The 72,089-nt window shown below is 34.8% G+C and overlaps 1 protein-coding gene across 2 annotated transcripts; it reads right to left on the bottom strand.

Moving 5' to 3' along the window:
• Positions 1–20,268: 20,268 nt before the first annotated feature.
• On the bottom strand, positions 20,269–49,140 carry LOC120182415 (dof zinc finger protein DOF1.6-like). 2 transcript variants are annotated; one of them, XM_039187399.1, is made up of 3 exons: positions 49,133–49,140; positions 47,153–47,155; positions 20,269–21,336 (listed from the first exon to the last, which is right to left on the bottom strand). In XM_039187399.1, the coding sequence occupies exon 3, from the start codon at positions 21,331–21,333 to the stop codon at positions 20,599–20,601; it is 735 nt and encodes a 244-aa protein (XP_039043330.1). In that variant the 5' UTR covers positions 21,334–21,336; positions 47,153–47,155; positions 49,133–49,140; the 3' UTR covers positions 20,269–20,598. The 2 variants fall into 2 exon arrangements, with proteins under 2 accessions (XP_039043330.1, XP_039043331.1); XM_039187400.1 differs by lacking the exons at positions 47,153–47,155; positions 49,133–49,140 and having other exon boundaries at positions 20,269–20,481; positions 20,520–21,529.
• Positions 49,141–72,089: the final 22,949 nt, after the last annotated feature.

Consider the following 72,089-nt stretch of genomic DNA (forward strand, 5'->3'; position numbering starts at 1 on the left):
TATTAATATTATTTATTTATTATTATTTATATTAATATGAGTCCAATTTAGAGGAAAATGGGCCTGAACTAGCCCAATTGGGATTAGGGTTTTGTAAACCCTAAAGCAAAGTAACAGCAAGCAGTGCCGCCGACCACAACGACAACCGACCGAAACGTCTGGTCGAAGAACTCATGACTGCACCATCCCGGAGTTTTCCCAAGATCATCGGAAATGCCCACCGGTGGAGGGGGTACAAATACCCCCACCAAACCATGGCAAAAATATAAATATCGAGATACAATGAAAACCACCATAGAACCACAAGCACAACACAAAAATAGAAAACAATCAAACAACTACAAACCCAAAAATATCCGAGGCAACCATACATGAATCGGAAGGAAAAAAAGGAAGGGTTGTGTTTCGTCAAGCGACACCGGGAGTGCGTTAGGGGATCTCGTAGTGAAAGAAAAGCTGCCGAACAAAGGTAAAAAGCCGAATGGTTTTCTTTAGATCTATATCGTTTGAGGTTCGAGTTGGGAAACTGGAGCTCGAGGTTAGGTTTAAGACGTTGAGGAGAACATTTGGGGTGAGTTTTGATTTTTTTCAGCCGCTGCTAGCTGTGGCGGTGCGGCGAAGTGTGGTCGAGGAAGGTGATCGGCCTTCGGCCGGTCGATTTTGGTTGAGAGCTTTTGGGGGAGAGAAAAGAGATTTTCTTTGGGTTTTGGGTAAAAATGATTTTTTTTCCGGTTTGTGGCTATTTATAGCCGAGGGACATATGTGTAATTAGTAAATAGTTAAATTATTTCCACAGTCCCTCATATTTTGATATGTAATTCATTTTGGTCACCTGTTACAATTTTGTCTCTGAATTTTTAATTTATTCAATTTAATCTCTTTTTACATTTCTTATATTTTGCAAATTGACCCCCTAAATTTTTATTTTTATTTTCTTGCAGCTCATTTTAGCATAAATTTGATCCATGAATTTCAATTTATTCAAATTTACACCTTAAAGTTTTTATGTCATTCTTTTTCTACTATTTTTGTTATTTAATTTAACATTTCTTTTTTTCTTCATTTTAAAAATTAACATTTTTCTCACTCTTTTTATTATTTTTTATTTATTTCCTTTAATTTTTTAATTTATTTTTCTGTTAATATGATTTTATTTATTTATTACTTTTAACCTTTTTTTCCTTTTTATTTATTTATTTATTTATTTTCATTTTTCAATTTAGCATTCTTTTTTTGTCTTTTTCAGTAGTAATTTCAAAAATCAAAGGTAATAAATTCGAATTGAATTTTTAAATTTTAATTTTAATTTTTTTCAATTAAGACAACCGACAAATTAAATGGTACTGAAATGACAGTTCAAGGGTGTTAATCCTTCCTTGACTGTAACCGACTCCCGAACCTGACATATTTCTGGTAAAACACAGATCAAGTAAGATGGTGTCTGATCAACCTAAATATTGTTTTTAAATGATTAGTGGCGGCTCTAATATTTTTTCAAGTCGAAGCTCAATTACGGGCCTTCCCGAAAGATGGCTGCGACGGCTTGGCGACAAGTAAGTGAGTCAGGCAAGAATTAATTTATGGTTGTCTTTTAAGCAAAAAAACAAGTTTAAATTTTAATTTATTTATTCAACTCATATTGTTTATCTTTGATTATTTTTTTCAAATAAATAGTTATACTAACGTTTTTTTCAATGATTTCAGATTTTTAAAATTTTCATCTCTGACTCTATTCTCAAGCTCTAAACCCTTTTTAAGTAGGGGTGAAAGTGACGTCTTTGTGAGAAATTATTCTCCGCATAGGCCTAGCAAGTAACCTTCGGGATTCATATATCTTATGTCTTCGTGTGAATTTATTCTCTGCATAGACATAAGGGAATGTATATCTCGAGTTTAACTTAGTCCATATAAGCTTGTAATGGGCTTATGACTAAGGGTCTGGCAAGCCCAAGGGGGCACCGACAAGGATTACTCGGGTACCTTCTTTAGAACCTAAATCGCGAGACTACAGGGAATTAGAGCCCACCCCGAAACTCCATTTCAAAACCTAGGATGCTTGAATTATCTCTTATTTTTACTTTCTGTTCAAAGCATGCAAACTAGACAAATATACGGTTAGGATTTGCTTAAAATTAGCATGCGGGGTAGAAAGCATGTATAGGTAAGAATTAAAGCATGTGAGGTAGATATCATGTGGGGTAGGACTTTTTATTTTCATTATTTTGTTTATATTATCCTTATCTCACGAACTTTTTTCCTTTTATTTTTGTTTTTTTTTATTTTTTTTATGATTTACATCATCCAAAAGAGGTGTTGATCTACAAAAATGTGTTTGTTAAACATAAATAGTTTTCACTAATGGACAAAGGGATTGTAATATAAGAGGTAAAAAATGTAGTGGTCCAGCTATGGTCAGAAAAGGCTCAGAAGGAAAAAGAGGACAATCTGCAAGGCAGTTATGTATCACATTTAGCCAAGAAGACATGGGCCCCACAATCGAAGATTATACCACTCAGCTGCATTGTGAAGGAGTCAAAATGGATCGGGTTTACACCAAGCATATTAAAAGTCAACTCTTCCAAAATGGGTTGGAAAAGGTTACAGGGGCAGATGAGAAAAAGGTTACTGACCTGGAGAGTCCTTTCAAAGACAACAAGAACAAGATGGAAAAACGATAGCTGAAATTGGAGGCTTAACAAAGGATGAAAGCTGGAAATGCAGTCATTCGGGCAGCTCACACGTGCACGGTTTAATCAGAGAAGCTAGAGCAGTTCGACAGGGTATTCAACTGGTGACAAGCGAAGGAAGAAGATTAGTTAACCTGGTAGAAGTTGTTTGGGGTCTAGAAGACTTAGTCAGAATGTACCTTTAGGTGGTCTTGTCTCTTAAAAATAAAACACTTTTGTCCCAATAAATATTATTTATAATAACAGACATGTTTTTGGATCAATGCCTCGAATATTTAATGCATCATGTATTTAGACATATTTTTCATTTTGTTATTTTCATTTCTTTCTCACATTAACTAATAGAAGAATGTCTCATAAAAAAAGAGAACAAACACTGGACATACCGCCCCGAGCATTGGAAACACATCATCCACATAACACTCATTCAAAGAAGAAGAATATGGAAGCAAAAATCGCTCAACTCGAAGAGAACATATTGAGGTTACAAATGGAGTTAGAGGAAAAGATAAGCCAGAATAATCAAAGTGCTCTGGATACAATCACTAAAAGTCAAGAGTCATTGGTCGATCAGATTGTTGCCAAGCTAGCTGGCTTACATCAGGCAAGTGTGCCTGGGGGCAAGTTCATCATAAGGGGTAACTATGCCACCTACCCCGCAGGTGGTTGTCTCACCTGAAATCTTACCGGAACTTTAAGGGGACTCATCCGCTGCAAAAGTAAAGGCCTCATTTGCTGTAAATGTACAGACTTCTGTATCTAACCTTGAGAATAATCCGGATGATTATCATATACCAGATTTGGACGAAGAGGACAAGGCAAAGAAGATGGAATAAAAAAATCAAGCAATTAGAATGAAGGTGGTTAAAGGAGACCGTGATTACTATGGAGTCGATGTCGCAGAACTGAGTTTAGTCCTAGATTTAGTTCTCCCTCCGAAATTTAATTCCCCAAAGTTTGAGAAGTTTGATGGGAACAGTTGCCCATCAGCCCACATTACCATGATCTGTCGAAAGATGATTGGATATGTTAGAAATGACCAACTCCTGATCCATTGCTTCTAGGATAGTCTTTCAGACTCAAACATCCGGTGGTACAATCACCTAAACCGATCCCATATCAAGACTTAGAAAGATTTAGCCAAGTCATTTCTGGAACAATACAAACACGTCAATGATATGAGACCAGATAGAGTTATGCTACAAAGCATAGAGAAGAAGCATAACGAAAGTTTAAGGTAATATGCACAGAACTAGAGGGATTTAGCTGTGCTAGTTCATCCACCCTTGGATGAGAAAGAAACCAAGAAGCTTTTTATGCGAACACTGAAGGCTCCTTACTTCGAGCACCTGGTTGCAATCACATCTGTAAATTTTTTGGACTTAGTAATGGACGAGGAAATTGTAGAAATGGCCATAAAGCAAGGCAAGATCGAGGAAGGGGAGGCCAGTAAGAAACCTCTTATGAAGAAGAGGGATGGAGAGATTAACAACATCAACACCTATAACGCGAGTAAAGGTGTTACAATCTCCAACCCAAAATCAACTGCAACTGTATCGTCAGGTACTTCTACACAAGATTCAGGGAACCTAGGAAGGAAAGAGAAATAGAACATTTCGACCCTATTCCCATGGCCTTCAAAGAACTTTATCAACAACTTATTGACACCCACGTAGTGTCACCCTACCTGGTGGAACCCATGAAGCTCCCATACCCCAGGTGGTATGATAAGAACGCTCATTACGAATATCATGACGGTATCCTAGGGCATACTATTGAGAACTATTTCGCATTCAAGAGAATCGTGCAGAATATGCGTAACAAGAATTGGATCGACTTCAACAACTCGGTGGCATCCAAATAAGGAAGAAGATCGTTTTATTCAATCATGGAGCTTTATTTACATTATTTTGTTTAAATTTCTTTTTTATCTTTTATTAGTTTTTGTAAAGATATTTAAATGAATTTATGCTACTTTAAAGATGGCAAGCAATTAATCAAATTTGTAGACTTGAAATTCTTTGAATATTAATTGAATTAAAAACTCTGTAAATGGTTAGAGTTATAGATCTTTTACAAAGTAGCATGATTAAAAATTGATAAAACAAGGACTTTTGACCTTACCCCAAAAGATACGCTCGAACACCATACCCTTCTCTTGCAAGAATCGATATAGCCTTCTCCTCTCATAAGGGAATAAACAAGAGGCTTGATATTCAGGTATGTATAGGAGCTGACAACATGAGGCATCTTTTGCGTATGACAGTACAAAACTGACTAGACCATACTTTTGTTGACGACATTCAATGACGATGATGATCTCCACAGATAAAATAGTCGAGTAGGTGAATCTAGTTTAGGTCAATTGCTTGGAAATTAAACTCTAAAGATATGATTTTTGAACTTTCAACAACACCTAGACTATAACAGGTTCTTCTTGACAATCTAATTTTTTTTTTAAATCCGCTACGCTGAGCTATTCCACTAAAGCAATTGGTTATAGAGGAAATTCGAAAACCCTGGCTTTATGAATATATTATATTCAAACCATGACATTGCTCGGACACTTGGGAATTCGGTGTTGGCTCTAGTTCAATTGTCAGGTCGAAGACTTTATGATGAGATGAATCCTTCAGTTAACTTGATAAAGGTGATTATAATATTGAGTTGTCCCTATAGAGCAATTGGTTAAAAGTCCCGGCTTTATGGATAAGATTCAGCTAGCCAGACAATGGCAAATTAAATCAAATTTATCTAAATAAGGAGTTTCGGTAAAGATGGACTAAGGGAGTTCAGGAACACATGTAATAGTCAATTTCACACGAGCACTCAGGAATTTCATTTTTAGACCGATATTAGTGCACTATCTTTATTAGAGGAGCCTACGAAGCTTGAACAAATGAAATATTTTAGATAACTGAAATAGAAGTGTTCTGGAAAGTCTAATAATTGATTATGCTAGTTGCGTCATTTTGTCCGCGTCCGACTAAAATACGAAGCCAAGAAAGAGGGGCATGTTGCAATATTCAGCATAATCGAGAAAAGATGACATTTTGATGGCCGAAACCATAGAAAATAGGAGGCCAACCTAAAGCCAACTCATTGATTTGGACATTTGTCAAAGAGCTATAACTCTGAAAGTATTAAAGAGTTATTGATTCTTTTGATTTTCTGTGAACTCATGTTTATGATTTGATTCAATTGTGAGCCCGAATTAAGGGGAAATGTTTTACAAAATTCTTATATTCTTTTTTCCTAAAATAAAAGAAAGGAGAATTTTTTTTTCAAATATGATAGTCTCAAATGTGAAAGGTCCTTGAAGCTGCAACCCAAGAAGAAAATGGGGCATGGTCGATTCCAAGGACCAGCGTTAGAATCAAGTTTCAACTTCAAGACGAATGATACTCAATTCAAAAGCACCGTCGAAAATTGATGGTGGTTGCTTAACTCAGCGGCGGGGAGCTACACCTCAACCAACTTGACCTATTGAAAAATCGACAGATCTTAGAATCAACTTTAGACAGGTTTGAGAGTCAATTCAGAAATGGATCCAATTCATCTTAACTCAACAACGAGTGACTAGTTTCCAGTTAACGTTGTGAAGCCAGATTTCAACACCATGACAAATGATATCTAGTTGACAGAATATAAAATTTGGCTTTCCCGTGAAGGGGAGTCATCTAAGAATTATGATTGGCTTAGACCCACAAAGGGAGGCCATCCTTCATTTAGAGGAAATTTACAGCATAACTTGAGTCGAGAAAAACTGTCTGTCAACAAATAACTTTTCAGTTCAGGTTTCGAGCTATATTTCAACTTCACAGAAAAAGATATTGAACTCGAAATGATACAACTTATACAAGATTGGATTTCAAGTTCACAAAGAAAGATATCCAACCCAAAGCCAATTTGATGAAACACTGTAACTCGAGATTGGATTTCAACTTTACAGCGAATGAGCCATCCACGATTTCAACTTCACGAAGAAGGATATTGTGCCCAAATGGATTGACTTAGTTTCATAGCAAATGAATCATCTGCAGTAATAAGAGGTTATCTCCCAGCCTATTCGAGTATAGCTCAAGGCGAGAAGGGCTATCTGTCAACAAAAAAACAATCGAGTTCGATTCCATTCAGCTCGATGACATATCAACCACATGGTAGCAGCGAGGAACTACTTTCCAATTGAAGTTTAAACCAAGGTCTTTAAGTCAAGAAGAATATATGGGGCAATCTCTCAATCTAGTACAACATAACTCAAGGCGGGGAGGGTTATCTATCAATAAAAACCTTTTAGTTCGATTCCATTTAGCTCAAGGGCATATCAAATTTACAGCATATCTCAAGGCAATAAGGGTTATCTGTCAATGAAGATTTTCGAGTTCGATTGCTTTCAGCTCGAGGGTGTATCAACCATATTGTAGCAGCGAATAACTACTTTATGGTTGAAGTTTAAACCGAGGTCTTTAAGTTAAGAAGGAGACCTGGGTTAGTAGTGTTTTAGTGACAAGAAATCATCTTCCAACAACATAACTTAAATCGATAAAAGCTATCTGTCAACGAAAACTTTCGAGTTCGATTCCATTCAGCTTAAAAGCCTATCAACCACATGGTAGTATCGAGGAACTACTTTCTAGTCAAATTTTCAAACTGAGGTCTTTAAACTGAGGTTTTTAGTCCGAGGAAAAGACCAAGGTTGAATAAGATTTGGCAATAAGAAGCCACCTTCCGATTCGAATTCTGAACTACGATTTCAATTTCATGAAGAATGATTCAACTTCGCGACGAATGAGTCATCCGCAACACAACTTAACAGGGACTTATTCCTAATTGCGATATCAGAGTCAATTATCAACTCCACAAGGGAGGATATTAGACTCGGGGACCTCTTCATACCGAAAGAAAATTTGTTTCCTTTTATCTTTTTCCTATTTTTCGTTACACGAAAAATGACAAAGAAGGACAGCTGTAGACACCCATTTTCGTCCGGGACTTATATAATATATAGTTTTTAGAGAACAATTTTTATACATTAAAATCAATTTTTGAAAATATATATTATATAGTTTTGAAAATGGTTTTCGAAAATATATATATTATATAGTTTTGAATGTTTTTTGAAAACATATATAATATATAGTTTTTGAAAACATTTTTGAAAATATATATAATATATAGTTTTTAAAACAATTTTGAATATATATATATATATATATATATATATAATATAGTTTCTGAAAATATTTTTGAAAATGTATATAATATATAGTTTTGAAAATATATATTATAAAGTTTTAAAACAATTTTTGAAAATATATATTATATAGTTTTAAAACAATTTTTGAAAAAATATATATTATATGGTTTTGAAAACAATTTTTAAAAGCATATATAATATATTGTTTTAAAAATGTTTTTTTATATATTATATTAATATTATTTTTATTTATTTATTTATTTATTTTATTATTATTCATTTTTTATTATTTTCATTTTAGGTCCAATATGAGTCCAATGCAGTCTAATTTGGAGGAGAATGGGCCTGAACTAGCCCAATTGGGATTAGGGTTTTATGAACCCTGAAGCATTGTAACAACAAGCAGCGTCGCCGGCCACAACAAAAACCGACTGAAACGTCTGGCCGAAGAACCCGAGACTGCACCATCCCGGGGTTTTCGATCAACTCACAACAACATAACTGAGAATGATCTCGAGATCATTGGAAACAGCCACCGGTGGAGGGGTATAAATACCCCCACCAAACCACGACAAAAATATCAACATCGAGATACAACGAAAACCACTAGAGAACCACAAGCACAACACAAAAATAGAAAACAATTAAACAACCACAAACGCAAAAATTCGAGGCAGTCATTCATAAATCGAAAGGAAAAAACAAGGAAGGGTTGTGTTTCGTCGAGCGACCCCGGGAGTGCGTTGGGTGATCTCGTCGTGAAAGGAAAGCCGTCGAGCCAAGGTAAAAACCCGAACGGTTTTCTTTAGATCTACGCCGTTTGAGGTATGAGTTAGGAAATCGGGGCTCAGGGTTTGCTTTAGGACGTTGAGGAGAACATTTGGGGTGAGTTTTGATTTTTTCGGCCGCCGCTTGCGGTTACGTTACTGCAGAGAGTCCCTCATATTTTGATATGTTATTCGTTTTGGCATTTCTTATATTTCGCAAATTGACCCCATAACTTTTTATTTTTCTCTTGCAGCTCATTTTAGCATCAATTTGATCCATGAATTTCAATTTATTCAAATTTGGACCTTAAAGTTTTTTATTTCATTCTTTTTCTACTATTTTTGTTATTTAATTTAACTTTTTTCTTCATTTTAAAAATTAAAATTTTTCCCACTCTTTTTATTATTTGTTTATTTATTTCCTTTAATTTTTTTAATTCATTCTTTATGTTAATATGATTTTATTTATTTATTATTTTTAATCCTTTTTTTTCTCTTTTTTATTTAATATTTATTTATTTATTTTCATTTTTCAATTTAACATTATTTTTTTGACTTTTTCAGTAGTAGTTTCAATCGATCAAAGGTAAGCAATTCGAATTGAATTTTTAAATTTTAATTCTAATTTTCGCAATTAAGGCAACCGACAAATTAAATGGTACCGAAAGGGCAGTTTAAGAGTGCTAATCCTTCCTTGACTGTAACCGACTCTCGAACCCGACATATTTCTGGTAAAACGCAGATCATGTAAGATGGTGTCTGATCAACCTAAATATTATTTTTAAATAATCGGTGACGACTCTAACATTTTTTTCAAGTCGAAGCCCAATTCTGTCCCCACCCGGAAGACGAATGCGACATAATAATAAATTGAAGATCAATAATTGTGTTGATATAATATGATAAGATTACGGATATAATTGAAAAATAAATTAATATTGAGGGTTTCTTATTATTATGCCTTTCAATACTTTTAATTTATAATTTTATTTTAAATGTGTGAGTTTATTTTATAGTTTTATTTGTTTTATATAAAATTATATTAAGTGATTGTAAAATATGAAAAAATATAATTATAATAGGATTTTAGATTAGAAAAAACCCTTGTAAATGCTCCCAAAAATATAATTAAGGGTGGGACTTCTGTTAAGGGTAAATATAAGTAGAAAATGTTTATACTGGCAGCAAAAGTTGTTGATTTCCGTGGAATGAAATTTACCTATAAGATTATATATAAGGAAATTATAAATTATATTTTAATATCTTTATTGCTTTTATATTGATAATAATTTTTTATTCTTAAAAAGTATTATTATTATTATATTATTAAATGTATAATTTATTAACATGTAATGTGTTATGTATGAGTTTAAAATTGAAAAATACTAAATATTTGCGGGTATGATGTGATTAAATAATTGTAAAAAATATATTTACAAAAATATTCAATGAATGATTATAAGTGATTTTATTTATTTTATTTAAATATGAGATGATATTATAAATCGAAAGTGAAAATTACATAATATATATATATAACTCTCAACGTTTGCTTATTATTTCAATTGCATCCTTAAGCTATTATGTAATGCCAGTAAAAATATCAACATTTATCAAAAATCATATCAACATTATTGTAAAATTAAAAATAAAGTTAGTGATTAAAATAAAAGCACCCTAAAATCATATCAACTTTTAAATATTTCATTTTTATCCCTAAACTATGACTATCATTTTAAAGTAGTCCTCAAACTTGTTAATATTTCATTTTCTCCCCAAACTATGACTTTCATTCTAAATTGATATCTAAACTTTTTGAACATTCCAATTTCACCCCACATTATTTGTATGTACTATTCACATCCTTTGTTGATAAAATCATCATGTCCTATACATGTCTTTAATTTTTAAAAAGATATACTACACATTTAGTATATGGACTATCACTTTTATTTTTTGTCATCTAATTATTATTTTTTAAATCATATTTAACATTACGTTTTGGTTTCATTTTGGTAACACACCGTTAAAAAAAATAACAGAACTGCTGACATGACACTTTTAATTTTTTTTTAATGATGATGTGTCATTATCTTATGTGACACATCAACATCAACGTTAATTTTTTAATAGTGGGTGACCAAAATGAAACCAAAACGTAAAATTAGGTATGATTTTGAAACAAAAATTTGGATGACCAAAACGGGAAAAATTGATAATTATGATACTAAACGTGTTGTTTACCTTTTTATAAATGATCATGTTTTTGTATTATTTGTCTATATATGTGCTTCTTTTGGGGCCTCGAGTCCTCTCCTTCCTGTCTTCAAACAATGAAATTGTTCCTTAATACAAAATCAGTCGTATCAATGTACAACTAAGGCTGCTTAAACGCCCTTAGTTGCGTCATGGCTTACAGCAGTACAAACGCATAAGTGATGGCATTTCATTCTCCAGTCCACCTCAAAACGTCTTCTCCATGGAACTATATCCATGCAAGTCCAAATGACAATGAAAGAGGATTCATGATTGTGGGGTTAGTATTGTCAGCAGGCGCCCTAACGTGGATTGCTCAAAGATTTCCTTTTTTCAAGCTTGTTGATGGAAATGAAATGACTGTAATTATCATATTGACATCATCATCATGAATGAAACCAAAATAGACTGCAATCAAAGCACTGTTCTTTTATCATAATGTAAGGAACCCCATCCATCAATTACGGGACAAACATGTTAGGAACTCGAGTGCACACATACTAAGTAAGATTTCAATGTATCTGCGGGGAAGCTTTACCTAACATAAAGAAACAAGTTAGAAAGAAAAATAAATCACTATGTTAATTGGTTCTTGATGACTTAAACATGATTAATAAATATATATAATAATGACATCACTTACTTTATTCGGGTAAAATTTTTGAGATAATGATGTGAAATTTATTTTTTCTTGAGATAATACTGTTAAAGAATTAATTGTTGAGATAAGGCGTTTGCTACAGTTATATCCTTAGTCGTCAGGTGATCCGAGCGACCAAGAAAAATCCAAGCCACCGAAGGTCGCCAAGCAATCTATGCGACCAAGTAAGGTCACCATGTGATCGCTGTGACGAAGCTGCTCCCTCCCTTTGTTTTAGTTTGTGGCTATGTAAATGTGTGTAAATGTGTGGCTTTGATTGTGTTAAGCCACATGAAGGAAATCATCAAAATCACCGCCGTGTCAATTATTATTATTTTTTGTCTGCACGTAATCAATTAGAAACTATGATTTAATTATAAATTGAATCCCTCTATTTTAGGAAAATTAAAAGATTAGCCTCTTTATTTTATTTGAATTGGATCTTTTTACTATAAAAATATAAATTAATCAAATTATTAGTATATACGTAAAGTTAAACAGCTAATTTATTACATATATATATTGATGAAGTATTATTTTTTGCTAATTTCATGCATGATGCATATAAAATGTTTTTTTACCCTTCCGGTTCCAAGGTTTTACCCTGACTAATCTGGACTGACCCGAGTCGTATACCTGGCTTTGATGGGTGAGTCTCTTAGCGGAAATTTTCTGCATACACAATAAATCAATCCAGATACCTTGCTTAAGCGATATGAAACTGCTTACCACTTGAACCAATGCTCGTTGATGATGCATAAAAAATTCACCATAGTGACGTATGGATATTAAATGTCTACAGTTATGCGTTCAGGCAGATCCCAAATGAATCATATTGGCCCAAAAAGGATCATGATGAATGGCTGGCAAATCCAATGCTTCGTAGAAGTCCAAATGGTCGACCTGAGTCCAGTCGTATTCATACCAATATGGATTTTCATTCTAGAGAAGAGGTCAACCAAAGAAATTCGTATTATGTATGGGTGAAGGTCATTTAAAAAACAAATGTCCTAATTTACCAAGATATAGGTCTCCTCATTAGTAATCATATATATATTTATATGTATTTCTATATTTGATTTTGTAATAATGAACCTATTTTTGCAAGGAAATTTATGTAATTTTTGTATCTTAAATTATTAAATCTTCAAATTTAAGTTGAATTTATGTTTTATAACTAATAATTATTAAATCAAATTTATATTTTTTAATAATATTTAAGTTCATTTTTAATTGAATTATTTATATTTATTTTTATTTTATTTTATCTATTATTATTTATAAATAGTCAAATTTAAAATTTACATAGAATTTATTATTAATATTTAATGATTTTATATTTAATGATTTAGTAATGATATGATTTAGTAATGATTATTAATAATGATTACTTATTAATATTTAATGATTTGATATTTAATGATTTAATAATAATGATTAATAATGATTTATTATTAATATTTAATGATTTGATACTAATGATTTAGTAATGATTAGTAATAATAAAATTATAATAATTACTAATAATGATTTAATAATGATTACTAATAATTATTTAATAATATTAAATATTTAAATAGAATTTATTCAATTTAAATCGAATTTATTCAATATAACTAGTCGAATTTATATTTATAAATAGTCGAATTTATTATTTTTACATTTCACGTAAAGACATACATATTCAACTAGTGTTGTAAATATAGTCTAACCAACTATGCTCTGTCATTCCACCAAGTTGCTCTTCCATCCCACTTGAAAACGATGACTGACAAATACTGGTATTTGACATCATAGATGTCATTTGGTCAAAGTCATACGTCGACTCAAACATGAGAGAGTAGATGGGTGCCTGAGACTGCACAAACTCTGGTACGTATGCCGGGATTGGATACAACTTGGATTGTTGTATATATATAATAATCTGTTCATATGGATCTTTAAGTGTCATTCCTCGCTGACGAATACCTCGTTCTTCTTTCTACAATATCAATTTCGATCAATTAATAAAATTTTCAAATCAACAAAATTAATAATTTAAACTATAAGAAATATAAGAAAAAAATCTTACGAAGCGAGTTCAACAGAGGAAATATGAACAACATCAAAGCTTAGAATTTCATCTTTGATAGACATTTTAACAAGAATTCTTCAACAACAAAAATTTTCTCAAGAGTATTATTTTCTTCTTAATATACACAATAAAACTCTAACCCCAAATCTCTATTTATAACCCTAAACACAATATCATTACTAAATCATTAAATATCAAATCATTAAATATTACTAATAAATTTGATTTAAATTTAATAAATTCGACTATTTATAAATAATAATACGATAAAATAAAAATAAAATATAAATAATTCAATTAAAAATGAACTTAAATATTATTAAAAAAATAAATTTGATTTAATAATTATTAGTTATAAAACATAAATTCAACTTAAATTCGAAGATTTAATAATTTAAGATAAAAAATTACATAAATTTCCTTGCAAAAATAGGTTTATTATTACAAAATCAAATATATAAATACATAGAAATACATATACAAATACTAATGAGGAGGCCTATATCTTGGTAAATTAGGACATTTGTTTTTTTAAATGACCTTCACCCCTACATAATCCGCATCTCTTTGGTTGACCTCTCTCTCTAGCATGAAAATCCATATTGGTATGAATATGACTGGACTCAGGTCGACCCTTTGGACTTCTACGAATCATTGGATTTGGCAGCCATTCGTCATGATCCTCTTTGGGCCAATATGATTCTTTTGGGATCTGCCTGACCGCATAGATGTAGACATTTAATATCCATACGTCACCATGGTGAATTTTTTTTATGCATCACCAACGAGCATTGGTTTAAGTGATAAGCAATTTCATATCGTTTAAGCAAGGTCTCGGGATTGATTCATTGTGTATGCAGAAAATTCCCGCTAAGAGACCCACCTATCAAATCCAGGTATACGACCCATGTCAGTTTAGATTAGTCAGGGTAAAACCTTGGAACCGAAAGGATAAAAAAACATTTTATATGCATCATGCATGAAATTAGACAAAAATAATACTTCATCAATATATATATGTAATAAATTAGCTGTTTAACTTTACGTATATATTAATAATTTGATTAATTTATATTTTTTATAGTAAAAAGACCCAATTCAAATAAAATAAAGAGGCTAATCTTTTAATTTTCCTAAAATATAGGGATAAAATTTATAATTAAACCATAGTTTCTAATTGATTATGTGCGTACAAAAAATAATAATAATTGACACTGCGTTGATTTTGATGATTTCCTTCATGTGGCTTAACACAATCAAAGCCACACATTTACACACATTTACATAGCCACAAACTAAAACAAAGGGAGGGAGCAGCTTGGTCGCACCGATCACATGGCGACCTTGCTTGGTCGCATGGATTGCTTGGCGACCTTCTGACAGCGCATGACTTGGATCTTTCTTGGTCGCTCGGACCACTTGGCGACCAAGGATACAACTGTAGCAAACGTCCCATCTCAACAATTAATTCTTTAACAACATTATCTCAAGAAAAAATAAATTTCACAGCATTATCTCAAAAATTTTGCCCTTTATTCATTATCAACTTATAACAATAATCTTTAAAAGAAATGAATCTAAAACTATTTGATTTAAAAAGAGTTGGAATTGTCCATAATACAAATGGTAATGTCATTAACGAGTGGATTTAGATTTAATAATGATAACTAGAGGTTCTAGGTTCGATTAGTTGAACAGTCGAGTTGTGTCTGCATGTGTACGTTGTCAATATATTAGGAAAGTTATGTATAAATACTACAATATAACCTCTATAAATTAATGCTCAATAAATTAATAACTTCTCTAAAGTAATATTTTTTTCTTGATCTTACCTGCGTCCAAGGTCTAAATTAATAATTTTGATAAATTAATAAGATTAATAAATTTCCGAAAGACCCTTAACATAAATTTATGGCTCATTAATATTATAAATTAACAATTCTATAAAATTACAAATGTAACTAGGACAACTTAATAAAATATGATTATATCGTTGTTTGCTTCTTTTTAAAATTTAAATCTAATTGTATTTCATCTCTAACTTTTCTTAATGCATTTAAAAGTATACATATATTTAATAGCCTCTAACTTTCATCTCTAACTTCTTCGAAAAAGATATCTTTAAATGAATAAATTATTAATTTATTAATTAAATATTATCTCTTTAAATTAATAAAATTATGTTGTCCAACATTATTAATTTATAGAGGTTTTACTATACTTTTGAATCACCTCAAACTATTAAAAAGTTAAAAAAAAATCTAATTATGACTCTAATATACCTTGATTAACTTCTATCATTTTATTCATTTTTAACCTCAAAATTCATGCATAACATGTAACTTCTCATGATGATGCACAAATTATAAAAGAGAGAGGACTAGGCATGGGTCGGGTTGATTTGAGTTTTTCGTTAATTTCATCTGACCTAAAAAATATACATCTTCAACTCGAAACTCAATTCGATTCATATTTATACCCAACTTAAAATTTAACACGCCTTTTGAGATTGTGGATATTAATTTTCGCCCGATTTTATATTTCTCCAGATTTTTTATTTTATTTATATTTTTGTTATTTTATTTTTATAATAAGAATACATACATTCATGTTACATTTTTTTGTCTTCATTTTACAGGCCCAAGACTGCAACCCGTGGCCCAGCAGAACGCCCTAGACCAAACAGTGGTCCAACATGATGACAGCCTATGACCCAAACCGATTCTGGAGCCCGACTCGGTTTGAAACCCTAGAACAAATTAGGGTTTTTTTTTCAAAATGTTCAGTCGTCTCTCCTCTGCGCCGCATCTCCCTCACACACTTCGGTCGTTTCTCTCGGTTCAACAAACACAACAAACACAACAAACTTGTGTTAGAGGGGCACCCAAAGCAAGTCAAAACAACAACAAACCGAGTATTTTACTCGGAATCAAACTCCCTAAAATAGACATTTTTAGACTATAAATACGCATGTAATCAACCCGATTTTTACATTGGAAATACATACGAAAATACTAGCAAAATATTAGAATGGAAACAGTGAGATCGAAGGAATTTTTTTTTACGAATTCGAAGAGAAATTAAACGTAAAATTGCTACCTTTTTTGGGCCTTTTGCTTGCATGTTGTTTCCTATTTGAAAAAAATACCAAATCGCCGATGAACGAGGGGACGTTTTCGACATCTTCTCTCTTGGATCTAGCCCTCCCGAGGCATCTTTTTTAAAAATCAAAGTTTTTTTAAAGAAAGGGGTTGAAAAGTTTCGAAAAATCAAAAACAAAGAAAAAAACTTTGGCCGCAAGGTGGTGATCGGTCGGAGTCTGGCTTCCTATGAACCCAGGCGGCGACAGTTCATCCCTTAGATGAACATTTGAGAGAAAACGATGGGGGTTTGATTTGGTTTTGAAAATGAAAGAATGGGTTGGGGTGTTTTAATTTTGGCTTTTATACCCCAACCCGACCGACCCGTGACCCGACTCTACAGGCCATTAAGATCCGCGTGTTTTTGTTAAGGAGAAAATTGCAGTTTTGGTCCCTCCGTTTGTAAAGCCCTCATTTATCCCCTGAATTCCCATTTCTTCTTCAATTTGCTTTGAAATTAACCCTCAAATTTGGTTTTTATTTCAATTCAGTCCTTTTATTATTAATATATATATATATATATATATATTATTTTTATTATTTTTTACTATTTTTTCTTTCCTTTTTGGTTTATTATTATTATTATTATTATCATTACCATATTTTTTCTATTTTTTATTATTTTTTATTTTACTTATTTTCTCTTTCTTCCTATTTTTCTTTTTGGGTTTTTTATTATTTGTTTTCCTTACATTTTATTTACATGTATATATATATATATATATATATATATATATATATATATATATATATATATATATATATATATATTTATTTATGATTATTGTTTTATTTTTATTTTTATTTATTTAAAGACTACGTATTATTATATGTATATATATATTCCTTTATTTATTTAATTTATTTTAACATATATCTATATACACTTTATTTTTGTTTTTGTTTGATTCCTGTTTTTTTTCCTAACATCTTTATATATATATATATATTAATTTTAGTCTTATTTTTTTTTCCTTTTATCTTTTTTTTTCTATTTAATTCCATTACTTTTTTTCTTTGTTTTTTTTATTTTTATTTTTTGTTATTTTTTCTCATTTTGTTTGTTGTTTTTAATTTATTTTATCAAGTTATTTATTTTGTTTATTTTTATCATTTTTCCTTTGTTATTTTTTGTGTTGTTTATTATTTTCGTATTTATGCATTTTCTATCTTAATTCGATTTTGTACTTCATTACAAATCTAACATCGCTGTCTTTTTAAGGGTCTTCGTTCAAATCTATCAAGGTAAGTAATTTGGATCATATTGTACCTTTTAATTTAAACTTTCAATTTTCTTAATTAAAGACAATTGAAAATTAACTAGTACCGAAAGGGCAGTTCAATGGTGCTAACCCTTCCTTGACTGTAACCGACTCCTGAATCCGACATATCTTTGGTAAGATGCAGATCAGGTAAGAAATTAAGGTATCCGATCAACCTATTTGTTTCAAAATAAATGATCGGTGGCTACTCTAACCCATTATTTCAAGTCGAAGCTCAATTCCGAGCCCACCCGAAAGACGGTTCCAACAGAGATAAAATATGAATTTGACCCGACCAATACGAATATATTTATAAAAAAATTATTAATTTTATTCAATAAGATAGGGATCCAATTGAAAAAAATAATATAGATAGGAGTATTGTTGTAATTATCCCTAAACGTATAAGATATAATTATATTATTTTTCGCGTCTAATCTGGTCGGATCATATTTTTTTATCATAAACCCGAATCCGACATGACAGGAACTTGTTCTCTAAAATATTCGACCCAACTTAATCCAAACCTACTTTAAAAAAAAAAAAACTTATCTAATAAGGTCATATCAGAACCTGACTGGTTCAGGTCTTGTGTCCATTCTTAAAATAGATAAATTAACCTCATAAAACTCCCACTTTCTTGTGGCTCATTTTCTCTTCTCCTACATTTTCGACCACCGCAACGCCAGAACCAACAACTCTTGATCTAAGGGGTTGTTTGTTTAATTCACAATGATTAAGCGCTGAATGATTCAAATGTTGAATGATTCAAATGTTGAATGATTCAGAGGCTATGTATAAATTAACTCAGAATGTGACATGATGTTTGATAATGGCTCTGAATCATTCAAAATGTACTTCTGTGTTGAATCAATCAACATTGAATCATTTAGAGGTGCGAAACAAACACGCAACGCTGAATATTTTCATTAAGAGGCAAACAAACAACCTAAATATATTAAAATTAACTGTTGTGAACCATCAAGTCCTACACATGTACACTCAATATTGTTAAACCCTATTGCGTGCATAATAGTGAAAATGAGATAAATGTCTGATATGTATGGTGGGGGCTAACAATAATCCTATGAATATAAATGATGGATCCACCTTGACAAAGTCGCATCATTTTTCCCATTTCAAGAACGCACGTATTAAATGCATTTCAGTCTGGCTTAAATGATTTTGAGCAATTGACCTCTCCCTTGTGCATCGTTATTATCATTTGTATGTGTAGGTTGAAAAAAGTGGGTATGAATTAGGCTACACCAAATGCAACGTAAGATCATCCAAAATAGAAAGATAAGTACTAATTCGTAACATGTATTCCAAATTATTAACCACCCAGCCACCGTCCTAATGATCTGTCTTTCTCTTCCTCAGATAAAAACGCCTGGAAACATGGCCCCACGGCTTCATTTTTCTTGGCGTTATTCCGAACATGGATGGATTGAAGGGGCAGGATGAAAAAATCGGTTTTTATGAAAATTTCATATTCTTACATATATTGGATAAATTTTATAAGTTCCTCTCTTACCATGAATTTTTGTATTCGTCATGGATTTTGAACATAAAAGCAACAAAATAATTGTGTTACTAGAGAAACCACGCCATTTCTCTATGGGATAAACATTACAAGTCTATTCAGATTTGGTGTTGGAAATTTACATATGTAAGAAAAGGCATAGTTTGTCTGAATGGAATTTTGCCTACTGATCAGAGCTGTCGAAAGGGAAGAAAGGTTGAAACTTTAAAACGTGGAATAATAACCCTTTGTAGGGACATGAAAGCAAATAGCGTTTTCCATTTGAGAACAAAGACGAAAAAAAAGATGGTTCTAAAGCGGTCCATTTGTTGTTGGAATGTCACTCAAGAGCGATTTTTTTTCTTTTTCCTCGAGGTATCATTCTAAATCCAAAGGCAATCCAGGTCCACCGGCTCACATTTTACACCCTGTTTGATTATTCTTCCCGTAGGGTCAAAACCCAGATGCTGAAATTCCACAGTTTTTTTAATTTGGTTGAAATAATAATATCTACTGTAGATACCATGAAATTTGATAGCATTCAAGACAATGAAATGTTGCAGCCAAGCCGATGAGTAGTAGTTGAGTAGTTAGTAACTGAAACCTGCAGACATTGTGGGTGTTCTGCTGCAGAGTACTCAATGGAGACCAAAACAAAAGAAAATGGTATTCTTTGGATAAATGCATCAAAACCAAAGAAAATTCTTTGCCATAACAAGCTGAAAATGAACTGTCATTTATCATTCATTTCATTCCCAGGTATTGATGAGGATACCAGAGATTTACAGAGTCATCCAAAATAAGAAAACGAAATTCTTAAAGAAACATTGAAACCACTGCCCAAGAGGTGATATTTGGATCAACAGTCACCTTCTATTGTACTGTTAATCATCTCTCTCTCTCTCTCTCTCTACCCACCAAAGACAACTAAAACTTCACAATAAAAATGATGAACACCACTAACCAGTAACCGGCAAACTGGAAAACGCTTAACCAATATGGAAAAAAAAACATGAACACATTTTTCCTCGGAAATGGAGAATTCCGTTTTCACTTCAAACCTTTCCCTGGTGCAGAAATTGCATGTCCTGGCCAAGCAAAGCAATCCCCATCAACTAACGATCCGCCGCCTTCCACATTGCTTGTTGCTTGCCATGAATTACACCCAGTAGTTCCACCTACAGCATCACCAGGCTCGTCACCATCGCCGCCACTATAACCGCCGAGATAACCGTTTCCGGGATATCCCCAAACCCCATCAAATGCTGAGCTAGCCCCAAGCCCGTATCCACCGAGTGTTAGGTACTCTTCTCCCTGGGAGTTCAAAAACGAAGTGAAGCTCCCGTTGACAGTAAGATCCACAGTTTCATTCAAATTCACTTCGGCCAACTTCACTTCAGGTTTAGCTACGGTTCCGGGCATAGCCGCCGAAACAGGTTTATTATCAGTTATATGGACATACTCTGCTTCATGGCTCACGCTCGGGGAAGACGAAATCATGACAGAGGGAGATGGCCCGAAAGAGCTCCGGGAGCGCTTGGAAGCTTTGCGGGTCCCACCACCAATGGGGACGTTACGGAGGGTGCCACCCTGAGTCCAGTAACGGCGGCACGACTTGCAGAAGTAGCGAGGCTGGGAGAGGTTGTAGTTGTTGTAGTAGCAGAACTTGGTGCTTGTCGAATCACACCTGGGGCACGGCAGTGGGTCGGTGAGTTTGACCGGTGGGTGCGACCCCATCTTCCCGGGAACTCGAACAGGACGCCTGTCGCCGGAATCAGCAGGCATTTTCTGTCGGTTTAAGGACTTGGGAAGGGGAAAATGATGGTTAAAGGTGAATTTTTTACGGCAGGGAAAGTGACAAAAGAGATGAAGAGAAGATTTCGAGGAAAGGAGATGTTTTGGAAGTTGAAAAAGAGACAATATACGAGGATTTTTGTTAGTGTTGGAATGCTGAGAGAGACGATAAGCCAAGGCAGGGCAACCGAGGAGGCTCAATAAATAAATAAAGGATTATTATTTTATATATAGTTAATAAAATTTTTATTTTATGCTATATTTAATTATTAAATTTAAAAAAATTAATCTTATAAAATTTTCATAACTTTTTTATATTCCAAACAAATTATAAGGTGGAGTACGATGTTTATAACTTCTTCAAATAGGGGCTCCGCATTGGATTAGTGTTTAAAGTAGCTGATTAAAGGATCTTTGTAATAAAATTTTGTAGTTATTTGATTAGTTTATTTATTTAATAATTTAATTTAATTTAATTTAATTAATAAATTAAATCACAATGAAAATTATAAATTTACATTATACAAATTCTCATCATTTGATGCTCAAAATGAGCCAATAAAGCACGTAAAGATCATCTACAAGGTGATGACCGAAAACACAAGAAGAGGGATCATAATCATCTTAATCGAAGTAGTCCGTTCAAATTGATTACACATGTTGAGAAACTTTAGATTCGAATATCGTTGCTCTATCAAATATAAAAATATAGAATCACAGAACCAAACTCAATGGATCCCTTAATTACACATGCACCCTAAATCAAATCAAGGTTAGAGTTTCATCCACTCTTACTGCTTTTATAAAATTAACCACACCATTTAATAGAAAATTCTTCAATCTTTCAAATGGTGAATACATATTTGGGTTTTAAAATCTCGAACTACTTGAATTTCTAAATTTAAGTTTAAAATTTACAATTAATATATTTGAAATTTAAATTTAAAATTATCAATAAAAAGTTTATAACTCAAAGGGTTTCAAATATTTATCCAATTTCCAATTTAGGTAAGAAGAATGCTTTCAATTCCTATAGAACAAAAAATATAGGCTAATGGAGTTTTAGGGTTTCAAGCAATTTGGGAGGTCGAAAACGATGGGAAATTGATTCCCTAGCTTCCTTAATGCATAACATAATCGGTGGCGAAGACCCATGGCAAAGGGTTTGCTAATTTAGAGTGAAATTAAAGAAAAATCAAGTTTTAATCTAATTGAACCAAAATGAATGAAATAAAAAGCTATCATCTTATTCATAAACTTTAAACATGTAAAATTATCCTTTAGCCATGCACTTTATCATGGTTCAATTAATACTTAACCGTTTACCTTTTCTATTGTTTTTACTTTGGCACCTAACTTTCACCTTTTTACTAAAATTTCCAAATTATTAATTTATTCCATTTCAGTCACTAAATCTTTATGCAAAATCAGTTATTCTTTAATCCAATATTAAAATAAAATTTAATAAATTCTCAGGATGGGAGACAAGCGATAAAGAACTTGGTTCTCGGTCTCCTTATAATTTCAACATTAAATTCTCACAAAAGAAGAATCCATCTAACAAGTCGTGACTTTGCATCCTTCTTCGTAAGCAAATATTTAAGCACAAAGTGATCTGCGAAGGGAATTATCTTTGTGCCCATCATATAAGCTCTAAATTTTCCAAAAGGAAACATTATTGCAAGAAAATCTTTCTTGGTGGTTGTGTAATTAAAATGAGTTTTGTTAAGAGTCTTATTTGCTTAGTACATAACATGAGACGTCATTCTCCTTTGTTGCCCCAACACTATGTCGACAATGTAGTTACTAGCATCACGCATCAATTTAAAAGGTTGCGTCCAGTATGGTGCTATGAAAATAGGTACAGCAATCAGATGTTTCTTAATGTTTGAAAGAGGCGTGATAAGCACAAAGATTAATCAAAAGAAGAATGATGTTTCATGTTATGTGCAATATTAATAAAAAATTAAGTGATGCCCACATTCTGCTACCTAAGTGATGCGCCCGAAACATAATTCACGAGCAGTTATTCACAAGATTAGTAAAAAATCTCAAACTATTGTTGGTTAAATCTAAGTGATGCGCCCATTTCTGCTACCTATATTGTTGTCGTGGTACTGCATTTTCATCCATATTTCCTTGATAATTTCAAAAAATTTTAGGTTGTTATCCCCACCATGAGTTATAAGATTGTTGAAATTGATTTACACTATTCTGATTAATACTTCCCATCAAACAAGCTAATTTCATATTTGAAGGACAAGCTTCAAATATATGATTTCCTTCACAAAATACACATAAAATACCAAAAATATGTTATTGGATTAACTGAACTAGGTTTCTGCATCTCATTGATCATATTTGTCAATGTTGAAACTTGGGTTGATAATGAATCAATCGTGTCTGTTAAACTATCAAGAAGAAATAAGTTTAGCAGGAAACTTTCTCACCTTATTAACTTGAGCAAAGATACATTTATGGAAGTTTACAATAACAACAGCCTCTAACAAACTCTCAACAATACAACCACCTTTCCCGCCTTTATGAGCTGAACACCTCATGCACATCATGTGAACTAATAGAAGTAGAGTATCCTCAACATTCTCTCTACTTTCCTCCACCTTCAACGACCTGTATCTTATACGAAATTCATACAAGATGATTTTGAAGAGGCTTGGTTAAACCATAAGCAATTTGATAAGTACCCGAAACATAATTCATGAGCAGTTCCTTGTTGGCCACCTTCTCACGAACAAAACATATATCGAGCTCCACATGTTTCGGGATTAGCAGCGCTGGTATTATCACTCCATACAATCGGGGGTTCAATTTGTTCTTCACTCATATCACAAAGCAATGTACACAACCATATTACTTCAGACACCACATCTGCAACGCTTCGATACTCGTTTCAGTGGTTGACTGAGCAACAATCTTCTGCTTTCGAGAAAACCATGAAACCAAATTTCAACTAAGAAACACACAATTACCTAAGACAAAATGATGACTATCAAAATCACTGGCCCACTCAGCATCCACAAACGCTACCAGTTTTATAGCCGAGTTCTTTGCATGAAACACTAGCCCATATGCATCGTTCCACTCAAATAACATAGTATTCTCTTAACTGCTCCCCAATGTCCTTCACATGGATTGTGCATGAATTGTGATACTCGATGTACATTAAAAGTAATATCTGGTTGAGTATGGCAAAGGTACAATAAGGCTCCCACAGTACTCCTGAAAAGCTGCGCATTTTCAAGAGGCTTACCAACATCTCTCGTTAATTTAGGAGACATCACCATTGAAGTTGGTGTAGGTTTTTCTTCAAGGATATTTGTCTTCCTAAACATTTCTCGGATGAATTTACAATGTCTCAACGTCATCTTGTCTTTATCCCTTAGAACTTCTATGCCAAGAAAATAACTCAAATGACCAAGATCCTTGAAAGAAAACTAAGTACCCAGTTGGTGAAGCATAACTTTGACGACAACAATATATCACCAGTGATGACATTGTCATAACATATACGAGCATAAACACAAGCATCCCATCCTATCGTTGTATGAATAAAGAGACATCAACAACTGACTCCTCAAACCCAATGTAAAGTAAAAACTACTTCAGCCTTGCATACCACATCCTTGGAGCCTGCTTGAGCCCGTACAGAGCCTTTTGCAAACAACACACCAAAAGTTTTCCATTGACATCACACTGCTAAAAACCCGGGGGATGAACCGTGTAAACCTCTTCACCAAGATCTCTGTTTAAAAAAACATTATTTACATATATGATCTACTTGTCGAAGCGGCCACCCTTTTGATACAACCACTAAAAGTACAACATTTACAGTTGTTGAACAAACCACGGGGCTGAACGTATCTCCAAAATCATGACCTGAAGCTTGGGAAAAACATTTGGCAATGAGCCGTACCTTATACCTTGCAACTGAACCATCTGTATTAAGTTTGGTTTTAAACAGCCACTACAGCCCACTACAACTGACCAACAGGTAAAGATTCAAGCCGCCAAGTACCATTCTTCATTAGGGCATCATACTCTTCATGAACTGACTGTTTCCACCGAGGAACCTCTAAAGCTTCCTCAACAGTAGCTGGTTTAACATCATCACTAAAAGATCCATCATTAGCCACAAATTTTAGTTTAAAATCCCAACCTTACTCCTAGTCACCATAGAATGTTTATTCACAACTGAACTAGAATCACTCATAACCCCTGAAGGACCAACAGTAATCAACACACTTTTATGCACGTTAGAATTAGGTTGATCAAGGCTGTGAGCATCTGTACTTACACCAATAATTGACATCTCATATGCTTCACCAACTCTGGCAACAATAAACTAGGGTAAAAACTAGATCCATAGGGACTTAAATTACCCAAAGGTACAACCTCAAACCCCTGAGAATTTGGCTGATGAAAGGAGCATGCCCCAACATCATCAACAGTTTGCACACGCAAAGGTTGGCCCTTGCCAATCTTATCAGCACCAGGAACTGTCACAACGTGCTATACACCCGTTGTGCGCCCTTCTGATCATCACGAGAACCCTTACTTACACATGCATATGAGAAAACCCTCTTATCGTATATAACATGATGCGATATATATATCATTCCATCAACTTCCTGTTGAGTGATGAAGTTGTTGCTGACGTGTATTGGTAGTTATACAGTTAGGAAGTGTTAGTATAGCTTTTATGAGTAGTTGATATAAGCCTTAGGTTGCTGTATAGTTCTTGTATAAAAACAATGATATATATCAATAAAGAATACGCCTCTTGTTATACATTCTAGTAATGTGATTACTATTCTAACATGGTACCAATTGCCATAGATTCTGGAGCTTCTGTTTCTTTAGCTGCGTAACTCTAGGTTGTTGCCTTTGTTCATCACATTCTTACTGTGTAGAAGATGTTTTTCTGTGATTTGGGTAGTTCTAGTGATCTGGTATGATACTTCTGCTTGTGAAGTTTTCTTCTTACGATTTCTTGATCGTTGTATGTTGAGTGTTTTTACTTCAATGTTCACTAACAAAAAGATCAATGCAGCATTAGATGAAACAAATATCTTGTTGTGAAAACAAAAGTTTTACTTACTGTTCACAGCCATCGTCTTAAGCGTCTTCTTACCTGTGGTATGCAATCTCCACCTAAAATGGTTGTTGATGAAGATTGCAGTCTTGTTCCTAATAAAGTGCATGATGATTTTGTAGCCTAGGACAGTGCATTGACATCGTGGTTACTTTCTACTATTAGTCCACACCTTTTATCTCAATTTATTGATGATGAGACATTAGTGTCTATCTGGGCTACGGTGTTGCAGTATTTTACCACTCGACTTTAACTTCGGTGATGAACTTGCATTGTAAACTTCAGTCTCTCAAGAATGGAGAAGATAGTATGCGTGTGTACATTACCAAGGTTAAAGAAGTTTGTGATACCTTGGCTTCATGTGGAAGTCTGATTCCTCTGGTAGGTCATATTGCTAGTATTTTGAAGGATTTACCATGTGAGTATCAACCTTTTATGGTTGTTATTACATCAAGTGGTGATATGTTACCTTTGGATAAGGTATGCACCATGCTTATATATGCAGAGACGTATATTGTTGGGTTTGCTGCTCAAGAATAAACTGTGGTGGCAGTAGCTCATCTTACTCATGGATCTGGTTCAGTGACTTCTCTAAACGTTCATATTGAACTATGATAAAGATCGTATGTCAACTGCTCGGTCAGGTGGAAAATCTGGTGGTTGAGCAGTCGAGGACGTGGCCAACCACGTATTCAGTGTCAATTGTGTAGTAAGCATAGGCATTTAGTTGATCGATGTTGGCATCGCTATGATAAAGATTTTTAGATTGTCAGTAGGACTCAGTTGCGATATGTCGAAGGTTCTGCTCAAGTCAACAATGTTGCATATGATAAGTGCAGTTGTATGTGTTCTTCGAAGGGTTCTCGACTTCATGCTTGACTGGTACAAATTCTTCAATTTCTGAGCAAGATTAGTGGGCTATTGACTCTGGTGCTACACATCACGTCACTCGGATGCTAATGTTATAACTCACCGTACTGGTTGTAGTGGTCAAGGTAAGCTGGTTGTGGGTGATGGTGTTTCATTAGCTGTTGATTTGGTTGGTAATACTACTATGAAGTCATCTTCTAGAATGTTGTTAGTTAGTTATCTGCTTTATGTGCCTGATATAACTCAGAATTTACTCTCTGTATCAAAGTTTGCTAGGGACAACAACGTGATTTTTGATTTCCATTCTCCAGGTTACTGTGTTCGTGATGCTGTTACTGGAGATGCTTCTTTAAGGACGTATGCAAGAAGGACTTTATATGTTTCCTAATAATACTACTTCAAGTTTTTGTAAAAAAACATGTGTAAATTCTGTTGCGGCTGATGATGTTTACAATCTTTGGCATATAATGTTAGGGCATGCAGCGTATAATATAGTTGCTAGTGTATGCCAAACTCTTGATGTATGTGTTCCTAAAGATGAGAATAAGATTTGTGAGGCTTGTTGCATTGGCAAGAGTCATAAACTTCATTTCTTTCTCTAATTCTGTCTATAATGAACCCTTTCAACGTATTTATACTAATATATAGGGGCTATCTCATGTAGCTTCTAATGGATATTACTATTATTTATCATTTGTTTATGCATATTCGAGGCATACTTGGGTTTATTTTTTGAAAGCTAGATCGCAGGCAGTGAATACGTTCAAGTTGTTTCATCAAATAGTTTCTACTCAGTTTGGATTGTCTGTGAAGGCTGTGCAAAGTGACTAGGGTAGGGAGTATCGCACCTCTCATCTATTTTGTTAAAACATGAGATCATTTATCGTGTTTCTTACCCTCACACATCCGAGCAGAATGTTGTGGCAAAAAGAAAGCATATACACATCATTGAACTTGCTTTGGTGCTGCTAGCTCAGGCTGCTATGCCTTTACATTATTGGATTATGCGACTGTTATTGTAATGTTTCTCATTAATAGACTTTCTACTAGGGTCTTGAATGGGTTATCACCTCACGAGAAGTTGTGGGGGAAGAAACCAGAGTATGAGTTCATGAAGGTCTTGGGTGCAAGTATTTTCTCACTTGAGAATATTTCAGCAACATAAATTTGATTTTCAATCTCAACCATGTACTTTTTTAGGTTATAGCCCTAAACACAAAGGATATATGTGTCTAGCAGCGAGTGGCAAGATATATGTTTCTAGACATGTAATTTTTGATGAGTTTGCTTTTTCATTTGTAGGGGTTAGTAGTTCAAGTAATACTTATGTGCCTTGTAAACAAAGTCTACAACACTTTAACTTATGACCAATATGCGGCAGTTTCAAACCAGTGGGATGTGTGTAGTACAAGAGACTCGTTGTTCTGGTGAAATGGACCAGGCTGCTTTAGATGAGGGTGTTACTCCTATGAGAGCAGTAGTTCAACAAGAGGTATCTGATGCAAATGCAGATAGTGTTGATGGAGGTTCTGGTGACATGGGTAAGGCTACTATAGATATGTGTGATGATTCTCTAGGAGCTATAGTTCAATAAGAAGTAGGTGGTGCAACTTCAGTCAGTACAGCTGAGGATGATGAGATAGTGGGTCGAGTGGAGCCTGTGGCAGTGTTTGATTCTTTTGACAACGTTGCTCCTCCATTACAAACAATTGCTACAAGGGGTGGTAGTTGTGAAGGTTCTTTGAATCGACATTTGATGCTGACAAGAAGTAAATGTGGTATATTTAAGCCAAAGGTGTATTTGGCTTGCTATGATGATATGGAACCTGTGAATGTATATGAAGCACTTCAGTCTTCTCATTGGAGAGTTGCAGTGCATGCAAAATTTGAAGCTTTGTGAAAAAATAGTACATGGACTCTTGTGAAGATTCCTAAAGGACGATCAGTGGTTGGATGTAAATGACTTTTCAAGTTAAAAAAGAACCCTGATGGTTCGATTAGCATATATAAAGCTAGGTTAGTAGCTAAAGTATTCTTGCAGGTGCGAGGATATGATTTTGTGAATGTTGTCCTTTCATTGGCTATAACGAATGGCTGGCAACTGCGACAGGTGGATATGAACAATGCATTTCTGCATGGTGATATGCATGAGGAGGTTTTCATGCAACAACCACCTGGGTTTGAGCAAGTGGCTGCTGTTGGTAGTCTTTGGTGTGTAAGTTACAGAAGGCATTGTATGGTTTACGTCAAGCCCCTCGAAACTGGCATGAAAAACTTAAAAGTTGTCTAGTTAGAATTGGTTTTAAAGAATCTTCAGCAGACACATCGTTGTTTGTTCATTGGGCATACAATCATTGTGTTTATATACTTGTATATGTTGATGACATAGTATTGACTGGGGATTCCAGTGTGCAGATTGAAGAAGTAGTGAGGTTGCTTGGAAGTGAGTTTACCTTAAAAGATCTTGGTGATCTACATTATTTTTTTGGGCATGAAAGTTAAGAGTTGTGGAGGTTCGTTGATTTTTATCCATCGAAAGTTTATTTTAGAGTTATTAATGAAGACTAAGATGAGTACTGTCAATTCTTCCTCTACACCCATGCTTGTATCTGCTAAGTTGAATCAAGATGCATGTTTGTTACTTCAGAATGTCTATGAGTATCGAAGTGTGCATTGCTATATGCATGTCACTTATCCAGACATTGCATTTAGCGTTAACAAGGTTGCACAATATATGTATGTTCATGATAAGAGCATCTTGTTGCTGTTAAAAGGATCTTGAGGTACTTGGTAGGGACACTTAATCATGGTTTAGTGATAGTACGTATAGTGGCAGGGTTCAATGCTATAACATTTGATGATGTTGATTGGGCTAAAACACTGATGATTGCAAGTCAGGTTCTGGTTATTGTGTGTTTGTAGGTGATAATCTAGTTTTATGGAATTATAGGAAGCAAAAGTCAGTCTCCAGATCCACTATGGAGGCGGAGTACAGGAGTGTTGCAGATGTTACTGCTGAAACAACGTAGGCGAGTTCTTTTCTGACTGATTTGGGTGTTGCAAGGCAGAAAGTACCAATTGTTTAGTGTGATAACAGTAGTAGTGTTACCATGACAGCTAATCCGTTCTATCATGCAAAAAGTAAGCATGTAGAGCTTGATGTTCACTTTGTTCGTGAGAATGTTGCATTGAAACAAGTGGTGGTGAATTATGTGCCAAGTAGTCATCAAGTTGCTGATGGTTTCACAAATCCTCTGGCTATAGCTCAGTTTAAAGTGTTTAAAGACAGAGTGAATATTTAGTGTTTTCTTGGGGAGGAACAAGAAGTAGAGAGAATGTTGAGTGATGAAGCTGTTGCTGACGTGTGTAGGTAGTTATGCAGTTAGGAAGTGATTAGTATAGCTATTATGAGTAGTTGATAGAAGCCTCAGGTTGTTGTGTAGTTCTTGTATAAAAACAATACTATAGATCAATAAAGAATACAACTTTTGGTATACAATCTAGTAATGTGATTACTATTCTAACACTACTAAACACTAGTACCCATGATGACACATGCTATAACCAAGAAACACATAAGGATGTGACCGGAAGACAAGCTTGTGATTAAAATAATCTGTTATGAGAAAAAACCTTCAACCAAACACTCAAGTTGCTATAAGTAGGTTGTTTCCCAAACAAATACTGGAAAGGAGAAACACCTCCTAGAACTTTGGTTGGCAGTCGGTTATTAGATGCACAGCTGTGACTGTTGCGTAGGACCAAAACTTAAACGGTAAAGCAACACTGGCCAAAAGCATAATTGTCATTTCAATAATATGATTTGCTTCCTCTCCACTACCCCATTTTGCTAGGATGTATGGGTGCATGTTAAACGATGAAGAATGCATTCTTTCATGAGAAGAGCGGACAAAGGAAGAAACTCTCCCCCAAGTCGCTCTGAACATCAATAATTTGAGCTCCAAACTGCGTATGAACCATTTTTTAGAAACACTGAAACATGGTGAAAGCTTCATTTTTTCCTTAAGCAAGTATAGCCAAGTATGAGGCATAAAATTGCCCACAAATGATATGTAATACTTGAAACCATTTGATACAATATACGAAGGACCCCATAGGTCTGTAAAAATAAATTGAAATGGCTTATAATACACTGTTTCAGATTTATAAAATGGTAAGGTATGTCTTTTACCCATTTGACATGTAACACATAAGAAAGAGTGCATTTTATTTAATCCTTTCAAACAAACATCATTACAAGAAGAATTCAACTGCAGTAAAACTTCACGCAAGGGATGCCTCAAGCAATCATGCCATATATCATGATCTACATCAACTGCTTTAGTAATAAACACTCTAGGATTCACAACTTTATTATTCAAAGTAGAAGAATTAACTCATAAAGTCCATCAACTTCACGCCCATGCAACAACTAATCGTTAGTATATTCATCACAAACTAAACAACAATGGGCATGAAATTCCAAGAAGACTCAGTTGTCTCTAGTAAGCTTGGACACCGAGACAAGATTCTTAGTTATATGTGGTACCAATCTTGACAATAAGTATAGCCTCACCATCCCCAACAACTAACTTACTAGCCCTATTATATTCGATCAGTAGTTACAACATCATCATCCACCGTGACATGATGTGTGGCACCAGAGTCAACGAACCAAGCAGCAGAACTAGAATTATTACCATGCATAGAAGAAGCACTTTTGTTACTTTCAGTAGACCCATTGGAGTGCTAAACCACATGATCTGAACACCTACAACCATGAGCATATCCAGAATCTTTATAATGACACAAATTTGCTGAAGGAGCATGATCATTCGACGAGCCTCGATCATGCACCCGTTCTTTATTTCTAGAAGCAGTAACATCAGGGAAGGTCTCATCAAAATAATACCAACACCGATCTACAAGGTGGTCAGTTTTCCACACAATTGATGTTAAAACTTATTTCGACCTCTACCAAAGCCTCCGTGAGAAGCCTCAGATTTAGAACCAAGATGATATGCTGCCACATATCTTCGATTATTGTGGATGAGCTACCAGAAACTGTTAAATAAACTTAAATGTGGTTTTTAGTGGTTTTATTTAAATTTAGAAGTTAATGGGAAAATAAATGTTTAAGAGTTTTAGTAGTTGAAAGGCCAAGGGGTGATATAGGAGTTAATGGTCTTTTATGATTCTTAATAGAATTTATTTTTTGTTTTTGGTGGAGTAGTACCTAGTGCCTATAAAGACCTTGTTGATTTCATTTGAAAACAACTTAAAGGATACAAAATCACTTGGAAATAGTATAATAGTTGTAGGTTAATTTGATTTCTATTTTACAAATTGGCTTCAGAGTCAATGACAAATGTGACAGGTCAAATGTTGCTACCACTACTAATGAAGGAGAACTATGAGGACTGAAACATTCAGATGAAAGCTATTATTGGATCTCAAGATGCATGAGAGGTGGTTGAAGAAGGTTTCGAAGAACCAACAAATACCACGGGATATACGATGACTCAAACCAAGGCATTGAAAGAGGCGTGATCGAATGATAAGGCAACACTATACATGTTGTTTAGAGTCGTTAACAAGATGGGCTTTGAGAAGATTGCTGGTGCAACTACTTCAAAAAAAACGTGGTATATTTTAGGAAAAGTGCTCAAAGGAGTCGACCGAGTAAAGCAAGTGCGTCTCCAAAATCTTCATGGCGAGTTGGAAAGCATAAAGATGAAGGAGTTGGAAAGTGTATCCGACTACATCATGTATGTACAAACTGTGGTAAACCAACTCATTCGTAATGGTGAAGTAATAGCCGATGCATGAGTTGCGAGAAAATTTTGATATCATTAACCGATAATTTTTAAAATGTTGTGTGCGCGATAAAAGAGTCAAATGACCTTGCGACGCTCACAGTCAATGAGCTCACCGATTCTCTCGAGGTACACGAACAACATAAGAAGAAAAAGAAGGAGGAGACACTCGAGCAAGCACTTCAAACCAAGGCGTCAATCAAAGACGAAAAGGTACTCAATTCTCAAAATTTTTGAGGTAAAGGGTGTAGCCATAGAGGTCGTGGATATGGTTATAGTGGTCAAGGCAACAGTTATGAAGGCTACAATAAGAAGTAGGGACAATGAAGCCAACCAAATTAGCGTGGAAGAGGACGTGGTCAAGGAAGAGGCGGCCAATCAAACTATTCCAACATCGAGTGCTACAAGTGTTACAAGTATGGTCACTACGCGAAGGATTGTAACTCTGAAAATGTTATAACTGTGTTAAAGTGGGGCATTTTGCAAAAGATTGTTAAACCGATAAAAAGGTGGAAGAAACTACCAACCTAGCCTTAGAAGATGAAGCAAATGAAGGCTTTCTCTTGATGGCTCAAAATGAAGTCAACATCAACAATGACACTCTATAGTACCTCGACTCAGTCAAAGAGATGAAAAGATTGAAGATGGTCATGTGTCTTTTGGAGATGCATCAAAAGTGGAGGTCAAAAGCAAGGGTACGGTTTGTTACTTACAAAAGGATGGATTGATAGGGTCAATCCAAGATGTTTATTATGTACTAGATCTCAAGACAAACATTTTGAGTATGGGGCAACTCACAGAGAAAGGTTACTTGACACTTTTGAAATACCGTGTACTACACTTAAAGGAAAAACAAGGGCGTTTGGTTACTCGAGTCGAGATGGACAGAAATCGGATGTACAAAATGAATTTGAGGAGCGTGCAAGAAAAATGTTTACGAATTGATGTAGAAGACAAGGCATCGCTGTGGCATGTCCGCTTTGGTCATTTACATCATGGTGGTCTAAAAGAGTTAGCAAAGAAGAACATGGTGCACGGGCTACCGGACATGGATTATGAGGGAAAACTTTGTGAAGAATGTGTGCTTGACAAGCAATCGAGAATCTCATTTAAAAAAACAGGATATCGAGCTAAATTCCCTCTCGATTTGATTCATACCGATATATGTAGACCAATCACCCCCTAATCTTTCAGTAATAAAAGGTATTTCATTTCCTTTATCGATGATTTCTCACGAAAAGCTTGGGTTCATTTTTTGAAATAAAAATCTGAGGCATTTGATGTGTTTAAAAAGTTCAAAGTGATGGTAGAGAAGACAACTAGGGACACATCAAAGTCGTACGATCCGATAGAGGTGGCGAGTATACTTAAATGACTTACATGGAGTATTGTGACGAGCAAGGAATAAGAATATTTCTAACCGCACCATACTCTCCTCAATAAAACGGTGTGGCCGAAAGGAAGAACTAGACCATTCTTGATGTGGTTCAATCAATTCTTAAGAGAAAGAAGATGCCGAAGAAATTCTGGGCAGAAGCCATGCAATGTGCCATATATGTACAAAATCGATGTCCACATATGAAGTTAGTTGATCAAACACACAAGAGGCATGGAGCAAACAAAAGCCAATAATTTCGCATATCAAAGTGTTCGGTAGTGTTGCTTATGCACACGTACCAGGTGAACGGAAAACCAAGATCAAAAACAAAAGTAAAAAGTATATTTTTATTAGGTATGATGAGAAGATAAAAGGGTACAAGCTATTCGATCCAATAAGCAAGAAGGTGATGGTGAGTCGTGATGTGCGAGTAAAAGAAGAAAGCGAGTGGGATTAGACCAATTTGACAGAGGCTATCATCGAAGTTGGAGAATCATCAGTCGTTGCACCAACAAGCATATTAACAAACTCTGAAACTACGACGATGAAGATGAACCACGACAACCCAAAATGTGAAGTTTGTAATATTTGTATGATTCGACAAATGAAGTATACTTGTATGTCTTTTGGTAGATGCTGAAAATATCAACTTTAAAGAGGCGTTGCGAGACAAGAAGTGACAAACTGCCATGAATGAGGAGATTAAAGCAATTGATCGCAACAATACATGGGTGCTAGCAGAATTGTCGAAAGAAAGTCAGCCTATTGGTGTGAAGTGGGTGTTCAAAAAAAATATGAATGCTAAAGGTGAGATAGAACGGCACAAAGCACGACTTGTTGCGAAGGGATACAAGCAAAAGGCAGGAATCAACTATAACGAGGTGTTTGCTCCTGTTACAAGAATAGAGACAATTAGATTACTCATTTCACAAGCTGCTCAATTCAAATGGTCGATATTTCAAATGGATTTTAAGTCGACATTCTTGAATGGTGTGCTCAAAGAAGATGTCTACATCGAACAACCAACTGGGTACATAAAAGTCGGAGAAGAGAAGAAGGTGTTAAAATTAAAGAAGTCGCTTTACGGGTTGAAGCAAGCACTACATGTATGGAATACACGTATTGATATATATTTCAAGGAGAACGAATTCAAGCAGTGTCCCTATGAGCATGCCCTTTACGCAAAGAAGAATGGAGGTAATGTGTTATTTGTTGCTCTTTATGTTGACGATCTCATTTTTTGGGTAACAATGATGAGATGATACAAGAGTTTAAGGGCACAATGAAATGGGAATTTGAGATGACAGATTTAGGCTTAATGAAGTTTTTTCTTGGTTTGGATGTTAGACAAGTAGAGATGAGTATTTTTGAATCACATGAGACATATGCAAAAGAGATTTTAAAGAAATAGAATATGGAAAATTCCAACAGGGTATCAACACTAATGGAACAAGGTGTAAAATTCTCGAAGTTCGATGAGGGGAAAATGTCGATGTGAGTAGATACCGGAGTTTGGTAGAAAGCCTTCGCTAACTCACATGCACAAGGCCGGATCTTTCACTAAGTGTCGGTATTGTAAGTCAGTTCTTGGAGGAGCCGATTTATTCACATTGGATGGTGTTGAAGCAAATCCTACAGTACATCCAAGGAACGATGTCACTCGGGTTGTTCTACTCGAAAGAAAAAGATTACAAATTGGTTGGGGTACTCCGACAATGATTGGTTAGGAGACAGAGACGATCAGAAAAGCATATCGGGATATGTGTTTTTATGGGAGATATTGTGTTTATTTGGCTTTCAAAGAAGCAACCTATCGTGACTCTCTCAACGTGTGAAGCTGAATATGTGGCAGCATCTTGGTGTATGTCATGTGATATAACTTAGAAATTTGTTGAGCAAGATGAAGCTAAAGCAACTAGGTGCAACCATGATTCATGTTGACAACAAATTAACAATTGAGTTGACAAAGAACCCGGTGAACCATGAAAGAAGAAAACACATCGATGTTCATTTTCACTTTATCCGAGATCATGTGAAGGAAGGAAGTGTGGAATTGGTGCATGTAGCAAGTCAGGATCAAATTGCAGATATCTTCACAAAACTGCTACCGAAAGTACTTATCGACAAAAGCAAGAAGATGATTGGTATGACGAATGGTAGAAAAATTTAAGTTTACGGGGGAGTTTTGTTGAAAAAACTTATATGTTGTTTTTATTGGTTTTCTTTAAATTTAGAAGTTAATGGGAAAATAAAAGGTCAAGAGTTTTAGTAGGTGAAAGGCCAAGGGGTGATATAGGAGTTAATTGTATTTTATGATTTTTAATAGAATTTTTTTTGAGTAGTACCTAGTGCCTATATAAAGACCTTGTTGATGTCATTTGAAAACAACTCAAAGGAATACAAAATCACTTGGAAATAGTATGTAGTTGTGGGTTAATTTGATTTCTTTTTACAGAAACATGAGCAACATGAGCACTAATATTCAAATTATCAAAATGCTCAAAAGTCTTATACTGTGTTTCTGCATCGACAAGAACAAATATAACTCTATCTAGAGTAAAAGGCTCTCAACTAGCTTGATTACAGTAATAAACAACTTATACTCTGGAGGTTGCCCATTAAGAATGGTGCAGATCTGTTCAAACTCTGACACCGGACTTCTAGATAGTCTTGAGTTTATAATGAAGATTCATAAGTGTAGTCATGAATTTACTAGCAAAAAACCTGTTAACCATTGACCAAATATCACAGTAGTTTCAGCACCTACGAACTGAGGAAGAAGAGAGAGAGTTATGGTAGAAAGGAGCCAGGAAGCAAGAGCACTATTCTGGTCCATAAAGACTTCAAACTCCTCATTCTCAACCATCGTACTATCATCACTAATAACCGGTGCAGGTGTAGGTTGAACAATATGAAGCAGGAGCTTCTCAAGACGATGACTAGGAACTGATAACAGAATTGACTGTTTCCACAGCAAGAAATTATACTCATCTAAAACAATACTCATCTTTTTATTTGTAAAAACTTTAGTGTTGCTCACAACCTAATCAGATCCAAAGGAATATGGAGAGGCTAACCCTCGTCCTACCATTGCACACTGATAGAAAAGAAATAGAAAGGAGTAAAAAAAATCTAAACACCTACAATACCTAGATCTAAAGTGCAGATACCATGTTAAACTATCAAGAAGAAACAAGTTTAAAAGATGCTTTCTCACCTTATTAACTTGAGCAACTATACATATATAGGAAGTTTACAATAACAACAACCTCCAACAAACTCTCAATAATACAACAACCTTTCCAGCCTTTATGAGCTGAATACCTCATGCATATCACGTGCACTAATAGAAGTAGAGTATCCTCAACGGTGTCTAACTTCATCACCCTTGCTACTCTTCGTCTAGCATATGTTTTTCCATTGAGATATTGAAAATCTTTCAGCATAATTCGTTCCAAAATGTTTTATTCCTCGTTATACGTTTTATCCAATAGTGTACCATTAGTTGAAAAATCAACGACTATTCTTGTATTTAAATCCAAATCATTATTAAAAATTTTGACTTGTGCCCCATGTGAAAAATCATACCTTGGACATTTCGTCAACACCTCTTAAATCTATATCAAGCTTCATGAAGAGTATTCTCTCTCCACTACTTGAATGAAATAATCTTGCTATCATAGTTTGTGACTGATATCTTAACAAAAACGTTTGAGCTAAATCATTCCAATATTTTGTTCAATATCTTAGAGAATAAGGAAACAATTTCAAATTAATAAATCCTTTAAGAATTTAACCTTGTGCAGATGTTTGACATACAGCTAAAATACTTCAAATGCCTCCACGAATCTTCTATCACATTAACATTAAATTGTCCCACATATTGTAGCATCTGAAACATAACATGCCTCAGTTCAATAACGAACTTAAACATCAGAATGCATTATACCCATATTGAAATTGTCTAACAATGGAACCACATGATATATAATAAGTTGGTTCATATCGTCGACCACAATATTGATTTATGGAGCATTATTTCTCGCGATGTTGGCTCAGTTGGTTCCCATATTGAATTCCATATTGTCGACACCGTTTTTCGCTCGGGCAGGGGAGACCAATATCGAATTAGGGTTTTTTTTCTTCGAAAAAGTTTTGAAACGTGAGGAGTCGCCACCAATATTTTAAGGTGTGATTGGGACACCATAAAAATCAAGTGATTTTAATAAAACATTTTTTTATCAAAATACCAAATTTTAGGGTCTTTAAAAATTCAGAAATTAGGTTCGGGAGTCGGTTACATGTGGGGAAGGATTACACCCCCAAAAGCGCCCAAAAATTGGTACCTAGTTGATTACCCTATATTTAGAATCAAAAATTTTGAGTTCAAACTTTATCTAATTTAAAAATTATTACGGATGTAAATTTGAAAAATGTTATTTGTTTATTAAAGCCAATAGAATTCGCCTCTAGCATGAATGCGGGAGATAAACTATTTGCCCAATAACTGGATATTGCCTCGATTTTAGAAATCATGATGCAATCTTGAAAAATATGTCGACCTATTTCGGAAATCACTAATAGTCACCCCTGAGCATACTTGCGGGAGATATACTATTGAATCCCTAATAGATGAACATTGCCTTGTGTTTCAAAATAATATGCAATCAAACAATTTATTACTATCCTAATTAACTAAGGGTAGATTAAGGGCTATCTTAAAGGGTCAAATTATGAAAATTAGAAAACATAGAGGCATAAACCTAGAAATATAGGTTCTAATACTAATCATATTTAATTTAATAATTATTGAATCGAATAATTGAGGTGGTCCTTTGAGCATTTAGGCGAGGGCCAACTCGGATTATTTCCTAAATTAAAATGACTTTATTGAAATCTAGCTAAAAGTGGAGGCTCTATTTAACCTATTTAATTATATTAATTTAATAATCTAATTGAAGTTTCAAGGACTAAAGTGTAAAAGAACTAAAATCCAGAGTCTAAAAATCTAAAAGTTCAAGGACCTAAATCAATAATTCCTAAAATTTAAGGATTAATAAAGAAAACAAAATTCTAATAATCATCTAAATTAACCTATTAGAAATTAAGGGATTAAATTAAAATAGTTTTTAAAATTTGTTGATGATTAACAAATTAATAGTTCGAACAATCGACTGAGTAATCAAGCATCTTATGCGAAAACTCGAATCAAATTACTCCCTAATTGAAACTAAGGTGACATCCTAATTACTAGATCCAATTTGGTTTAACAATCTAATCTAAAGATAAATTCTAAAGAAGTAACTAAATAAAAACTAGAAATACTAACTCGAATAATAAACCCAATTAAATAAATTAGAATAAAAATCAAGCAAAAAACATTAAAAATATAAATGAATAAAAATTATACAAGGATTAAATTGCATTAATATTAAATTACAGGGATTTTAAAAGATAAATTAAACAGGTAACAAAGGGCTAAATTAAAACGAATTAAAAATTTAATGACTAAATTTAAAAAAATAAAAAATAGGTTAGTGACTAAAATGAAAAAAACACGCAGAAGTTGTAGGGACTAAAAATAATTATCAATATTTTTCAAAACCTAAAATACACTATTAAATAAAAATGTAAAAATTATTAAATTAGTCAAGCCAAATTAGAATATAATTAAACAATCACTACATATGACCAAAATGCAAAAACACACTAAACTTAGAGGGACTAAACAACAAATAACCCTATAAACACATAACATGCACGAAAAAAGGTAAATACCAGATTCGGTCCATTCAGGTGATCGCAATGCAAAAATTGCTAAATTTAGAGGGGCTAAACACAAATAACCTAGTAAATACATAACATGCACGAAAAAAGTAAATACCATATTTGCCCCTTACAGGTGACCAAAATGCAAAAACGCGCTAAACCTAAGGGGACCTATGCATGATTTTACCCTAAACTTCCCCTATAAAATCCACTTTTTTTCTTTCTTCATTTCAATCCAAAAATCCCAAAAACAAAGCTTAAAACTCTCTTCCTTATCTCCTTTCTCGGCCGCCCATTGCCGACCACCTTACACTACCGCTTTGACCACCATTTCGGCCGCCACACACAGTGGTCAGAAAACATAAACCTAGCCTAAAATAGCCTAAACTTCTCGATATACTACCCTGGACCCCTATTTAGGGCTAAAATACAAAAACCACCCCTAAACATAGGGAAAAACTATGACTCCTCGGCTTCCTTTGCTTCAACCACCGTGAAGATGAACCGAACTTCCACTCTAGGTAACCACTCAAACTCTCCTCATTTCTCTTTTTTACTGTAAATGCTTAATTTTTTATTATTTTTGAAACCAAAAGGTAGAGAAAAGAAAAAAAATACCTTGAAAGATTTTTTTTGTATTCTTCTGGAAAAAAAGATCCCTTTTACACTGTGTTTGATTTGGGTTTTATACCCATATTACAGATTTTTCAAAAGATAAAAATCATGACATTTGCCTTGTAACTAGTAGTCGCTTGCTGAGTTGGTGTGGAGTGGCATGTTGGAGCAATAATCTCCTTGTTTGGGGCAGAGCACGATAGGGCACGGTGGACGGGGCAATAGGGCTATTGTGGCAGGGCTAGGGTTAGGTTTATGTTAGGTTTCAATTTGGCCCCGAGTTTGGGTTTAGTTTGGGTTCGGTTTGTAAATGGGATTTTGTAATATATTTTAAGTAATAATAATAATAAATAAAATATAAGAATAAGAATAAATATATAAAAAATGAAAAAATGGTGATTACAACTACCCCTTTTTTCTTATTGTGTGGAATGTGAATGAAGCAAAGATATAAAGTGCCATTTTTTCGGTTTAATCTTTGCTCTTCATGCTGTGACTTATTCACATTATGAACCCTTCCATTGGAAATTTTGATCCACCTCTTTCTGTGATGGATTCAACTAAAGTGAGTATGATGATCCAACTCCATATGCGATGGATGAGAAAAGGTTGATGCTGTTCCAACTCCTTATATGATGAAAACAAGATAAAGTTGAACAAGTTCTTCTTATTATGAACTTCTTCTCCCTCATCAGATAAGTTCTTCTCTTTATGTATACTCCACTGGAAATGTTGATCCACTTTCTTCTGTAATGGAATCAAACAAAGCGATGAGGATGTCTAACTCCAAATGAGATGGATGAGCCAATTATTGGTGTTGTTCCAACTCCTTATGTGACGGAACAAGCTAAGGTTGAGCAAGTTCTTCTCATTATGAACTTTCTTCTCTCTCGTTGGATGAGTTCTTCTCATTATGAACCCTATATTGGAAATGTTGAGCCAAGTTCTTCACATTATGAAGTTCTTCTCCCTCGTTGGATGAGTTCTTTTCATTATGAACTCTCCACTAGAAATGTTGAGTGGTTTATCCTTTCTTTGAAAATTTTTAAACCTGCAAAATATTATCATATGTCAGTGATTTGCATTTAAAGTACCTGAAGGTAATGACCATATGGTTCTCAATTTTGATGAGGTCTGTTTCCTTCAATAGTAAAAAAAATATAGACTGATTCTTTGTTGAAATCATCTACTTCCTTATGAAATCTTTGTTGACCCTTTGAATTCATGTTATATATTAAAAAGTTGATGAAAATGAATGTTTATTTTTCTATTTGCAAATGCTTGAATATGCATGATGTGATTTTCGTGTTTTGAGTTTTAAGGTCTTGTAAATATTTGTTTTCTTTTTTATCCTCTTTCAGTCATTGTCTTTGTTGAATCCTTGTCTGAGCCGTGATCCTTACCTTCTTCATTCCTAAAATCAAGACTATATCTTAATAATCTATGCGTGCCACTGCCCGGGAGCGACCGAAGATATGCCTTGGAACGAACTGTCATTGTCTTTCATTATTTATTTTGTCATTCGTGATATTGACATCTCTTGTGTCACCTTTTGTTAACTACTTGTTTCAATGATTGTAAATATCAACATGGTGGATTGCCTTGGATTCCAGTATTTTATAGGTTAATTCAAAAGTAATACCAAAAAATTATTTGTTTGGAATTGGATTATTTAGGTTGTTTGTGACATGAAGAAATGAATAATTTGAATATTGAAATGATAATCATGAAATTTATTGACACAATATAGGTTTTTACACAAAGTAATAGCAATAAAAAGAATTGAATAGAGACTCTGGAAGCAAAAAGAATACGTAATAATGAATTCTAGAACAAGTGTTCTTGAATCAGTTAATTCGACATAGCGAGGTGATCCTTTGTCTGGGAGATCTCAATGTAGCGGAGCTATTTGCAGATGTGAAGTCTTTCACGAACTACTAGGATTTCAAGAGGGGTTGTTTGCCGAATGCCCCAACATCAAAATGCATTTGAGCCACTTTTTCATATTTTTAACTCAAATCCTTCCATTGGTTTCAAGACGCCCTTCGTGGGTTTTCATCTTGAAATCTCTTTTTTATTTTATTTCTTCTTCTTTTTTGTTTTTTTCTTTTTCATTTTTTTTCTTTATTCATTTTCATTTTCTTTTTCTTAGGCGTAATATTTCTTGATAGAGCCTGAATTTATTGGGTTCCTCAGCACTTTTCCGTCATCTCTTCTAAAAGTATTGCTCATCCGGAAAAGCCTTTTTGACAACGTATGGCCCTTTCCAATTAGGTATCCATTTCCAGCGAAATCTTTTTGGATTGGCAAGATCTTTTTAAGCATTATATTACTCTCTCAAAACTCTCTTGGGCATACTTTCTTATCATGGGCTCTCATCATATTTTTTGGGTACATATGTCCATGACATATAGCTTTTAGTCTCTTCTTTTCAATAAGATTCAGTTGATCAACACAAGACTGAACCCATTCAGCTTCATGTAACTCTACTTCTTTCAAGACTCAAAGTGATAGAATATCAACCTCAATGGGTACGACTACCTCTGTTCCATATACCAAAGAGAAGGCATTGCCCATGTCGATATGCCCACAATCTTCCTATATTCATATAGGGAAAAGGGTAATCTCTCATGCCAATCTCCGTAAGTTTTTATAGTCTTCGTAGTGATTCTTTTTATGTTTTTGTTCGCTGCTTCTACTGCCCCATTCATTTTCGGGCGATAGGTCACAAAATTGACATGTTTAATCTTGAACTGCGCACAAATTTCATCCATATCTTGTTATTCAGATTAGTAGTAATATCTATGATGATTATTTGTTGGCAACCCATATCAACAGATTATCTCTCTTTATGAACTTGTAAACTGTAGATCTCATGATATTAGAATAAGAAACAACCTCTACCCACTCAGTGAAATAATCAATTACCACTAAGATGAATCGATGCCCATTTGAAGCTCTTGATGTGATTACCCCAATGACGTCCATACCCTATATGGAAAACGGCCAAGATGAGTTATAACATGTAAAGGCGAGGTGCTTGAATTTTATCCACATATATGGCATTTATGGCATATTCTTACATAATTGATGCAATCTGTATGCATCGTGGCCCAATAATATTCATACCTCATGATCTTCCTGACAATAGATAAACCATTTGCATGTGTTCCATATTTTCCTCCATGTACCTCTTCCATTACACTTTTTGCTTCTTTGGCAGTCAAACATCTTAACAAAACTTGATCACTGCCATTCTATATAAGATATCTCTATTAAGAAAGCATCCAGTTGTCATTCTTCTGATGTTTTCTTGTCAGTTTCAGATGCACCTGAAGGATATGTTTGGTATCTTATATATTGTAAGATATTGTGGTACTATAGATAGCCATCCACTTTTTCTTCTAGAAGATAACAATGTGTCAGGGTTTCATACACTTGCATCTTTATTAACATCACATTTTTCTTCTTATTAGCCTTAAACATTACAGTCAATGTAGACAAAGTATCGACCATTTGATTGTCTTCTTGAGGAAGATATCTGAATGTAACATCCTCAAATTCTTTCAATAGTTTGAGGAACAAAATTTGATATTCAATTAGTTTTGGGTCCTTTTTTTCTCATTATCCCCTTAGTTGCTACACTATTAGTGAGGAATCTCTATAACTTTAAGCGTTTTGACCCTTCATTCAATGGCTGCCTTTAACCCCATAATGCATGCTTCGTATCCTGCCATGTTGTTAGTGCAAAGGAATTCCAATCTACTTGTGAAAGGATAGTAGATTTCTTCTGGTAAATCAACACTACCTCAGTTCCTTTCCCTAAAGCGTTAGAGGCTCCATCAAAGTACAATTTCCAGGATTTTTCACTCATGGCACTTTCTTCTTCAGTAGAAATGCACATTAAATACTCATTTGGGAAATTGAAGTTTAGAGGCTCGTAATCTTCAAGACACGACTTGCAAGAAAGTTAGCTATGGTACTCCTTTTATTGCCTTTTTGTTCACATAAATAATATCAAACTCGGACAACATCTACCATTATCCATTCTGAAAGTCATAGTAGGCGATTCCATCAAGAATTTTAATGGATTCATCCTCGATATCAACCATGTGGTATAACATGTACTACCTGAGTCTCCGGGCTGCCCAAACTAATAACAACACAACTTTTGAATCAGTGGGTATCGAGTCTCGCAATCGGTGAATTTTTGCTCAAATAATAAATGAATCTTTTTTTTTCTGACTCGTCATGTTGTCCTAGCACGCAACCCATTGAATTCTTGAAAACTCTTAAGTAAAGAATTAGTGGCCTGCTAGGTACTAGTGCTACTAATATTGGACATGTATTTCTTGATAATTTCCAGAGTCTCTTGGTATTTATTATTCCATACCTCATATTATTCTTCCTGAGCAATTTGAACAACGGATCCCACTTATTAGTCAATTGAGAAATGAATCAAGATATATAATTTAGTCTTCTATGGAACCCTCGAACTTCTTAATGCATGAGGAGTGTTGGAAGATCTTGAATTGCCTTGACTTTATCTGGGTTGATCACGATTTCTTTCTGACTCACCATAAAGCCATGTAGTTTCCCTTATTTTACCCTGAACATGCATTTGGCTGGATTGAGATTTAATTGGTACTTTCTCATTCTTTAAAACAATTTTCTCAGATGTTGCATATGATCTTCCTCTGTTTGGTATTTAGAAATCATGTAATCCACGTATACTTCAATTTCCTTATGCATCATGTAATGGAAAAGAGTGACCATGGTCCCATCATTTTTTAACCTAAACGACATCACTTTACAGCAGAAAGTCCCCATATGGTTATAAATGCCATTTTCTCATGCCCTCAGGATTCATGTTGATATGATTATAACCCGATAAGCCATCAATGAAGGAAAATCATGAATGCCCCGCAGTGTTATCCGCTAGAGTATCTATATGGGGCAAGGAAAAATTATCTTTCGAGCTAGCCCATCTTTCTTAGGTACCATAACTATATTGGCCACCCATTCAAGATACTTCACCTCTTGAAGGAAACATGTATCGATCTATTTGGTCACTTCCTCTTTGATATTTAATAATATTTCTGGCTTCATTCTCCTAAGATTCTGCTGAATCGGCTTGCAATCTGGTCTAATTGGTAGTTTATTGACCACTATATCAGTGCTTAAAGCATGCATATCTTGATACGACCATGCAAAGATGTATTTAAACTCTTGGAGCAAACATATCAATTCTATCCTTATTCCTGCAGATAGAGTAGTGCCGATTTTTATCTCTCTCTTTATTTCTGTGTTCCCATATTCACAAGCTTTGTTTCTTATTGTGGGGTAGAATTTGTTTCTCTTCTTTTTCCACCAATCTAAATAGCTCATTAGGAACTTCACAGTCTTCCTCATCTTCACACTTATTGACTTTCCAGACACAAAGGTCGCTCGAAATCTATATTGTAGCTGGCCTCAGGAGCATTCAAGCTAGTATTTTTGTGACATATGCATAAAATTTACTTAGATGTATTAAAATATGAATTTAAAGAATGAAGATTATATAATAAAGAATATGGTGCAAATAACGCGATGCCAAAATGCGAAGAATGAAAGTGATTGACATTTGAGAAAATAAGAAAATATATTTCATTAATCAACTTTAGTGACATTGACTTTTACAAAAATTTCTTTTAGATATTTGAAATATTAACATTAGTTATCTTTGGACATTACTTTCGGTTAACCCTAAAAACTAAAGGGAAGTACTTACCCATCCAGTTGTCGAGCTCTTCACAAGGGAAACAAGGACAAATTCCAGCTAAAAACCTTCCAAGCTGGCTGCCCCTGGTAATCATGTTGACAGAAAATCATTCCAAAGCTTCTCCCATTAATTCATGCTCTTTTCAACTCTTTGGTCTTGGTAGCATTAGTCAATTGCTGCACCATGTTGTACACTTCTCTAAATTTGAAAGATTTCTTTATAGGAGGAAAAAACATGTGTTCTCTAGGGATATTCTCTCATTTCATCATTGCTTTTCTTAATTCAGCCTTCTTTCTCAGCTCATGGACACGTTTCTAGAATGTGGGTTTAAATCTGAGCTAAAATGATCCATCTTTTACTCAATGGTTATAGGTCGTACCATTCCATGTAGATTCCTACCCAGTTCCTTGCCAGACTTTGCCCTTCTTCCAGAGTTTGCCTTACTGCCATCTTGGTACAATTAGATAGCATGGGGCATGGAATTTTACTTTCTTTTACTAAATATGTTACATTAATGAACTCTAAGGATGTGAAGGAGCATTCCAAGGCATCTTCATTGATATCGATGTATGGGGCATCGAATATTACAGAAGCAATGATTTCTTGTTCAGCCTCGACGCTGGCCAGTTTTCCATCAATAACAAATTTTAATTTCTGATGTAGAGACGAAGGAACTGCCCCTGCAGCGTGGATCTAGGGTCTCCTCAATAAGCAATTATAGGTCAGGTGGATGTTCATCACCATAAAGTCAATCTTGTAGATGATGGGTCCAATCAATAAAGGCATCTCTATTTTTTCTATAACGTCTTTTTGGGTTCCATCGAACGCCCTGACAACATTTTGATAAGCTCTCATATGTGAGATGTCTACGGGAATTCTCTATAGTGTAGTTAAAGGCATCGCGTTTAATACATACCTATTTTCTGTAAGAACCCCTGGCAAGATATGGTCGTGGCAGTGAGTAGTGATATTTAAAGCTTTGATGGATCACATTCCTCCTTTGGGATCTCATCATCAGTGAATGTGATATAGTTATCTGCAACTATATATGCCACGATTCAGTCTAGTTTATGTGTTGATATATCCTCAGGGATGAATAGTTTAGCACTCTCAGCAAGGCGTTATGATGTACCTCTGAGTTAATTAACAGATTCAATATTGAGATTTGGCCCGCTGCTTGTGAAGCTGCTATACTATGCTATATTCACTATGCTTTAAGAACCTCATAAATTCACGAGCCCGAGCTTCAGTCACTGGCTCATTAATGATTGGTGGAGGTTCTTCATTAAAGGTTTTTGGCATTACTGCTACCTTGGCTTTGGCTTTCTCATTGTATGCCTCTGTGGATGTTTCAGGTGAGTAACATCTTCCACTCATCATGAAGTGGCCTACCTCACTTACTTCTTATGTTTTATGTGAGTGACTTCTTTTCCTCCCCTATTCTCTCATAGGACATGGACTCTTCTGGTACATATACACTTGTTGCATAACTCTAAGGAACCCATCGTGTTTCTTTGAATGGGAAAGAAGATGGAGTTGTAATCATAACTTTAGGAGTCATTGACTACGAGCTCTCATTCCTAGGCTTAACTGTAATGATCACATGTATCCTCGTTCCTTGTATCCTGTTAGAGTTATCTGCCATGCAAACATCCATATCTTGTTTCTCTCTTCCGATCAAAACATTCTATTTCATGATTGTTCATCATCTATTGTAGTACTTCTTAGAATTCCTATCAACCCTAAATATCACGATTCTCATCTTGTGATAATTACAATATGCTCTACACCCTATAATCTTCAGTTCAAGATTACCCTTCATCGTCCTGTCTTTTACAATTATTCAAACACCCAACTAAGAGGAGAATTGATTTCTGACATATCATTCTTCAATCTCCTATTTTTCTCTTTTTCGATCGTATTTATTCACTACCCCATGATTAGGCAGAGGATGAGTGTATGTAGCTGGTGCTTTGAAATCCAGGTCTCCAATGTTGATAAGATTTTGTACAATCCTTTTGAATGCCAGACAGTTCTCGATACCATGGCCGACAATCCTTGCATGATACTTGCAGTGGGCATAGGTATTATACTAATGAGGGTAAGGCGGTTGAAGTGGAGTCAACCTGTAGGGGCGTACCAGATCTGCTTTCAATAGCAAACGTATATTTTATAATATGGTAATGGAACATGTGAAAAGGTCATTCTCGTAACCTCTTTCCTTGGCCCTCTGTTCTCATGGGTATTCATTTTCTCTACCCTAGGTTGGGCAATCTTAACACTAATTGCGATGTTTTTATGGTAGGTAATCGTATGATTTACTTTATTCTCTTCCTCTTAAAATAGAGCTTCTTTCACCTTTCTTCTCCCTCAATCTTACCACTATTGATGGCATTTTCAATTAGTTCTCCTAAAATGACAAATCAACAAAATTCTTAGCAGTATTTCCCAATAGATGCCTGATATACGGTGCCTTTAAGGTATTCACAAAAATAACGGTATCCTCATTTTCTAGTAATGGGATGCACCTGGGCTGCTACATCACGCCACCTCTAGATGTATTGCCAAAAATTTCATTGAGTCGTTTTTACATGTTCTACAGAGTCCATCGGTCAGGGACCAAATCAGTAATATGGAGATACTACTCCAAAAATGCCTTAGCTAAATCCCTCCATGTTTTAATATGGGATTTGGTTAGCTGGTTGTACCACTTCGTAGCAGACCCAGTCAAACTATCATGAAAATAATGTATTAATAGCTTTTCATTCTCGGTATAGTCTATCATTCTTCTACAGTACATAGTAAGGTGGGCGGATGGAAAAATGGTCCCATCGTATTTTTTGAAGTCCAGTATCTTGAACTTCGGGAGAAGTATAAGGTCAAGGACTAAGCTTAGGTCCCTAACATCTATTCTGAAAAACGGCTCTATTACCTATACCGACTTTACCCTTTTCTTCTAGATTTTTAAGATGATGAGTGATCTCACTATTGGTTTTCTCTTTTTCTGTTAATTCATTAAATTCGGGCGACAACTCTTCTATGCCTCCTTCAACAGTTATACCCTAGCAGCAGGTAGGTAGTTCAATGGGAATGAGGGCTCTGTGTGGTGTTTTTGGTTGGCCACATAGACTCCACTTCGAATCTATGTGGAGCTGGAGATCGAATGAAAACATGCATACGTGTAAAACTGGAGGATACGGAGGATCCGGTGTAAAACTCGATAGGCGCTAAGGGTGGAAGCGTACCCAACTGGGTGTGATAATACAGGTCGAAAACCTGGGATATGAGGGTTCATAATCGAAAATGTTGCTGGTTAGCAGTGGCCTTTTCGGCAGCTGAATTCTTTTTAAATATGTTCTCAATCTTTTTCAGTAAATCGAGCTGTAAGTTTCCATTTCTGCTTTAATTTTATTCAGCCTTTCTCTCATTTTTTATTGTGTGTCCTTTTGATCTTGCTCGATTCGAGCTAGTCTCTCTTCCATTTTTCTAGTTCACTTATGAGTACCGTAGGAGTGAGAGGCGTATGCTAAGATCACTACAAATGATTGGAGATCGTATTTTATTATCCAGTGTCTTATTAAATGAATGAATGCTAAAATGCATGCATTAAGACTTAAAAATTAGACAAACATGAAAATGCAAGTGCAAAAGATATTGATTCCAAAATAACTAGTTCATTTAAAAGTTATCAACAACACATATGCCTAAGAACTTTAGGCAAACAAAGTACATCAACAGAGAACTATATATAATATCTAGCCCTTTCCCCTAACTTCTCATGCTCTATTTTTATCTCTATAATGTGTCGTTCTTCTTCAGATTTTGGAATCAAAAACTCTTAAGGTCGTCGCTTCTTCAGACAACTCAAAGACTTGTCGAGCAAACCTACAGTTGATCCACTGCCTTCTTCATCTCTTCATGCTGCATCTGAATGGTATCATTAGATTGACGCAGTGCAATTCCTAGCTCTTGATTAGTCAAGGGTCAACTTCCCTCGAGCTTTTGGATTCGTTCATGGCATATTTGTATTGTTGCTTCCAACTCAACAATCTTATTCGTCAAAGCTTCATTTTCTTGTATAGGAATTTCTCAAGCAGATGAATAAATCAACTCGCCTCCTTCCAACTCTTCTACCCTTTTTTTTCAAACTCTTATTCTCCCTTCGAAGAAAAATACCATTACCGTTGTAGGGATTTTGAAAAGCCTCTTCCAAACTAATTATTGTGATTCAAGTTGTTCAATTTGTGCTGGCCTCTGCTCTAATTCTTGATTGGCTCATCCCTTTGTTCCCTTAATCTCTGGGCATGTTTCATAGCTCACTTTTTTTCTTCCTGGCTTCTTCTCACACTTATCTCCACTCCATCTAGCTTTACCTTCAAATACCTAGCAGTATGATGTAGACCTTTGGCTTTTATGCTCTTCTCTAAGTCTCTAAATCCCGATCCAGAGCACTAAAATTCTCCTGGATTTTTTCCTTTTCCTTAGTTAACTATTTTACCACCCCATCTCATTTTACTAGTTCGAGTTCCTACATCGCCTTCTCATATGAGAAATTTCTTTACTTATTTTATTTATCCAGATTATCAGCCTAATTTCTTCTCTCAATAGCTGACTTCAGTCGGGAATCTTCTTAATCATTCTTCCATGGTCAACCCATCTTCTAAATTAGGTTTTGGGGTGTTATCATTGATTTTTCCTGTCCTCCAAACCTCATAGGCTGACATGAATATTGGTTCTATCATCTTGAAATTCATAAAACAAGGTTTTTGCCAAGCATTGTATATTTGAGGTTCAATCTCTATAATTTGGGGTAGAAAAAGAAAACTCTTCCTCCTTCAATCCGTGACTTGCTGGTATGAACTTTAGGGCACTAAACTGTCGAAGTGTTATTAAGGGAGTATAATCAACTGTCCCTCACAGTTTGTGTAACATAGCAAAGTTTCATTGTCGCATTTGTACAATATGTCTTCCTTGGGCAACCAATACACTCTCTAGACTACTTCAGTGTATTTTATATTTTTAGGGCCTCAATCCAGTCTTTTCTTTTGTGAGGTTATGAATTTGGCACTTTTCAAGGAAATCCACCAGGCGAGAGAAATCTGAGTGATGCTTTCGAGCCCAACCCTTTTCAACTATCCAGGAATGACTCCACCACCATACCATAAATAAAGATACACAACCAGTAAATTGATCTCCACTTGATCGCCTATACTAGTTTAAAGACATGAATGTTTCTATTAGAATGGATGGTGTTGGGTTTGTTTTCCTTGCAATGACTTCGAAAAAATCTATTATGGCAATGTTTAAGTGATCTTCCTTTCTCGGGAAAACTACCAAACCATACAATGCGAGTGCAAATTGATCTCTTCCCTTCTTGGATGGTGCTTCCTAGTAAGTCAAACTTTTTAGTTAAGCCCGTGAGATCCCATCACTTTGAATATACTCTTCGACGCACTCTTTTGTTTTCCCAATCAAAATGACCATCTTGGTTGTGAATCCTTTGGGTTGGATCGCCTTAGTGTAAAGCGAACTCCTTTTGATATTTGGTTTGTTCAGTAAAGCAGTATATTCTTTGAGGGTAGGGGTCATGTCTACTTTGCCAAAGGTGAAGCAATGGTAAGTAGGATTCCAACATTCAACCAAAGCTTGAACAACTACTGTATCGATCCCAGCTAGCCCAGATTCTTGATAATTCGGTCCAATATGATTGCTTGACACTAATAATAACCTTCTCTGGCATCACAATTCTTCACCAACTGCAATACTATCCCCAAAGCATGCTTGTCCATATTTTGACCACGTCTGAACATTTATTACATTCTCGATCCTATCGGAAGACATTGTTGCCTTAAGCCCTTTTTACAGTAACCAAATGATTAATGCAGTCCATCTTCTATGTAATGTTATGAAATGAAAATGACATATGCAAACAATAAACAAAAGAGATAACTCAGTAACGTTCAATTAATTCAAAGAATGTTGAATGCGAACTAGCAAAATTTAAAGAATTCGTAAAGTAATAAATGTTAATTATGGACATGAAACACAAAAGAAAATTAAAATCCTAATCGCATGCATTATAGTTCTCATAGGTTATCCACATGGCTCTAGCGGGGTAGATTTACTAAATTCTCTACATGAGGCTGGGTTCTAGCAAAGGTTCTCAAGCCATCTTTACAACCTGCTAGGGTTGACCTTGATTCCAACCCATTACAGACTTGCGAATCGGATTCAGTTCAGGGAATCACACCACTAAAAGCGTATCTCGAAACTGATATTCGGATAGGCAACTTAGGATGCTTTCCAGAGGTACTTTATCAGACCAAAACAAGGAAGCCCAATGCTCTTCATGAGGTGTGACGTTTCTCCCTACTTAGGTAAACCGGGATTGAGCTCGAGTTTAGAGTTATGATATGCAACAATCTTAAATATTCATAGAAGTGTAAGCATTAACCAGAGAGAATATCTTTTTTTTTAAATAACATAATGAACTGTAAATTAAATAAGATCAAACTCATAATTTTTAGACTCCTAAATATAGGGTAACCAACTCGTGGCTCGACTCTGAAGTTGTTTTAAAAAAAATATCCCCAGTGAAATCACCAAGCTATCAACAACGTTTTTGGCCCGGACGAAAAACGATATCGACACATCCAATAAAGTGAGTCTTATGTATTTTTTGCATTATTTTGCTTAATTTTGTCACAACAATGCTACTTGACGTGTGCATTCATGTTTGCGAGATAAAAGGCATTGTCGCTGCATTATGTTTCCCGGTATTGCTTTCCACATCTCGACGCAAATGGTAGTTGGATTTGGTTACAAAAAGAATATTGAATATCGATCCCCTTAGTAATTTCATTAGTCTGTCCTTAGTTCCATTGCCGTAACGTTGATTGTGTGCATGTAATCATATGCATTCATTTTCTTTTCCTTTGTACCACAATGTTCGTCGCATTATTCTATCGTTGTTGTTGACTAACTCAGCAAAATAGTCTATTTAATAAGTAATCTACTTCTCATGGGATCTATACACTACACGTTGTGTCTATTTTATTACTTGATACGACGTATATGTTTGCCCTAATATTTTAACATTATACAACGCATCAAGAGGTACCAATTGTAATCTGTCTTTCCCTTTCATCTGATAAAAATATTTATTCCGATACACATAATAAATAAAAAATAGATATCATTTTATAATTAAATTTTTTATACTTATTTAAGTAAATGTTATTATTCTCGTAAATTTGCCTTGCCTCTTGTATATGAATACAGAGATTTCATCTTAATGAATGAACTGATATTCTTCATCACCTTTTTCAATACATTTTATAGAATTGATCAAATAAACTGCAATTATTAAATCAAACAGCCAATTAACAAAAGCTCAGGTCATGTATTAAATCGGGGAGATCGGCTTAATTGAGATAAGTGGAAGAGACATGAAGATAGAGAAAGAATACAATGTCAGAAGAACAATAAGATACTAGATAAAGAGATCCGTTCGGCAATATAATTGATGTCAGGCAGCGTGGGAAGCAATAATTGGAGGGCTTTCTGTTGAATAATCGGGGTAAAGAACACGAAAAGAACACAAGAATTTTAACAAGGTTCAGCAATGTGCTTACGTCCTCGGTGCCCTGTGCGGCGCTAGATTTTTCATTCAGTATCTCATAGGTTTTGGTTACATCTCTTTATAATAAGTAAACCCTGGTACATATTTACAAAAATAACCCTGTATCATATATTTGCGTCCTCTGTCCTCTTTACCGGTATATTTATAGTCATACTAACAAATCTCCACCTTGGCGAATATCCTGCCCCTTAGGAAACATTCAATGTGGGTTGGGTTACCTTACTTCTTTAGCAACTCGAAACACTCAACAAGTCCAAGCAATGCATGAACTTGTCTGTAACTGGCTTGGTGAATATATCAGCGGCATTCTCATCAGTATGTATCTTCTGAAACAAAATCTCTCTAGATACAACCAACTCTCTGATCTTGAGAAACCTTACATCAATATGCTTAGTTCTAGCACGATATATCTGATTCTTAGCCAGGTGAATAGTACTTTGATTGTCACAAAGCAACTGAACTCCACCTTGCTGAACACCCAACTCCTTCACTAAACTAGTAAGCCATAATGCTTCTTTTGCAGCTTCAGCCGCTTTCATGTATTCAACTTCAGTTGTAGATAATGCCACAACATATTGAACAACAGACTTCCAACAAATAGGCCCTCCACCAAGAGTAAAGACATACCCTGTCGTAGATCTTCTATTATCCAAATCACCGCATAGTCTGAATCCACATATCCTACAACCAAAGGATTATCCCCCTGACTACCAAAAATAATTCCATGTCCCATAGTACCCTTTAAGTACCTAAAGATCCACTTGACTGCTTCCCAATGTTGCTTATAGGTTTAAACATGTACTTACAAACTTGACTAACAACATGAGCTAAATCAGGACGAGTACATACCATTGCATACATCAAGCATCCAACATCATTAGAATACGGAACCTTTTCCATATCTTCAGCTTCCTTATCTGTCTTAGGGCACTGTTATGATGAAAGCTTAAAGTGATTCGCCAATGGAGTGCTCACTGGTTTTGCGCTGCTCATCGCAAACCTTTTTAGCATTTTCTCAACATAACCCCGTTGAGATAGCCACAGTTTCCTTGAGTCTCTGTCCCTGCAAATTTTCATTCCAAGAATTTTCTTTGCAGCACCTAAATCTTTTATATCAAATTCCTGACTCAATAAAGTTTTCAAACCGATAACATCATCCATTTTCTTCACAGCAATTAACATATCATCAACATACAGTTACAGAAAAATAAAAGAACCATCATCAAGGCTCTTAACATAGACACAACAATCATACTCACATTGCTTGTAGCCATTCTTGATCATATATGAGTCAAACCGTTTGTACCATTGTCTCGGAGACTGTTTCAACCTGTACAAAGATTTCTTCAATCTGCAAACTAAATGTTCGTTTCCAGGTTGAGTGAAACCTTCAGGCTGTTGCATGTAGATATGCTCCTCTAAATCACCATGCAAAAAAGAAGTTTTAACATCCATCTGCTCTAAATGCAAATCCTAACTAGCCACCAATGCAAGTACTGCTTGGATTAAAGTGTGTCTGACCACATGAGAAAAAAATTCATCATAATCAACTCTTTTCTGCTGTGAAAAACCCTTTACTACCAAACGAGCCTTGAACTTCTCCCCCTATTTTTGTTACTATTGGTTTCTTCTTATACAACCAATAGGCTTCTTACCCTTAGAAGGCGAACTAATCCCATGTACGATTGTGATTAAAAGACTCCATCTCCTCAACCATGGCAGCCATCCACTTGTCGTTTTCCTTACTAGTAACAACACCGTGAAAAGTAATTGGATCATCACTGCTAACAATAAGTGCAAAAGAGACCAAGTCTTCAAAACCCAATCTATTCAGAGGCTTTATATTCACCGTCTCACAATGTCTCTGGCGAGACTATAATCCTGCAAATCAACCGTAGCGGAACCACCAGAAGTCGGTTGAGAAGGTTTTATTTTCTCAACTGGAAACTGCTCAAAATCCACCACTGTCATGTCTCTCTTCTACTGTAACATGGGTTGTTCATAAAAAACAACATCTCTACTGATCACAATTTTCTTTGCAACTGGATCCCATAACTTGAATCCTTTGACACTTGTCTTGTAACCCAGAAAAATGCACTCCTTCAATTTTACATCAAGTTTGGATCTCTAATCAGCATGTACATGCACATAAGCAGGACAACCAAAAATTCGTAAGTGATAAAAAGTAACATCATGACCAGTCCATACCTCTTCTGCAACTTTCCCAACTAATGATGCCCTTGGCGATTTATTGATAAGATAACACGTCATGTTAACAGCCTCAACCCAGAAGTGTTTGGAAAGCCCCACATTCAACCGCAAACATCTAGCTCTTTCATTCAATGACCTATTCATCCGTTCTACAACACTATTCTGTTTTGGTGTCTTGCGCACTGTAAAATGCCTCTTAATCCCATGCTCCTTACAGAATTTTAGAAACTGTGAATCTGTGTTCTCAGTACCATTGTCAGGCCACAACACTTGATTTTTCATCCGGTTTGGCTTTCTACCTTAGCTTTGCACAGCTTGAACTTCTCAAAAAACGTCATACTTATGTTTCAAAAAATACACCCAAACTTTCGTGAAAAATCGTCAAAAAAAGTAACATAATACCTAGATCCACCCAAAGACGATGTCGTGGAAGGCCCTCATACATTAGAATGCGCATAATCAAGTGTCTCTTCAGTTGTGTGCTTCCCAGTCTTGAAACGAACTTTAGTCTGTTTACCAAGAACACAATACTTGCAAACATCGAGCTTACAACTTTTAACACCGTGCAACAATTTCTTTTATGTAATTCAGCCATACACGTTCACTAAGATAAGCAAGACATATATGCCACATTTTGGCAGTATCATCACATGACTCAACAGAATGAACTACACCTACAACGGTACTCCCTAACAATCTGTAAATATTCCTTGCAGTCATCTTTCCTTTCATCACAGTCAAAGCTCCTTTAATAATTCGAATGGTTTCCCTATCCTCATCAGCCTTAGAGATAAACCCATTCTTGTGCAAAGTGCCCAAAGAAATCAAATTCTTCTTCAAATCTGGGATTAACCGACCTTTATGTTGAAAACCATTCCCTATTTGGCGTGATGTGATAAGAACATCCAGAATCAAGAATCCAAGCATCTGTCAATTGAGTCGTTGGAATAAAGAGCATATCACCCTCACTACAATCAGAATTGTATCCTCGACGCATTCACAGACTTGGATGAGTCATCACGCTTCTCATCAGTCTTCTTTTTCAACTTCGGACAATCTCGCTTCATATGCCCCACCTCCTTGCACTTGTAACAGTGAATTGTCTTCTTATCCCTAGATTTGGATTTGAAATTCTGCTTCCCATACCCTGCCTTCTCTGGCTTCTGTCAACTGTCTCGATTACCCTTGACATATAAGCTATCAACTTGAGAGCTTTCCCCTGCATTCCGCTGGTTGTAAGCCAACAAGGCTGCAGTAATTTCCTCAACTTTGATAGACGCTTTCTCATATGTAAGAGTAGTCACCATGTGTTCGTAAGAGGGAGGCAACGAACACAACAGAATCATCGCTTTGTCTTCATCCTCAATTTTCACATCAAGTTGAGCCATATCAGAAATGATTTGATTGAAAACATTCACGTGTTGCGCCAAATCATGATCATCCTGCATCTTCAGCCCATACAGCCGCTGCTTTAGATACAATTTAGTCGTTAAGGACTTGGACATAAACTGACTTTCCAACTTCTTTCAAATTTCATATGGAGACGACATATGCATGACGTGATACATGACCTCATCCGCCAAACATAATCATATGGTTCCTGTCGCTCGCTGCCGCAATTCTTCCTAATTTTCCTCCTCTATCGACGTCGGCTTTGTAGGTCGCAAAGCCTTCAGGATCCCTTGTTGCGCCAACATATCCTTCACCCTTGTTTTCCATAATTCAAAGTTACCTGACCATCGAATTTCACAACTTCAAATTTGGCTCCTGACATCTGATATCAATTGTTGAATAATCGGGTAAAAAATATGAAAAGAACACAAGAATTTTAACGAGATTCAGCAATGTGCTTACGTCCTCGGTAACCTGGGTGGCGCTAGATTTGTCATTCAATATCTCATAGGTTTTGGTTACATCTTCTTTATAATAAGTAAACTCTGGTACATATTTACAAAAATAACCCTGTACCGTACTGCGGGGCACCCCAACCCACATAATCGTAACCCCCACTACGAGACTTTCCTGATGTTCTCTTTATCGGTATATTTATGAGTCATACCTAACACTATGCTATTCATCCATCCTATGACGCCCCTCCTCGGTTACCGTGTTCTCTGTGCCATTGAGTTTGCCCGCCCCCTCCTCGGTTACCGTGTTCTCTGTGCCATTGATTTTGCCCGCCTCTCCTCACTTTGCTTCTAATGGTGAAACCCCACTTTGTATTTCAACAATAATCACTAATCAGAATGTTTCGGAATTGTTATCCGAATTCTTATCAGACAAGTAGATAATTAGTTGAGGTTGGTTCGGGGAAACAGGCATCGACTTATCTTCGTTCTGTCGACCTGACATTGACCGAGTCTTTAACCTGTTATTTGCCTCTTTGGGGAGGCACAGGTAGAGGTTTTGCGATACTGCAGCACAGGGTTCCTTGGATGTTGACCGCTGAACGAGACATGTGGTGCGTAGGGAGTGGTGGTTACTTTAATAGCCAAGCATGCGTGTGGCACCACCGTCTACGAGTAGTCAGCCGAGCATGAAATAGTGAATCTGATGTCTTGGTCCCCAAGATTCTCTCTCTCTTCTCTTCTTTCACCTTCTCCTGGATGTGAACTGAATTTCCTTTGGGCATTTCAGATTTGTTTTTAACTGTAACTTGTATTTTGGTACGTACCGAATATAGATATGTATTTAGTTTGAATATAGTTAGTTTTTTTCTTTTTAGTTTGATAAAATATTTTAAGAATCTTTAGAATATTTTTCAGTGTTGGACATTATCAGATTTGGTTTTCAAGATTACAGTTTACAACAACTATATAGTACAAACACGAGGATTACGTTTGATGTTGTACAAACACTATCAGGCCCTATTTTTTCCCAGTTACTGTTGGAATCTGGTCTTCTTGAACCGAAACACCAAAATATGTTTGAATATTTCGTTTGCTCATTCTTTACAGGTATATGATTCTGTTCCGGTTTCAAATATCATTCCTCTGTGTCTTTGTTACATATTCACATACAATTGACAACGACAGAACATCAGGTTGAAGAATGGGCATTCAGAGGATGTGATTCTAAACAATTTAATGGAACAATAATGCATCTCTATTGCAAGTAATTCTGATGTTATCTGAGTTTAATCTCTGATCTCTGAAACTAAAAATTTTGATATTCCATCAATAGAACATGTAATTGTAGATGGTTTTACAAGACATTATTATTTTAGTTTTACAAGACATTATTAATTGGTACACTATCTATTATATTTTGATAAACGCATTGAAATATGAGACATTTGAATGATGGTTGTTGATGAATAAATAATGGGTGTGAAGGTTCACGGTGGAAATACAGTGATTGTCGATTGAGAATTGCAGTTCTATTTGGTGTGGGTAGAGACTCGTGGATGAAAGATTTTATATCTTTTTCTAAGTAGATCGCACTGTATTGATCTAATATATTAAGGGGTAAACTATGGTGTCCATATGGCCACCATACTTCAATTTTATTAATATGATTACATAACTATTTAAGAATATTAAACTTATTAAATATTTTGTACTTGATTTTAATTTAAACAAATTAAATATATTGTACTTGAGTTTAATTTAAAAATATTAAACTTAATTTTATAATATTAGGATCAACAGTTTTTTTCTAGAAGAATTATATAATTTGCTCTTTTTTATTTGGGTGGAGAACTGTCAATTTTAAAGTTACGACTTTAATGTTTCAATTTCAATTAATCTTCGAAGGCATCTATTATATTGTCTCTAGTGGTCCATCTTAGTATTTAATAGTTCACCTCTTCTAGTCTATGCAAAATATTTATTTAACGTTAATAAGTTTTTTGAGATTGCAAGGTCTGAATGGTTTGAGAGAGAATGTTTCATTACCCGACTTATATGCATGTTGATGAGTTAGATTTTTTTTTTCAATTTAAACAAGCTAATATTATGAAATTCTCTGTTGCGAAATCCTTTTTCCATAGCTCGCAAAGCTTTCCGCAACATGATAAACTTATATTTGATATAGAAACTATTGGTTAAAATAATTTTGAGTTTAATTGAATATATTAAATATCTAAAAAATAATTTAAAATTCAAAGAAACTTGAAAATACGTTTTAAATGATTATTGACTTAGCTAATTTTTTTCAAAATCAATTATGATTGTTTTTGTACTTCAATGCCAAGTTTTCGAGAATTTTTAGCTAAAAGAATGATTCCTTAACAAAAGGATCGATCACTTGCTTGGAACGATTGATCCCTTCTTAAAAGGACCGATTGGCATTTTTCTTGAGAACAACAAAAAGGATCAACCCTTACTTTGAAGGATCACTCCCTTGACTAGCAACGATCAAAATTAAAAAGAAATCAATCTTTTTTCTCAAAAGCATCGATCTCTTAAGCATTAAATGATATATTTCTTTACAGGTAATGTGCGCGCCAAAATTTCTTGAAATACCTAATTTAGGATAGGGTGAAGTTAAAATCTTTTTCACTTATAAGGAATTATGCATTGTAATGGAGTTTCTGACCAAAGGGCTTGCAACAAAGGGTCTAAGATGCTTGAGAAAAGGAAATATGGTAATGCAACAAAAAAATCGGTAAATGTTGCACTCTGCTCTTTGTTAAGGTCATGCAATGAAAGGCAAGGTAAAGTTTCTAATTGTACTGAACTTGATGTATACTTCAGTGACAGAGCACTTAAACACTGAACACTTTATTTTCTCAGCTTACATCCTTAAGATGTACAATAGGAGAACAAGAACGTGCTGAACTTCTACTTCAAAGTCTATCTGATTCGTATGATCAACTCATCATCAACTTGACAAACACTAATGTCACCATTCTAGTTTTCGATGACATTGCAGCTGCTGTTCTACAAGAAGAAAATCGGCGCAAGAACAAGGAAGACATGCATGTAAATCTGCAACAAGCAAAGCATTGACAACGATGAGAGTGAGATCAACAGAACGTGGCCAAAGCAGTAGTCACAAACATGTAGATCGAAGTCGAGAAGCAAAAAGAATATAAAGTGCTACAATTGTGGAAAGAATGGTCACTTGAAGAAGGATTGTTGGAGTCTAAATAAAACTCCAATCCGCAAGGCAATACTGTAAACACTTCAGATGATGGAGATGCTCTATGTTGTGAAGCGTCAACCACCATAGAAGGTAGAAAAATATTTGCAGATATATGTATCATTGATTCATGAGCAACATATCATGTGACCTCAAGAAGAGAATGGTTACATCATTATGAACCTGTCTCAAGAGGATCTATGTATAGTTGCAATGATCATGCCTTAGAGATCGTTGGTGTGGGAACATAAAATTAAAGATGTATGATTGAACAATTAAAGTTATTCGAGATGTGCGGCACGTGAAAGGCCTGAAGAAAAATTTATTATCATACAGATTGTTGGATAATAATGCAAGCAAGATTGAAACACGAAAAAGAATTAGAAGGTGTTCCGTGGAGTGCTTGTGGTGATGTAAAGTCGAAAAGATAACAACAAACTTGTACATGCTGAAATGAGAGACTTTACTATAAGTAGAAGCCTTTGTTGCCTCGTGTAGTTCAGATTTTACAATGCTATGACATCATAAACTTGGACACATGTCAGAACAATGAATGAAAGTCCTTGTGGAGCAAAGGCTACATTCAGGCTTAACAAATGTATCACTTACTTTGTGTGAGCATTGCATAACAAGTAAGCAGTACTGGTTGAAATTTAACACGTTAAATTCTAGAGTAAAAGTGTTCTAGAATTGGTTCATTCTGACATATGCAAGCACCAGTTACATCCCTAGGAGGAGAAAAATACTTTGTCTCATTTATTGATGACTACTCTAGGAGATGTTGGGTGTACCCTATTAAGAAGAAGTCAAACGTGTTTTCAACTTTCAAAAACTTCAAAGCTTGAGTGGAACTTGATTTTGGAAATAAGATCAAGTGTTTCAGAACAGATAATAGAGGATAATACACAAGTGAAGAATTTTATGACTTTTGCAGAAAGAAGGCATCAAAAGATAGTTCACATTGGTGAACACTCCTCAACAAAATGGAGTGGTAGAGCGAATGAAAAGAACCTTGTTATAAAGAACAAGAGCAATGTTAAGGGCTGCATGCCTAAAAAATCATTTTGGTCAGAAGCAGTCAATATCGCCTGTTATTTGGTGAATCGAGCTCCATCAACTACAATAGAGTTGAAGACACCAATGGAGATATGGACTGGTAAACCAGCTGATTATTCAAACCTTCATATATTTGGAAGTATTGTGTACGTGATGTATAACTCCCAAGAAATTTCAAAGCTGGATCCAAAATCCAGGAAATGCAAATTCTTGGGGTATGCTAATGGTGTAAAGGGGTATCGTTTGTGGAATCGCACTGCCCGAAAAGTGATCATCAGCAGGGATGTTATCTTTGTAGAAAATAAACTACAAAGAAAAGAAGAAGATGATAGAACTGAAAAGTTAGAGACTACACAGATACATGTGGAAAAGGAGTTTGAACAAGGAGATTCTTCTGAAGCAGAACCATCACATGATGAACAAGAACCAAAGAGTTCTGAAGCTCTAACAACTCGTTAATCAGATCGTGTGAGAAGACGTCCTAATTGGCACTCATATTATGTTATAGAAGGAAATATTGCATACTACCTTTTAACAAAGAACGGTGAGCCATCACATTCCAGGAGGCAATAAACAGTTCAGATGCTTCACTATGGATGATGTCGATGCAAGAAGAAATCGAAGCCCTTCATAAAAATAATACATGGGACCTTGTGCCACTATCACAAGGAAGGAAGCTAACTGGTAACAAATGGGTCTTCAAAATTAAGCGAAATGGTAACGATCAAGTTTAGAGGTATCGTACAAGACTTGTGGTCAAAGAATATGCTCAAAAAGACAATATTTATTTCAATGAAATCTTCTCTCTTGTTGTTCGACTAACAGCAGTTCGAGTAGTCTTGGAAATGTGTGCTACATTAAACTTACATCTAGAGCAGATAGATGTTAAAACAACTTTTCTTCATGGAAATCTTGAAGAAGAGATTTATATGCTCCACCTGAAGGTTTTGAAGAAAAAGAAAAGAAGAACTTGGTTTGCAGGTTGAACAGATCTCTGTACGGTCTAAAGTAGGCTCCGAGGTGTTGGTATAAGAGATTTGATTCATTTATTATGTGCCTTGGGTACAACAGACTTAATGCAGACCCTTGTGCTTATTTCAAGAGGTTTAGTGATAACGATTTTTTTATATTGTTGTTGTATGTGGATGGCATGTTGGTTGCAGGACCCAACAAATATCATATTGAAGAATTGAAGGCACAACTGACTAGGGAATTTGAAATGAAGGACTTGGGATCATCAAACAAGATTATGGGGATGCAAATTCACCGAGACAGAAGTAATAGGAAGATTTAGCTTTCACAAAATAACTACTTGAAGAAGATTTTGTCACGATTCAACATGCAAGATTGTAAGCCAATTTCTACCTCTCTTCCTATTAACTTCAAATTATCCTCCAGTATGAGTCCTAGCAATGAAAAAGAAAGGATGGGGATGTCTCGAGTGTCGTATGCATCAGCAATGGGAATTTTAATGTTCGTTATGATATGCACAAGACCAGACATTGCATAAGTAGTGGGAGTGGTTAGTCGGTACATGGCGAATCCAGGCAAAGAGCATTTGAATACAATAAAGAGGATCCTGAGATACATCAAAGGGACCTCAAATGTTGCATTATATTACGGATGATCAAATTTACTTATCAATGGGTATGTTGATTCTGACTATGCAGGGGATTTGGATAAAAGCAAATCTACTAAAGGATATGTTCAAAATTGCTGGTGGAGCTGTAAGCTGGGTTGCAAAATTGCAGTCAGTTGTGGCTACATCCACAAAAGAAGCAGAATATGTAGTAGTTACACAAGCCAGTAAATAAGCAATTTGGTTGAAGATACTATTGGACGAGCTTGGGCACAATCAAGAGTATGTCTCTCTGTTTTGTGACAGTCAAAGCGCCTTGCATCTAGCAAGGAATCCATCATTTCATTCAAGGACAAAGCACATACGAGTTCAGTACTATTTCATTCGTGAAAAGGTAGAAGAAGGGACGGTAAATATGCAGAAGATCCATATCAAAGACAACATAGCAGATTTCATGACGAAGACGATCAATGTTGATAAATTTACTTGGTGTCAATCTCTTGTGACCTGTCAGAAACGTAAGCAACATGATGGTACAAGGTAGAAAGAATGGTGTGAAGATATTATTGTTCCAATCAAATCTTCAAGTGGGAGATTGTTGAAAGTCAAAGTCTATGGTAGGTACAGAATGGTAGGCATCGAATTGTAGGAGCAGATTTTGTTGAATTTTTTGTAAGAAAAAATTGTACATTTAGTCCCTATACTTTAGGATATTTATAAGATTAGTCATTAAGCTTCAACTATAAATACCCTAACCCATTTAGCTTCAAAACATCCCAAATCATTCTAGCTTTCTCCCAATACTAGAGAATTTAGAGAGTTTTCTTGAGAGTTGTTTTCTCATTTTTATCAAGAGAGAATTGTTATTGTTTTCTCCTTGTTAGATCGAGAGAAGTTGTAATTCCTATTTTCTCATAGTAAAATTCTTCTACCGTTGCCCGTGGTTTTACCCTATATTATTTAGGGTTTTTCACGTAAAATTTGTATCTTTTTTATCTTCATTTTTATTTTCTCAAATTATCAGTTGTAATTTTGCCTTATCCGATAGCCGTATTCTGCAACAATCCCAATCCTCAGAATAGCAGTAGAATATTGATTCGCTAGACTTATGGGTAAACCTGCATTCTAACTTGATTTGCCTTCTAAAACAGAGGCAGCAATTGGTGATTCTAGATCGATGAAGAAAAATAGCTAAAAAATACAGAAAAAGAATTTGTTATAAATTTAAATGTAATTGAAATATTACATTTCAATAAGAAGAAAATACAATATTGATAAATAATAAAAACGAAAAATATCGTAATATCAATGAATTATTCATGAATGAATTGCACAATACGAAAGTGTCTGATTAACTATCTCATTATTGAAGCGAAATAAGAAAAAGGTGTTATTGGTTGAACTAACTGGATTGGTTGTCATGGTACTAGTGGATGAGAATTATTCATCAAATACTAATGTGTCTGAAGCAAATATTAGGTCTGATAGTATTGATGTACAGCAATTTTGTACTTGACATAGGTAGAACAAACTATGGTGTATGATGTAGTGTTCTCAGAGGTGATGTTGATGATGAGTCGGAAGGGTTTGTTCTTTCTTGATTAGTTGGGAGACGATAATATTGAGGCGATAGATACTATTTCTCTGGACCGATGAACAAATCTGACTCATTCCTTATTGGACAATTTATATAGTTTTTCATATTACATGAATCATGCCATGCAATCACTTGAAATCATCATATCAGGACTCGAAATAAAATGCGATCGAGAATATAATAATTTCGTGTCTCCCAAATCGCTAACCACTTGTCATGTTTCCTCTCCCAATCAACATTATCGTCCCTCGTTTGTTTATTTTATGCACATCATCTAATCAACAGTTTTTCCAAGAATAGATTAAACAAACTCATCCTGTGGTAATAGAAGATCATTCAGATATCATTTAACAGTTACATAACAGATAATAGGTACAATCGCATGGTACATGTCCAATGAAACACTCAAATTATGTGGAATAGAAGCCCTCAATTCAATATTTAAATAAGACATCCATTCAAATTACAAAATCAAACTTATTTTTATTATGAAACGTAAACTTATAAATGAGCTTATAATCATCACAATAGTTATATAAAAAATAAAATTATTAATGTGAACCTCTACTTCTACTTTCTACTTGATTAGTAATATTATATTTATAAAAATATATATTATAAATTAAATTATACATTATAATTTGTAAATAATATATAGATACAGTATATTTAAAAAAGAATTCCCAAACGCAGTCTTTATCCATCAATTAAACATATATGCTTAATGGGCCAAACATTCTAAATTCCCCCCCCCCCTTTTTTTTAAAAATGTCTGCTTTCTTTTATTCTCTATTCTAACAAAAAGAAGTGATAAAATTGTAGATTAGAGTTTGTCTTAGCCGGTAACATATTTATAAGGGTATAAAAACAAAATCAGAACATAAATATATGCTTTTACAGTTTTATTATTCCCTTTTGCCTTTCAAGTAATGCCGTATATCAGAATCGTTAAGGAATTAAGTTCCCGTTTGGTTCACGGTATAATTCATTTTTAGAGGAATGTTTTTTTTTCGGATGAATATACCCACGTTTGGATGGGACAGATTACCAAATGCCAGTTAAAAAGTAATACTAACATCAATTTGTTTACCGTTTTCCCATAAATATATATCCCCATCTCCCTTAAGTATTTCATTATTCCCGTTCCCATTATCTAAAATAACCTTCTCCCCACTTCGTTCTGACTGAAATCTTATTCTTCTTCGACAAGGAACAAGGAATTCCCCAAGAGATTCTAAGAATGTTTCACTGATGTGATTTATTAGGGATTTTATCAGATCCAAGGGAAATAGGTGAACCAAAAAAAATGTCGAGAAATGAAGATCCAGAGGGCAGCGAGCCTGTGCTGCCGAGACCGCCTCCGAGCGCCAGAGTAAGGTCAGGACCCGACCCTTTTCTGGTGGTCTGCCGGTGCTTTAGCGTTATTTTGCAGTAAGATTTTTCCTTTTTTTCTTTTTTTACCCTGTAATACCAAATTTCTAGATTGTAATAATACTTTATTTTACAATTTTTTGTTGAATAACCGCACTTAAAAAAAATTCTTTCTAAATTTGTTGTTACTCGCCTTAGTGTTGCAGTTTTGACGAGAGCTTTCCCTGAATATTCATCGAGTCAATGGGATCTTGTACTTCTTCAGAACATAGCGAGCTATATGCTCCTTGCTTGTGGTCTAGTATATGTTTTTTCGGTAAGATAATGAGCAATCGTCTTATGTTTCGGTGAGAATTTCTAGGCTAAATCAACCAAGTCCCACAAGTTCATTTAGACCCATCTAACTTAAAATCGGATATGATGGTTGAAGGAATATTGGCAAAGATTACGATTTATGATAATTCAATTGAACTACAAATTTAGTATTTCCTTTTTCTTTAATCTTGTGTTCTAAGTGTGGTTTAGGGTTCATGGTGCCTATCTATCGGCTAGTTGTTTCAACCGTTATTATAATTTAGGGCTATGTTACTCAGATTAGGATGTGAGTGTTGTGTCGGATACATGTCTGTGTTGAATACGGGTATGTTTTAATTTTTGTAAGTTCTTTTTTCTCCTATGTATTTGGAGGATATGATCATCTCTGTCTGAAAATATGTCCAACATTTGCACATGGATAGTTGAAGAAAAAATGAAGAGTTGAAGCAATATAGGTTTAAGGTTTATTATATACTTTCATGTCTTGAAAAATATAGTTTGCGGTGGAATGGAGTCAGGGGTTCAGAGGTGTGGCTTGAGTTGAGTTTATGTTTACTACTTGATTGTATCGATAATTTGTCAGGGACTTGTCAAAATGATTTTTTTCTAAAAGGTGAAAAAAATGTGAGATTTTAAAACTACAGTAATTCTTTTTTTTAATTTAAAAATAAAATGTGATTTAAAAGACCTCTCGTTTCGAAATTTTTTTGATTTCCTTTACTATCGAAAAATATGGTTCGAAGATTCGCCACCAATCTTTGATTAGGGTGTGATTGGGCACCCAAAAATGTTGTCATTTTAAATAAAAATTAATTTTAATTAAAACAACAAATTAAGGTATGCGTTACTAAAATCCGAGTTTGGGAGTCGGTTACGTATAGGGAAGGATTAGCACCCCCACAACGCCCTAAATTGGTACCTAGTCGATTAATTAACGTCCTTGCATTGAACTTTATAAATTCGAACTTAATTTGATTTTTGATCCCATAAAACAAAGACGTAAATTTAAAAACATTCAAAGCATTCAAATAAATTAAATTAAAATTACCAAATCGTTTTAGAAAGATAAAGAATGTTCGATTATTTACAAATATCGAGACCAGATCTTAAAGATATAACAACCTTTTCTCGATATATTTAAATAAACGAACATTTCTATTTCTTTCGTTCCCAAATTTTATGTGACGAATCAATTTTTTTGGTTTCACTTTCGGGATACATTTTTATTTTAAAACTATTAAAAGCGGACCTCAAATCAGTTATGACTGCCCACTTAAAACAATTTTAAATTAAAAGGGTATTATCCTTAATTCAATTATGTCGTGTGGTCGAGATATACACATGAAGATTTCATACATATTATGCAAAATGGTGTTAAAGAAAAACCTATGTCTGGGCAAGCATACAAATAAACAATTATAAGTAACTAAAAACTTATCATGTTATGAAATTAATTAATTAATGTAATTAAATGTAAATGAACCTAGGGTTAATTACAAAATTGTTACACATATATATATATATTATTCTTAGACTTAAACAAAAAAAATTTTAAACCAACTAAATTAAGTTAAGATAAAAAAATTAATAATTAAATAAAACAAACGTAAAAAAAATGATACTTGAAACATACATACATGACACAGTCTTAAAAAAGAAATCCAAGCTAAATGCTAAAGACCCGTAACTAAAATAAGAACAAAACAAAACAAAACAGAGAACCTTCCTAATTTTCGTACAATTATAACTCAAAATGACCTAATAACTAACTAGATAAAATAAAAATCTGATGGCTTACAAAGGAATTAATCATTTAAATAAGGCTTAAACTAAAGATAATAGCTCTAATAATGACTAACATGAAAATACCCCTTAATTACACAGGTTTCGAACAAACAGCAAATCAGCAAAGGATTAAAACATAAACATAAATAAACTAACAACCCAAAATATGAAAATGCCAATTTTTGATTGATGACTGAATCGAAATATTACAGAATACACAAGGACCTACACGATCATTACACCAATTTCTTAAAAATGTGGGTGATTCTAACCCTCAAAGTGCCGACATTTTGACCCTATACTAAATGATACCGTTTCAACAAGCCATATAGAATGGTTTTGGGGTAAAAATTTTAACTTAATTTATTATTGTTTTTTATTAGCCAGAACAGACTATACCCCTCTCCAGCCGTTTCCTCTCATTTACTCTCCATCGGGACCTTCTAAACCACTTGCACAAATCATATATCGAAGGTTTAGAGCGGCTACCTTGAGCAATTGGTTATGGTTCTGACTCCAAGCGACGAGGAAGGTAAGAGTTTTATTTTCCGTTTCTTTCGTTGTTTTGCTTTCTGGTTGATGATGAGTATTTTGGGTTCAAATCTTTTCTTTGATTGTTGATGGACAGATTCGGATGGGTATTCTTTGGTTTGAATCTCTCTCTTTTTCCTGTTTTTTGGTTGGTAATGACCGATGGCTACTTGCTCTCGTTTTTTTTGTGCTTGGTGCTATTTTCCTCCCTTTTCTTTTCGTACCGATGGCTCTCGTTTTCACTCTCATTTTCAATATGTTTTTTTTCGTATGAGTGGTTATTTTCCTTTTTGTCGATGAGAATCCTCCCCTTTTCAATTTTCATTAGTTAATTCCCAATAAAAAAAACCAACTCTTTCAGTTTCCTCCAAAAATGGCATCCACGTTTTTCTGTTTTTAATTTTCCTGTAATTGTTCATGTCTTGCAGGACTTCACGTGGACTGGACTGGAATTAACAATACTGTTTTGGGCTGATTTGGGCTTCCATTGGTCCAAATTTATATTGTGTACTGGATACGAAGCTTCCGGACAAAAACAAGCATCTACAGCTACCCCTCTTTGCTCATTTTTTCCTGTAACGGGAATAGGGCAAAGATCAAAAGATGATCAAGTTTGTCCGGTCATGAGAACTTTAAAAGATTAAACCACTCCACTGTTACTTCGGGATAAGTGATACTTGAAAAATCTTCGAATGACGAGTCCGCTTCCTATTCGTTCAGGGAGTATAAGACTCGAACAATCTTCAGCAGACGTGTCTGCTCCCTATTCATTCAGGGAGTATAAGACTCGAACAATCTTCAGCAAACGTGTCTGCTCCCTATTCGTTCAGGGAGTATAAGACTTGAACAATCTTCAACAAACGTGTTCGCTCCCTATTCCTTCAGAGAGTATAGGACTCGAACAATCTTCAACAAACGGGTCCTCTCCCTATTCGTTCAGGGAGTATAGAACTCGAACAATCTTCATAAAACGGATCCGCTCTCTATTCCTTCAGAGAGTATAGAACTCGATCTTCAACAAACGTGTCCGCTCCCTATTCCTTCAGAGAGTATAGGACTCGATCTTCATAAAATAAGTTTGCTTCACTACTCTTCCGTGAAGGCTTAAGATTGACTTGTTTCGAAGGTCATATCTGAAAATCAAACATTACCAATCATTAATGTATGTTTGAAAACTATTATACTCAAAAATTTAGAATTTGAGAAAATTTTTTGAGATTTCATTTCCATCGTGAAAACTTGTTTGGAAGCCATTGAATACTTGAATCTACTTTGGCTCATTTTCGTATAAACATCATTCTTTTCAAAATCTCCAAACCAGTTATGTTCATCTCAATGCTTCAATATCTTCAATCTTCAACTATCCCTGTGAAACTTGTAGATATTTAAGTCATCATGCAATTATGAATGCCATGATCCTATTCATGCCTAAAATGTATGTAATTATGCAGTTTGATGCATTTTCTTCTTCGAATGAACTCTATCTCCTTTTGATCTCAATGGAACTCGGCTTCATCTTGTGCACAGAACGTTTGACCAGTTCACCCCAGTTGAAAATCTCAATTCCATATCTCTCAGCTTAATATGACCTTGACTCCTTTCTTTCTTGAAACCCACTAGTACTCATGACCAACTTCTTGATAAATGACAATCTCTTTGGGTCATCTTTAAATGGCCGAGATTTTCTATGAACTCTGAGGTTTTAGTTTCCCGTAGCCACACAAGCTTACTTGTTTAAACCATTGTCAGCTTCAGAATACTTGTATTTTCCAAAACCTTTTGCACAATAATACAAAATGATCTCATGTACTTCAAGTTAAGCTATATGTTTTAACCTTTCAAGATAAGATGCTTGCAAAAGGGAAATTAACAAGAAAATACACCTCTTTATTTATATAATGCAAAGAATTTTTAGATAATTTCATGGCAAACTTTTAACTGGAAACAGTAAAAGAACAAAAGAGTAGGTGTCTTCAAATATCAATAATGCAAATGCTTTTAAACTGGCACGCCGTTAGAATGTCTCGAATGTAGCTTTGTCGAAAGGATCTCCAAAATTGTAATGATGCTTAAGAGCGTGAAGCTACTTCTAAACTCCCAAATCTCCTTCATTGGATGCCCTAAACCAGTATTGAATCTCATGTGCATTCAATTTCTCTCCTGGTTGTTTCAATCGAGACTCATTAATCTTTAGTCTCAATCCTGATCGTCAACTGTCATTGTTACTAACCATATCAGGAGCTCTTTCCACAT

This window comes from Hibiscus syriacus, unplaced genomic scaffold, assembly GCF_006381635.1.
Source record: "Hibiscus syriacus cultivar Baekdansim isolate YM2019G1 unplaced genomic scaffold, ASM638163v2 tig00112649_pilon, whole genome shotgun sequence".
NCBI lineage: Eukaryota > Viridiplantae > Streptophyta > Magnoliopsida > Malvales > Malvaceae > Hibiscus > Hibiscus syriacus.

Excerpts from the sequence above, each read along its gene's own strand:
- LOC120182415 (XM_039187399.1), bottom strand. The coding sequence starts at position 21,333 with ATGCCTGCTGATTCCGGCGACAGGCGTCCTGTTCGAGTTCCCGGGAAG.